The sequence below is a fragment of the Triticum aestivum genome, chromosome 5D (assembly GCF_018294505.1).
Source record: "Triticum aestivum cultivar Chinese Spring chromosome 5D, IWGSC CS RefSeq v2.1, whole genome shotgun sequence".
NCBI lineage: Eukaryota > Viridiplantae > Streptophyta > Magnoliopsida > Poales > Poaceae > Triticum > Triticum aestivum.
Genome location: NC_057808.1, coordinates 383,958,899 through 384,030,987, shown reverse-complemented (window position 1 = coordinate 384,030,987; position 72,089 = coordinate 383,958,899). Strand labels below are relative to the sequence as shown.

The window sequence follows — 72,089 nt, the reverse complement described above, 5'->3', positions numbered from 1 at the left end:
TATTTATTCTGCTCGGGTTACTACGTAACCATCACATGCATCACTTACCAACCTCGGACATCACACGATCATCTCAGGATCAAATCAAGCTTGGTATAAACAATACCCTAGTAATCATTAAATGACCACAAGGAGCTTGATCTTTACCCACGATTCTCGCACAATATCATGAATATCCAACAACTCGGTATCCTCGATACCACGGTGATCATTCCGGCGATCACAACCATGACCAACACTTGGTCTCAAACGGTGATCTTTCCGACGATCACAACCAACTTACTCATTGTCGAACCGGGGTTGTCATTAATCAAGTTATTATTAATACTGTTGACTCACGGTGGGACCGACACGAACTGGGCCCTTATCCGCGGGCGCGGCTATCAATAGATTAAACACACACTCTGCAGAGGTTAGCACACTGTACCCACGCCACGGAACCCATGGTCTCGCACTCCCATACGTGCGGACACGGTGTTCCGACAAAACCGATCTACTGTCATGACACTCTCCCGGCCACTCCAACTCACTCCCCATTGGGCTAGTCCTGGGTGGCCCCGTGTCTACCAAAGACACAACGACCACCGTCGTGGTCCATCCCAAACAGGGACAAAAGCGCTTATCATCCAATCTACGGGCACACAAGGTTATGTCCACCTACCTGATCAGGGTAAGCACGCCCATAACCTTCCCTAGTTGGAGGCACTGGCGAGAGGCACGACAATAGACCCAGTTAGGACCTTCCCATAAAGGTAACCGTGGCTGCACTGGTCAGCTCGATATGGTGGCACCATGACTCAGCCAACAGTTGTTCAAGGTCAATTTAATCCGGTTAAACTTGAATGCAAATATGCTGAGCCATGATAAAATAACATGATGTAATTACAATGCATGATCATGATATCAACATAAGCATGAGAGTATGACATAACTATCCACTATATCAACAATGAATCATATCCAACTGAGCATGGCATACTGACTAACATGAACATCACAAGTACATACTTCTCAGAAACATAGCATGACCACTAGCATCAACAATAAATATCATGCAAGAACATAACAACAATGCAAGCATTTAACCAACGGGATGCAATGAAACATGTATAACAACGGTACTCGGGACAGACGGCAGTTATGCACCGAAGACCATCACCAACATCAACAGGTACTACTAGCAAGCATAAGCATATGAAAGGAATACTAGCAACTAGCAAGGCATGATAACCAGGTGCATAACAACATAGCAAGAAGGTAAGCACTAACCCAGAAGCATTACCGAAACAACGATAACCATATTTTAAACAAGCAAACATTTAATAAATATTCAAGTTGAAAACCATGTCTACTGCATGACTATCATGCAAGTGGGTATTGTGGCTTGCCTGGGGATGAAGAAGGCATCGGGAAGGATGCGGTGAAGCCGCGGAAAGATTTGTCGGAAACAGTTCTCTCTCGGAGGGGCTGTTTTCTGCCAGGGACCTTTCTGTAATGAAAATATTTTCAAACAGGGTCTGGACAGAAAAACAGAAAGCGCCTTTCGACAGAATACGCTTCCCTACTGAGAAAACGTTGACCGGACCACAACAGAGCCGGAGTACGCTTTCATATAGGGAAGACGCATTCCAGTGGAATACACTTCCACTTATCCTAGTCAGCAGAGGCGGGCCGGATTCTGTCTCGCTGACTGGTGGGGCCGTGGGGTCCACGCGCTGGTCAACTCCCTCCTCCCGCCTCCTCCTTCTTCCCCGTGCTGGCTCGCTGGACAGGGAGTGGGTCGACGGCGCCGAAGCTCGCCCGGCCGACTCCGGCCATCCCCCGAGCCGTGCAGCACGCCGACGAGCTCGGGGAGACGAGCCGCACCCCACTGAGGGATTTGCCCACGCCGGAGAATAGCGGAGCAGACGGAATAGAGATTCGCGGCGGAGGGGAGCTTCGGCCTCCGTGGAGTTCGTGGCAAACAACCACGGGAGGAGGAGGAGAAGTGTTGGGGTGGCCCCAGGATGAGGATGGAGGTCTCTGGTGGTGGTAGAAGAGAGGGAGGAGCTCGGTCTTGAGCCAATCGGGGAGCGTGTCCGCGGCGGCCATGGCGGCCAACCGAGGCGATGAGGGGCTCTGGAGTCGAACGGATGGGTCGGGGAGGCTTAGAGAGTGAGGCGAGGCTGCTGGTGAAGAGAAACGCGCTCGGGGTGGCCTTATATAGCCGCGGGGCGAGGTGCCGCGCTGGCGTCGCCGCGGACACGCGGCCGGCACCGCGGACACGTGTGCACGTGCATGGGCTCGTCGGGAAGGCGACGGGGAGACGCAGGGAGGAGCCCACGGGGCAGAGGCGGCCAACGGAGCACGGGGAGGATGACGACGGCGACGAACAGAGCCAAACCGCCACTGTGCTCTCGTGGGCGCGCGGCGGCTTGCATCGGTGAGGAAGTGGACGGAGGGGGAGAGGGGTCCAGGTGATCGGCGATGACGAGAGGAAGACAATGGACATGCTCACGCGCGCTAAGACAACGAGGGGGAAGCGGACGAAGCAGAAACGGCGGCCTGGACGCGGCCACTGCGCACAGAGCGCGTGCACAGGCACGCCATTGTTGTGGTCACCATGTGAACGAGGGCATTCAATGCTCAACAGCACCCAAAACGTTGTCTAGCTAATAGTTCATCCAGGGTAGGTGGCAACTGCGGTGGTAGTTTGGTTAAAAGAGCTTCGGTTGAAAGGTAATTAACCTCTGAAGTTTACTGCAGTAAACTTGATCGTGTACTGCTGCTCAACAGGGAGGTGATTGGTGACAATGGAGTTGTCTGCAAGGTTGAGGTAAATAAGGAATTACATCCTGGTAACTATGGAGGGGTTTGGATCAAGATTTAACAGAGTTGCTTTGCAACTGCCAAATATGGTCCAGAATCAAGATTTGGATGATGCACTCACATGGAGTTATGGAATGTGATGCAGCTTGGCAAATCCTCATGATATGGACATATAAAGATGCTGTAAAAAGCTCATACCAAATGGACAATCCAAAATGGTACTTGCTTCACAAACATCTCCTCTGGACAGAAACTTGCAAATATTCTAGAGAAATAATGGCTTGATGAACCATGCCCAAAATGGGTGGAGGTAGGTTATATGGATAATAGAAGGCCTAGAAAAATTGGCAGCCATAATGGAGCAAGATAAAATATACTTGCTTCACAAACTGAAATTTTGGACAGAATCAAAGAATTGAAGATGAGCTCACATGGAGGCATGACATGAGCTCTACTTTGGTGGAGGGCTATGATATGATGATATGAGGGATCATGAAAAATGGCAACTCATTTGGATATGCCTAGCTTGCACCTCCTTCACAAAGCAACTTTCTGGATAGAAACTTTGGAAAATAATAATTAAATAATTAATAGGCAAATGAGGTTGCATTTTGGCATGTGGCAATGATATGGACAGGAAAAGGTGTCCAAGAAGTTTGAGGTCAATTGGGAAAAGGAAAATAGCACTTGCTTCACAATGTGCCATTTAGGGCAGAATAGGAAATGAATTATTTGAGCATGATGATAAACAGACAAATGAAATATTTTGCCATATTTGAGAAAGATATGACCCAAATAATTTATGAGAATTATTTGAGAATTTTAGGAGTGATGGAAATAAAGGTTGCTTCACAACCTAGGGCAATTTGAGTTATTCCTTTAATAGAAAAGGAATATTCCCAATAAAAAGAATATTGGGATTTGGGCTAGGATGAAAATGACAGGGTCTAGGGAAGGATTTGGGTATGACAAGCCACTCTGGAAGCAAAGAATAGTTCATCTTCATCACTTTCCAGACCGCAAAGCCACGGAAAAAGAAAACTCAAGCAAAAACCTCAGAAAAACAAAAGAAAAAGAAAGGGCCAAAAATCAAGCTGTCACAGCTAGTGGCCGGAATAACCTATTTTTTAAAACTAGGCCACATTAACAATGGGCTACATATTTACTATAGTTAACATGGGCCTCCTACGGGCCGTAGAAACAATGGGCCTTCTAAGGGCTGTTGAAAAAATGGGCCTTCTACGGGGCGTAGACACAATGGGCCTTCTACGGGCCATATCATCAATGGGCCTTCTACGGGCCGTATGATCGGTTGGCCAAACATGGGCCAATAACAGACCACATTATGGTCGTAAATGGGCTAGAGTTGAAATCGTCCGTTCATTGGTCGACCATAACAGGCCATCGTTAATAGGTCGTATTTGATGACACTATGAAAACGGCCCAACGTATTAACGGGCCACAAATGGCCCGACTGTAACCACGGGTTGTATTTGGCCCACAAGCAGAAAATGACAGTAACGGCCGAAAGTAAACGAATGCTGGAAATGAGCCCAAGAATAAATGGGCCCTGAGAAGGCCGAAAGATAACATGGGCTAGAAACGGCCCAACGGAATAATGGGCCGTTAATGGGTATAAAGTGATACACTGTTCATTACGGGCCAGTTTTACCACGGGTCGTTAATGGGCCGAGGGTTACTAAGGGCCTCATATGGGCCAAAAGACATCATGGGCCATACATGGGCCGGAAGTTAAAACGGGCTGGAATTATATTGGACGGCCTAGATGACGCTACTGGGCCTAATTTGGATAGGCCATAAACGGGCCCTGGGTTAGCGGGCTGTAAATGGGATATATGCGAACAGGCCGTTAACACGCTTGCCATGGGCCGGCCGCCACGTTTTGACCAAGTCAAACGGGTCGGCCTTTTCACAGGAATGGGCCACTGTTGGGCCATGCCACATGTCGATGTATCATAGGCGCTTTGGGTCCAATGAGTGGATGACATTTTTCCCAACGGTGAGCCGACACGTGTTTCCTCCAGCCAATGATGATTTTACACGTGGAAAATCCCCATTGGTCGGGGCTGTTAACGGGTTATCAGATCCAAAACCGGACCCGATAGCTTAACGCCGTTCCATTACGGTGGATGCCACGTGTCAGTCACCCTTGACGAAAGCACTTCTGTGACACGCGATTTATCGTCATGGAAGTGGACACTTCCGTGATGATAATTTTGGTAATGTCATGGAACACTTCTACGACAGCACAGGTATGACTATCTTTATTCTGTCATAAATTTTTCATGGATGTACATGCATGACAGAAAACGTGACCTACTGTGACAAACACGTATCATCACGGAAGTGTATTTTTTTGTAGTGATTGTACGTTAATACTACAAACTTAAAGTACTACTGGTAATTTGCTCTAATACTAATTAAACTACTTCTCACATGCTGCCATCGGGGCATGCTGGCCAGACGTCGGCGTTCTCCTTCCCGGCCTTGTAGGCGGCAGCCCACCGTGCTTCGATCTCCACCAAGCTCTCCTCACCACGGCGTGCGGCCTCTTATTTCTTGCAGCGGCGGGACTCTCTTTTCTTGACTGCTTTCTACCTTTTCTGCTCCTTCTGTGCGGCTTTAGCTGCCTCTAGATCCACCACCCATTCAGCCATGGCAGCCTCAAAGTTCGCCCATGTAACTATCTGGCCGCCGGCGGTGATGAACTCGGCGCGGCGAGATGACATCGCTTCCTTACCATGTGTGCGGTCGCGGGCGGCGAGGAACGCGGCGCAGCGGGATGCCATCGCTTCCTTACCAGTTACTGTGTGTCGCGGTGCCATGGACGACGCCTGGAGAGAGCACTGGGACGGAGGGGCTGGGCAGCCGTATAGTGCGGTGGTATTCAAGAGCTCAACGACAAATGACAACAGAAATTTTTCTTCCCTTACAATTTTGCTCGTTCATTATCACACACGGTTCATCTCCATTGCTTCCAGAAACAGTGTGCGCTGAGCCTATTCTGTGTTGCGTTATGATTGGCCGGAACCCCAGCCACGCGGATCGCGCGTGTGCACCGTAGGATGCGCCATGATCGAACGGCAATCCACGTCCCTCACATCACACCCGTGCAGCTGTAGCTGGATTGGATTTATATGCGCTAAATGCCTAGAAAATGCACATAATCCCCTAAATATGGTAAATGAGCCCCAAAAAATGCCATATTTGAACACGGTGATTTGCAGGGTGTATGTTCATCATAGAAAAAAAAACTCCAGGGAAAAGAACGAAGAAAATTTGGATTCCCCTTCAATCTTGGTGATTTCCCTCTCGAATGCATGGAACTTCTTTGGTGATGGTTCAATTTATGAAGGGCGTGCATAACGACATAAGCCAAACCTTCTCAAATTTTTACCAGGGCATGGTGGGGTCATACCATGGCACACCATGCCAGGCGTCATGTTTTTCAAGCATTTATTTCATTTTTTCTATAGTTGAAAACCCAATACACAAACGTTTGTGGTTGACTATTGCCACACATTTCATTGAAATATCTGTCCATTCCTTGTAAAAGGCATGAGAATTTATTAAATGGCACGAGCATGGTTTTCCAGGCCGTACTTGTGCACCCTTTCATGCACCGATTGTTTGAACTTGAATTATGTGCATTAATGCCTAGGAAATGCACATAATCTCCTAAATATGGTAAATGAACCCGAAAAAGTGCCAAATTTGAACACGGTGATTTGCAGGGTGTATGTTCATCGTAGAAAAAAACTCATGGAGAAAGGAAATTTGGATCCCCCTTCAATCTTGGTGATTTCCCCCTCGAAACCATGAAACTTCCTTGGTGATGGTTCAATTTTAAGAAAGGCGTGCATCATGACATAAGGAAAACATTCTCCAATTTTTACCAGGGCATGGTGAGGCCATACCATGGCACCACGCCAGGTGTCATGTTTTCCAACCATGTGTTTCATTTTTTGTCTAGTTGTTAACCCAGTAAACGACGCGTTTATGGTTGACTATTGCCACATATTTCCTGGAAATATCTGCCCATTCCTTGTAAAAGGCATGAGAATGTACTAAATAACACGAGCATGGTTTTCCAGATTGTTCTTGTGCATCTTTTCATGCACCGATTGTTTGAGTTTCAATTATGTGCATTAATGCCTAGAAAATGCGCATAATCCCATAAATATGGTAAATGAGCCCGGAAAAATGTCAAATTTGAACACGTTGCATTTGAGGCGGTATGTTGATCGTTGGAAAAAAAAACTAAATGACAAACTAGGACGGAAATTTGGATTCCCCTTAAATCTTGGGGATTTCCCTCTCGAAAGCATGGAACTTCCTCGGTGATGGTTCGATTTATGAAGGGCGTGCATGATGACATAAGCCAAACCTTCTCAAATTTTTACCAGGGCATGGTGAGGTCATACCATGGCACCATGCCAGGCGTCATGTTTTTCAAGCATATATTTCATTTTTTCTATAGTCGAAAACCCAACAAACAAACATTTGTGGTTGACTATTGCCACACATTTCATCGAAATATCTGTCCATTCCTTGTAAAAGGCATGAGAATTTACTAAATGGCACGAGCATGGTTTTCCATGCCATTCTTTTACACCCTTTCATGCACCGATTGTTTGAACTTGAACTATGTGCGTTAATGCCTAGAAAATGCACATAATCCCCTAAATATGGCAAATAAAGCCGGAAAAGTGCCAAATTTGAACACGGTGATTTGCAGGTTGTATGTTCATCATAGAAAAAACTCGTGGACAAAGGACAAAGGAAATTTGGATCCCCCTTCAATCTTGGTGATTTCCCCCTCGAAACCATGAAACTTCCTCGGTGATGGTTCGATTTATGAAAGGCGTGGCATGACGACATTTTTACCAGGGCACGGTGAGGCCATACCATGGCACCACACCAGGCGTCATGTTTTCCAAGCATGTATTTCATTTTTGTATAGTTGTTAACCCAATAAATGACGTGTTTATGGTTGACTATTGCCACACATTTCCTTGAAATATCTGCCCATTCCTTGTAAAAGGCATGAGAATGTACTAAATAGCACGAGCATGGTTTTCCAGACCGTTCTTGTGCACCTTTTCATGCACCGATTGTTCGAATTTGAATTATATGCATAATTAATACCTAGAAAATGCACATAATCCCCTAAATATGGTAAATGAGTTTGGAAAAATGTAAAATTTGAACACGTTGCATTTGAGGCGGTATGTTGATCGTTGGAAAAAACTGAATGACAAGCTACGACGGAAATTTGGATTCCCCTTCAATCTTGGTGATTTCCCTCTCGAAAGCATTGAACTTCCTCGGTGATGGTTCGATTTATGAAGGGCGTGCATGATGACATAAATCAAACCTTCTCAGCTTTTAACCAGGGCACGGTGAGGCCATACCATGGCACCATGCCAGGCGTCATGTTTTTCAAGCACGTATTTCATTGTTCTATAGTTGATAATCCAGTAAATGACGCGTTTGTGGTTGACTATTGCCACACATTCCATTGAAATCTCGGCCCATTCCTTGTAAAAGGCTTGAGAAATTACTAAATACCATGAGTATGGTTTTTCCAGACCGTTCTTGTCCACCTTTTCAAGCACCAATTGTTTGAATTTGAATTATGTGCATTAATGCCTACAAAATGCACATAATCCCCTAAACATTGTAAATGAACCCGGAAAAGTGTCAAATTTGAACACGGTGATTAGCAGGGTTTATGTTCATCATACAAAAAAACACATGGATGAAGGACAAAGAAATTTGGATTCCCATCCAATCTCAGTGATTTACTATCGCACATGATTCATCTCCGTCACCTCTGCGACCCGTGCGTGTTCACTCACACATGCAAAAGGAAAAAAGAAAACCCTCGCCCACTTCGTCCCTACTCACTCGCCGTGGACTCCTCCGCAACTCTACACCCTAAGCTCGACGGCTGTTGGCGGCGGGCGTAGGTCGCGCTCCAAACGGCATGGGATTTCGCCCCTACCGCTTTTCGCCGCCTATCTGCACTGACATTCTAGACTCTGGTCGACTGGGGTTTTCTGCAGGATTGGGCCGGGGATTTTTCTCATGGAGAAGGTAATCAACTTAGCAAAATATTCACTCATCTCTTATCACAGTCCGTCCGTCGTTGTTAATCAACCGGCGGAAATCGCCGTGGAATCATTTTTGTTCTAGCCGATTCGTGGGTGTTCATTCATGTGTCCACAATGCGAGCACAAATCGGGAAACTATGGTCATGGCCAGTCGGAAACGAAGTTCTATCTCACCATTCCGGATGACTTCAGGGAGCGCTCGGTATGTTCAATCTCAACCTACCACGGTCGGCATGGCCTAAATTTGTGAACATATACTGTCTATTGCTACATTATCGATATATTTGCATCAAATCTTTGTTACATTATCTATTTTTAATTCTATATTTTTTCTTTGCTTTCATCTATATATTGATCTATTCTATCAGTTACTCCCATATTTCATCTTGCTCTGTTATTTCAATATTTCCAATTTACGATCTTAATTTTAATTTCAAGCAGTACATCCCTTGCTTTGCAAGAACGGGAGTAGAAGGAAATCTTGGGCTTTACTTTGTTGATGACTCCCAGGATGTCATATTGACAACGCAGCATGGATTTACAATGACGATTAGCGTAAAACTTGATAAAGATGGTCACTCCTATTTTAATGCGGACCTTTGGAGAAAAATGTCTAAGTGTTATGAACTGAAAGCTGGTAATAAAATTCTAGTGTGTGCATCATAGCCTGGTCTAATTAACATGGATGTTTACTTCCCCAACGTCATCAGCCGATCAAAGTCTGATCGAGGTTAGTGTCCTTTCAACTTTCTCCATGATGTCATATTACTTAGCAAAGTCGGGGTATTTGTTCTGACTAATTAATCACTATTTAAGCAACTAATTGTGATTTCATATTCTGACTCCGTTCCTAGGCAGTAACAAATTCTATTTACCAATTTATGCGCGCTATATATTCTTCTGCCATGTTCTGAATAAATAATACCTTTCCACCTTTTAAGCAGGATATGTTGGATGCATAGTGAACGATCTATATGTTACTAAGCGTGCCAAATTTCACTGGAAGGACTTGAAGCATGTCATAAACTTTGTTGATAATCTGACAGAGATAGCACAGCGTATGAACGCTGGATTTTGGATGGGATTAATTAGACATATGGTGCACACACTGAACAAGACCAATTGTGTGCACAAAACGCTGGTAAAAAGTCTTATTTTAATGTTGATGCTCATAAACTATATATATCTTCAACGATATGTTACAATTGGTTTTTATTCTACATGTCAACAGAAATTGCCCCATGTAGCAGTTCCTGGATCGATTTCCCGGCGTGGTCGAATTACACGTGTGCCTGCTAATAACGCCAAAGTGAGTGCAAGGTACTGCATTTCCTGCAGAAATGGAACCATTCAAATTAAAAAGTTCTCGCTTCTCGTGGCAATGCATCCATATTGGAAAATTGGAGACACTGTTCTACTCATGCTCTACCAAGGCACAGGAGGGCTCTTCCTTTTCATTGACGAGATGCCGAGTCGCCGTGATCAAGCTGCTTCCAGTGGATAGTTGTGGTTGTTGGCCCTCAGCCTCTTAAAATGTGCTAGCTGTTACTATATATGTTAAGTATGTAGATATGGACCATATGGTTGTTGGACCTTAGCCTCTTAAAATGTGATAGTTGTTATTATGTTAAGTATGTAGATATGGACCATATGGTTGTCAAAACCGTGTTATGAAGATCCTCCTTTTGTTGAATAGTGTAACCACTATATATATGTTACTCAAATGTTGTTACCCAAGTTCATAATTTTTTATGGAAAGTATTAGTATCGTACACAGTTCATTGAGTTTAGGCGTATGCCCGATGTCTAGAAGGCATTTGCATATTAACTGTCCATATTGCAAATTCACACATGTTAACATAAGGAAACATATGTGTAACATACTAATCATCGCACACGAGTACTCGCAGATGCATCGTGTGCGATACTCCTAGCCACCGCAAGCAACTAGTTTGCATTTTTAAAAGTTTTTTGTACACACAGAATCGCACACGAACTAACTGTAATAACTGTCTGTGTTGTAATTTCTCATCGCAAATAGTTTATCCGAGTCGGTTGTTTGCCACGTATCACACACATCTTGTTTACACGACTCGTTTGTGTTATTTTGGTTCATCACAAACAGTTCATCCATGTGAACTGTATGCCACACATCACACACATCTTGTTAAGTTGAACTATTTCTGTTGTGTTCCCTAAATGAAAACAGTTCGTCCGAGTGAACCGTATGCCGTATATCGCACACACACATTGATATGGCTGCCCGTTTCTATTGTTCTACCTCATCGCAAACAGTTCAAATGGATTAACCGTGTGCCCTGCATCGCACACACATTGATATGGCTGCTCGTTTATGTTGTTCTGCCTCATCACAAACAGTTTGAATGGATTAACCGTGTGCCCTGCATCCCACACGCAACTAAAATCTAAACCGTGTTTGATGGCTCGGCCATCGCAAACGTTTTTCATCTTTTTTGATGGTTTTTTTACACCACCGTTTGCGATTAATGCATCGCACATAGTTTCGGCAAAGGGTCTCTGATTGTAGTTTCACGTTAGCAGTATCCTGCAGTAGTGATAATCACCCATTTGCGTTGTGATGTTTGATTGCACACAAGGTATTCCTCCGGTATCCGGGAGTTGCATAATCTCATAGTCAAAGGAATATGTATAAGTCATGAAGAAAGCAATAGCAATAAAACTTAACGATCATTATGCTAAGCTAACGGATGGGTCTTGTCCATCACATCATTCTCCTAATGATGTGATCCCATTCATCAAATAACAACACATGTCTATGGTTAGGAAACTTAACCATCTTTGATTAACGAGCTAGTCTAGTAGAGGCTTACTAGGGACACTGTGTTTTGTCTATGTATCTACACATGTATCAAGTTTCCGGTTAATACAATTCTAGCATGAATAATAAACATCTATCATGATATAAGGAAATATAAAATAACAACTTTATTATTGCCTCTAGGGCATATTTCCTTCAGAAAAATCATCGTAAATTTTTATTCCGTTTCGACTTTGTTTGACATTCCTTTTCTGCAAAACTCAAAAACAAGGAAAAAACAGAAACTGGCACTAGTCTCTAGGTTAATAAGTTAGTCCCAAAAATAATATAAAATAGCATAATAATGCATATAAAACATCCAAAACAGATAATTAATATATAATAGCATGGAACAATCAAAAATTATAGATACGTTGGAGACGTATCAAGCATCCCCAAGCTTAATTCCTGCTCGTCCTCGAGTAGGTAAATGATAAAAACGGAATTTTTGATGTGGAATGCTACCTAACATATTTATCCACGTAATTTTCTTCATTGTGGCATGAATGTTCAGATCCATTAGATTCAAAACAAAAGTTTAATATTGACATAAAAACAATAATACTTCAAGCATAGTAATAAGGCAATCATGTCTTCTCAAAATAACATGGCCAAAGAAAGTTATCCCTACAAAATCATATAGTCTGGCTATGCTCCATCTTCATCACACAAAGTATTAAATCATGCACAACCCCGATGACAAGCCAAGCAATTGTTTCATACTTTTGATGTTCTCAAACTTTTTCAACTTTCACGCAATACATGAGCGTGGGCCATGGATGTAGCACTATAGGTGGAATAGAATATGGTGGTTGTGGGGAAGGCAAAAAGAAGGAGATAGTCTCACATCAACTAGGCGTATCAACGGGCTATGGAGATTCCCATCAATAGATATCAATGTGAGTGAGTAGGGATTGCCATGCAACAGATGCACTAGAGCTATAAGTTTATGAAAGCTCAAAAAGAAACTAAGTGGGTGTGCATCCAACTCGCTTGCTCACGAAGACCTAGGGCAATTTGAGGAAGCCCATCATTGGAATGTACAAGCCAAGTTCTATAATGAAAAATTCCCACTAGCATATGAAAGTGACATCATAGGAGACTCTCTATCATGAAGATCATGGTGCTACTTTGAAGCACAAGTGTGGAAAAAGGATAGTAACATTGCCCCTTCTCTCTTTTCTCTCATTTTTCCTTTTCTTTTTTTATGGTGGGATTCTTTGGCCTCTTTTATTTTTTGTAAAGTTCGGAGACCCATCTCAACTTGTGAGGGAGTCATAGCTTCCATCATCCTTTCCTCACATGGGACAATGCTCTAATAATGATGATCATCACACTTTTATTTACTTACAACTCAAGAATTACAACTCGATACTTAGAACAAAATATGACTATATATAAATGCCTCTGGCGGGTGTACCGGGATGTGCAATGACTCAAGAGTGACATGTATAAAAAATATGAATGGTGGCTTTGCCACAAATACGATGTCAACTACATGATCATGCAAAGCAATATGACAATGATGAAGCATGTCATAATAAACGGAATGGTGGAAGTAGCATGGCAATATATCTTGGAATGGCTATGGAAATGCCATAATAGTTAGGTATGGTTGCTGTTCTGCGGAAGGTATATGGTGGGTGTAAGGCACCGGCAAAAGTTGCGCGGTACTAGAGAGGCTAGCAATGGTGAAAGGGTGAGAGTGTGTATAATCCATGGACTCAACATTGGTCATAAAGAACTCACATACTTATTGCAAAAATCTATTAGTCATCAAAACAAAGTACTACACGCATGCTCCTAGGGGGGTAGATCGATAGGAAAAGACCATCGCTCATCCCCGACGCCACTCATAAGGAAGACAATCAATAAATAAATCATGCTTCGACTTCATCACATAACAGTTCACCATACGTGCATGCTACGGGAATCACAAACTTTAACACAAGTATTTGTACCAATCCACAATTACTCACTAGCATGATTCTAATATCACCATCTTTATATCTCAAAACAATCAGAAAGAATCAAACTTCACTTAGTATTCAATGCACTTTATATGAAAGTTTTTATTATATCCCTCTTGGATGCCCATCATATTAGGAATAAATTCATAACAAAAGCAAATTACCATGCTGTTTAGAGAGGCTATCAAAATAATATAAGTGAATCATGAGAGTTCAACAATTTCTATAAAATAAAGCCACCGACGTGCTCCAAAAAGATTTAAGTGAAGCACTAGAGCAAAATTGCCTAGCTCAAAAGATATAAGTGAAGCACATAGAGTATTCTAATAAATTCGCGATTAATGTGTGTCCCTCTCAAAAGGTGGGTACAGCAAGGATGATTGTGGCAAACTAAAAGCAAAGACTCATATCATACAAGACGCTCCAAGCAAAAGACATATCATGTGGTGAATAAAAATATAGCCTCAAGTAAACTTACCGATAGACGAAGACGAAAGAGGGGATTCCTTTCGGGGCATCCCAAGCTTAGGCTCTTGGTTATCCTTGAATATTACCTTGGGTGCCTTGCGCATCCCCAAGCTTAGGCTCTTGCCGCTCCTTATTCCTTGGTCCATCAAATCTTTACCCAAAACTTGAAAACTTCACAACACAAAACTCAACAGAAAACTCATGAGATCCGTTAGTATAAGAAACTAAATCAGCACTTTTGGTACTGTTGTGAACTCATTATTTATTTATATTGGTGTAATATCTACTGTATTCCAACTTCTCCATGGTTCATACCCCCCGATACTACCCATGGGTTCATCAAAATAAGCAAACAACACATAGAAAACAGAATCTGTCAAAAACAGAACAGCATGTAGTAATCTGTAAACTACGAATACTTCTGTAACTCCAAAAATTCTGAAAAATAAGGACACCCTGGGAAATTTGTATATGAATCTTGTGTCAAAACTTCAAATCAAAATCACGCTTCTGTGATTTTCCAAAATTGTTTTACTGGGCGCAAAAGTTTATGTTTTTCAGCAAGATCAAATCAACTATCACCGTAAGCCATCCCAAAGGTCTTACTTGGCACAAACACTAATTAAAACACCAAAACACAATTACTACAGAGGTAATAATTTGTATTCTAAAAAACATAAAAGAAAAATATTGGGTTGTCTCCCAACAAGCGCTTTTCTTTAAAGCCTTTTAGCTAGGCGTTGATAATTTTAATGATGCTCACATGAAAGATAGCAATTGAAACATGAAGAGAGCATGATGTAGCATGCGAAAAACAAGTTTAAGTCTAACATACTTCCTATGCATAGGCATTTTAGAAGCAAACAAATTATCAAGACAAGCAAAAACTAGCATATGCAAGGAAGAAGAAAGAAACAATAGCAATCTCAACATGACGAGAGGTAATTTACTAATAGGAAATTTTCTACAACCATATTTTCCTCTCTCATAATAATTACATGTGGGATCATATTCAAATTCAATAATATAGCTATCACATAACATATTCTCTAGATGATCCACATGCATGCAAAGTTGACACTCTTCCAAAATAGTGGGATTGACATTAACTAAAGTCATGACCTGTCCAAACCCACTTTTATCAAAAAATTCATAAGATTGATCATACTCCAAAGTAGTGGGATCATTATTACCTAGAGTTGATCTAGAAGTGGAATAGAATAACCCGGTTGAAGGGTAATGATCATACGTCTGTAATGCATTGTATGGTCCAGAATATGTCCTATTCTTCTACCTTTTCCAGGTAGTCGATGGCTATTCACAGCTACCACCTTAACACCAAAGAAGAGTTCGACCCAATGCTTTATTTCGGTCTTAGTGAATCCCGATTCGACATTAAAAGTATATTGATTCTTTCCCAATAAACGAAGACTTTTTTCTGTAAATACTGCGTATTTGATTCCATCCATAAATCGACTTTCCCTCCTATGCTCTGAGTTCCAGTATCGATAAGAATGCGAGTTCTTATTGTTCTTATGTTATGGTATGAATATACCATACCAATTCATTATGTATGATGATGGATGAGATTCCATGGATAGAGAGCCAGTTCCAATAGAATTATGGAATGTTCCCGTTCGTGTGCATCCAGTAGGAATTGAACCCGCAAATTTGCCAATTATGAGTTGGGCGCTTTAACCATTCAGCCATGGATGCTTAACAAGGATCATCGTACATCGTGAATGAAATGCTTGTTATGCCTAATATACTTTGTTTAACCTGTATCTGTTTTAATTCTGTTCTTTATCCTACTAGTTTTTTCTTTGCCAAATTACCCGAAGCTTATGCTATTTTCAATCCAATCATGGATATTATGCCTGTTATACCTCTATTCTTTTTCTATTAGCCTTTATTTGGCAAGCTGCTGTAAGTTTTCGATGAAATCTTTAGTACTCTGTATGCCAAATTGAATGATGTGTTCATTCGAAAAAAATAAAAATGGGTAAAAGCCGAGAAGTTTTATATTTTTGACACTCTTCCAAACCCATTTTCAATATTATTGCAAACATATTCATCATGAGGCTTAAATAAATTTTCAAGATCATAAGAAGAATCACCCCAGTCATGATCATTGCAATAAGTAGCGGACATAGCAAAATTAGCATCCCCAAGCTTAGAGTTTTGCATATTATTAGCACAATTGACATTAATAGAATTTATAATAACATCATTGCAATCATGCTTTTCTTCCAAGGAATCGTTAATCACTTCATAAATTTCTTCTTTTGACACTTCATCACAATTTTCAGATTCACGAATTTCAAGCAAAACTTCATAAAGATAATCTAGTGCACTCAACTCACTAGCAATAGGTTCATCATAATTGGATCTCGTAAAAAGATTAGCAAGTGGATGAAGATCCATAAACTCTTTGCTTACTGATTTTCAAGAAAATACACAATTATGGCAAGCAAACGAGCAAACAAACCAAGTAAGACATAAAAGGCAAACGAAAAGAAGGCAAATAAAAAGGCAAATATTTTTGTGTTTTCTGAAAATCGTTTTAGAAGTGGGGAGAGGAAAACGAGAGGCAAATGGCGAATAACGTAATGCAAGAGATGACATTTTATGATGGGTACATGGTAGGCTTGATGTAGATCTCCCCGGCAACGGCGCCAGAAATTCTTCCTGCTACTTCTTGAGCTTGCGTTGGTTTTTCCCTTGAAGAGGAAAGGGTGATGCAGCACAGTAGAGATAAGTATTTCCCTCAGTTAAGAACCAAGGTATCAATCCAGTATGAGAAACGCGCAAGTCCCCAATAGATGCACCTACACAAACAATCAAACACTTGCACCCAACGCGATAAAGCGGTTGTCAATCCCTTCACGGTCACTTGCAAAGGTGAGATCTGATAGAGATAGATAAAACTAAACAAAAGATAACTAAATATATTTGGGTATTTTGGTTTATAGATCTGAAAATAAAAGATTGCAAAATAGTAGATCGAAAACAAATGTGATGGAAAATAGACCCGAGGGCCATAGGTTTCACTAGAGGCTTCTCTCTTGAAGGCAAATAATACGATGGGTGAACAAATTACTGTCGAGCAATTGATGGAAAAGCGCAAAGTTATGACGGTATCCAAGGCAATGATTATGCATATAGGCATCACGTCTGTGTCAAGTAGACCGACTCCTACCTGCATCTACTACTATTACTCCACACATCAAACCGCTATCCAGCATGCATCTAGAGTATTAAGTTCATAAAGAATGGAGTAACGCCTTAAATAAGATGACATGATGTAGAGTAATAAACTCAAGCAATATGATGAAAACCCCATATTTTTATCCTCGATGGCAACAATTCAATACGTGTCTCGGTACCCCTACTTTGTCACTGGGTGAAATCACGCAAGATTGAACCCAAAGCTAAGCACCTCTCCCATTGCAAGTAAAACCAATCTAGTTGGACAAACCAAACCGATAATTCGAAGAGAAATAAAGATATCAAATCGTGCATATAAGAATTCAGAGAAGATTCAAATAATATTCATAGATAAGCTGGTCATAAATCCAAAATTCATCGGATCTCGACAAACACACCGCAAAAGAAGATTACATCGGATAGATCTCCAAGAACATCAAGGAGAACATGGTATTGAGAATGAAAGAGAGAGAAGAAGCCATCTAGGTACTAGCTATGGACCCATAGGTCTGAGGTAAACTACTCACGCTTCATCAGAAGAGCAATAGGGTTGATGTAGATGCCCTCCGTGATCGAATCCCCCTCCGTCAGGATGCCGGAAAAGGCCCCAAGATGGGATCTCACGGGAACAGAAGGTTGTGGCGGCGGAAAATTATTTTTTGCTCCCTCTGAGGATTTTGGAATATATGTGAATATATAGGACGAAGAGGTAGGTTAAGGGATCCCCGAGGGGAGCACAAGGTAGGCTGTGCGCCCTCCACCCTTGCCACCACCTCATGGCTCTTCTAGCTTGGACTCTAAGTCCTCTGGGTGTCTTCTGGTCCAAGAAAAATCATCGTAAAGTTTTATTCCGTTTGGACTCCGTTTGATATTCCTTTTCTCCTAAACTCAAAAACAGGGGAAAACAGAAACTGGCACTAGGCTCTAGGTTAATAAGTTAGTCCCAAAAATAATATAAAATAGCATAATAATGCATATAAAACATCCAAAACATATAATATAATAGCATGGAACAATCAAAAATTATAGATACGTTGGAGACGTATCAATATGGCATCCATTTTTAATTCTCTTCGTTTTTGCACATATGACACATGTATACATGAGTAACTTTCATAGTTCATCAAATATAGAACCAAACTATTATCCCAAGAAGTAGAAGGCATGAAAATATTGCAACTCGGTTTGCACATATAAGTGAAGCTCTTATTCATATCAAAAGATTGACAATGTTCATAATTAAACCATCCCAACATTGGTGAATACACTTTAATTGCTTCAAATTTACATGCGAACATGCTTAAATAAGCAAACATGCAACAAGTCATTTGACACAGAATCATCACCAAGATTAGAGGTCATATCAAAATGATTAAACATTGGCACAATTATTTTCAAACGTATTTGGTCCAAATCTGATTTATTCCCTGATTCACATGGTTCTTTCGTATTAACACTTAATTCAATGGGTCCACTCGAAATTGTTGATATTTTAGTTGTCTGATCACGTGGCAAAGTCAAATTATCAACATAGTCCTCTAAAATAGGTGGTGTGATCAAAGTAGTGGGTAGCTCATCAGATGGTGTATTTAAATTGACAAGGCATTCATATTTCTCATGTTGAGGTGGAAGATCAGTACCTTTGTCATTACCTCTTATGATCAACTCAGATGATGTAGCCACTCTCAGGTCAACCTGGCAGTCGGGTCGGGTTTGGTCGGGTCAACCTCTACCAAACCCATGCCCTATAAGTAAATGGGTCTACCCCTTCACCCATGACCCTACCCATGGGTATAGGAGCAGACCCACGCCCGTACCCATCGGGTAACCCGACCTAATGGGTTACCCATCGGGCGCAAGATACTATTTTCAATATAATTTACTTATTCTGCCAAAACTCTTGGTAAACGATTCCTGTTGTTGCGAACAGGATTTGGCGTTGTCTAATCCCAACCACACAAGCAAGCAGCGTGCAGCAGCTGTGTTTTATAGGCTCGCAGGTGGTTCCTTTCCCGTAGCTGGGCGAGGTGGTACTAAACTATACCAGTGCATGAACCAGCAACGAGTGTATTGTATGGGCCACTAACAAAATCTTGTTGGGCCTTGATTCTTGAAACGTGAAAGAAGCAAACGTGAAGCTGGCTGTTTGGTGCCTAGGTTGGGGCCGGCTGCTTCTCTTTTGCCAACGTGAAACCCATAGCCTTGGCTCCATTTGTTGGTATTGACCAGCCCATAGCCTTTTGCAAACTCTGAGTGATGCCTGCGTTGGGGCTGATGCTACATAGACGCTTCACACAATGGCCTGGCCACCCCTCAACTTTTCCTTTTTCTGTTTCTGTGCTATGTGTCTTGTATCTATGTACAAAATAATTAGTGCACAAAACTAGACCAGTGTATGTACGTGTATATGTCTATATGCCCATCGGGTAACTCATGGGCATAGACCTGCACCCATGCCCTACCCACCACTAATCGGGTTGCCCATGGGTCGTGCCCATGGGCGAACATGACGAACCATACCCTACCCATTCGGGTCGGGTGCCCATGGGTCGGATTGCCAGGTTGACTCTCGGGGGTGATGTGTCACATGGTGGAGGTGATGTAGTCCTCACAACAATGGATGTAGTTGTCATAGTACAACTAGTAGTTGAAGGAACAACCGTATCAACTCTTGGAATGTGTACTGTGTGCTTGTTCTCCTTATGGGCAACACATCGTTTTATTTCCTGTTCAGCTTTGCAAGCAAGACAAAACAAACGGTCCATAGGATAACACTCTTCATGAATTAGTATCTCCTGAATATCACGATTTAATCCTCCCCAAAATCTATCCATTAAATCTTCTTAACTTTCTTCTAAAAACGAATGCAACAAGGTAGTTTGTAAATCATCATAATATTTTATTACGGTGTCACTACCTTGTTTTAAATGATCTAGTTTTTTAATCATGCGCTAGTATAATAAAAATCGACGAATCTATCTCTCATGACAAGTTTTAAATCATCCCAATTAGTAGGTATATAATCAGGGTATAACCGACAATGTTCGCTCCAAACTAAGGCAAAGCTACTGAACGTATTAACCGCGGCTTTAACTTTTGTACGCTCATCAAAATTATGAGAAGCAAATATAGCATTGTTTCGTACTCCCATTCAATATATAAACCAGGTCTAAAATGACCAGTAAATGGTGGCATGAAAACATGAACCTGATTATGTGCATTTTGATGGTGTTGCTCCTATTGTGACAGTTGTTGTATTTTCTTAGGTGGTGGAAAATCTGCCACGATTGATGAAGCCCAAGAACTAACAACTCCGGAACCTGTCATGATTAGTAGAAACAAGAAATAAAATTCAAGAACAATGTTCCTATGAACTACTAGGATGTGGTGGTAAAGCGCTCACAGTAAAGCAAATATCAATATCTTACAAGTTCTTACCATGCAGCAGGTGGTGACAGGCAATCAGCGGTGTCAAATAACTCCGAAGATTAAGTAAAGCGATTGCCAGGGGAAGTACGTATGCATGGTGTAAAAATATGTGGAGCTTGGAAGGCTTAAATATTTGGTAGCAAAAGATTAGCAATAATCAATTCAAATATGCAATGTTGAATAAACGCTCAACGACGGTACTGTGATGGTCCTAGGATAGATCGGACTAGAGACGCGAGCCTGGAACACTAATAAGGTCACGGCATAGCACAACTCGCATCAATAAAGGATATGAAGTAGCTCTGGACAGCAAGATATAAGTGAAGATCACAATGACAGTAAAGATAATGATGAGAAACAACTGTCAAGCACGATATAACCAACAACTCTCTCTCTCTAACTTTCCCCTGGAAAATTTTGTGCCAATTTTATGATAATTTTTCTCAAGAATGGCACTGACTCAAGCTTTCAAACGCAAAAAGAATTACTCAATTCGAGTTGATATGAGGAGTCAAACAATTCTAACACTGGCCTGAAAAACTAGAACAAGCTAGGTTGGCGAACTTCGGAGGGCAAAAAGACCTATTTAGAAGCCGATTTTCAGGTGTCAAATAGTGAACTAGCTTCTACAATTATTTAGATGCGGCTCGTCGCTAGCTTGAATTTGAGTACTTGTGGAGCCAAAACGGACTTCGTATGAGGAAAATATGCTTGTTTTACTAAACAGTGCGCAAAACAGATTCCAATCCGAATTCAGGTACGAGCTTGAGTCTAGATAGATCCAAATTTTCTCTTTTTTTTCTTCTCTTTTTTTCTCTCACTTTTTTTTACTATTTTCTCTCTTTTTTTCTCTTTCCCAAACAAACTAGATAATATGCAGATGAGATCAAGCGAAGATGCGAACGACCTCAACTATGATTATGACAATGAACGATGGGTAGCACGTGGTGGAAATTGATGGGTGGGGTGGTGGACAATGGAAGGGATAATGATGTAGCGGCGGCATGACTAATGTGAATAGAACTCGAAACTCTAGAGGAACTAGATACTAAGACAAGCAACTCAACACGGCGATGCAACCGCTAATTCAACAATGCAGACAATGAAAAGAAAATTGTAAAGGCTCAGACTGGCTTGGACAAAGGATGAACAGATCTAACTTTCTTTGTGTGACTTTTTCTTGGACAATAGGTAAGAAAATAAATCTAATCTAGGGAAACAGGAAATTCTCACCGAGCAACCTAAAACTGATACCACTTGATAGAGGCGAAGGTGTCCCGATGTTTCGATGAGATGGTGGTTATCGTTTCAGATGAGTAGACTTTGACAAACCGACTATGAACATGCGAGGACGTCACGCCTTAGCAATCGCTAAACCAACTCCGAGAGATTATTGACCACGCCGGAGCACGATCAACCTGACCACGAAGGTCTATTTCCTGCAAGCAAACGAAGAACAAGCAAGAAACTAAGATTGCAATCTGGATATTGCGAATATAAGATGAAAGCTTTATTGATCAAGGTGGGTTTCTGTGACGTCTTGGTCTGGTCGTTGAACACAAACGAAGTACGCGAAGTTGCAGCTATGGCGAACTTTTAATCTAAACAAACCCCAGCAAAAAACTACTAGATAGATCTACTTATATAGGAGCAAGGGATGGCGGCCAAAGAGGTGGGAGGACGTCCGAAGGTAGCTTAAAACTAAATCTAGGTCGTACAAGGTTCATGGGCCCAAGTGGAGGTGATGCAACACCTTTAGACTTGTAGTTTGACTCGGATTCTGCTGCAGCGTCAGATTGTCTCATCATTATCTCAACGCTCCGGATTAATTTGAAGGTGAATCCAATTGGGTTGGAAAGTGCACGAAATCTACTTTCCAATAAAAAAGAATCACCCAATTCCGAGTCCGGATGAAAGAGAAATTGACGTTTTGAGTCAGGTATGTCTGTGCAGTCTGAATCTGAGTGCAGAACGTGAGATACTTGGACTCTATCTTCCCTTGTGCTAAATGTGACGTGAGAGAACTTCTTGAAAAGCACCTATACGTCCCTTTCTCCCTTATCATCATATGTGGATTGTACAAAAGTCCCATACACCTACAATTAGACATGGCACAAAAGTCTGTGAAGTATTTTTGTTCTGGATAACATAAATAAATTATTGAATAGTTTGCATTAGAAATCACCTCACAAATATGCACGTATGCAATATTTTTGGTCGTATCCAAGGTAGTCATGTCCTCATCATTCCATCAGGACTATTATTTGATTTTTTGGATTAATTTGTTTCATATAGCTAACTCCAGGTTGAATCTCTCTGTCATTGCAAATGCGAACCTAGTTGTTCCAATATATTGCCATATTATGGTTTTATTTTATTTCTTATTGCTTCATGTTGTTTGCTTTGTTTGAACTGCATTTGTAGCTAGGTTTTTATGTGTTGATTTTATTTTGTTTAGGGGGTTCTAAACCATTAAAGAAAAAACATACTGTTTATAAGAAGCACATAGTATTGTAGACTTATGTTCACCCATTATCCAGAACCTTGATCTGGAGTCCTCCTTCTACATATTTGGTCTTCTTGGAATCAAGCAATAATTACTAAGAAGCACATAACTGATTATTTCTTCTGCCTTAGCTTCATTTCTGTTATGCACACAGGTGTCTAAGGTTTGAATCTCTAGAAGATTCACAGTCAGGTGCCATTGGAGACATATTATGCAAGTGCATGTCTATTGTTATGAGTTTCAGTTTTCGAGTCTATGCAATTCTGAGTGTCCTGCTTTGTATTGTTTAGTACTCCAATAATTTAGGGGATGCCAAATTAAACCATTCTGTTTATACAAAGGCTCATTGAAGCTTCTCTTATAGGTTTTCTACTAATTTGATCTTTTCCTTCGTTGCATTGCAAGGTTATTGCAAGGTTGCTACCAATGCTAATCCTTTCTTGGTACAGTTCAAGTTTGCTATCAAATTCCAAAAAAAACTCTAAACCAGGGATTTGCTGAGAGGGAGTGTCGTAAGGCAAAAATGCCAACTTATTTTCTTCTTCGGTTTCAGTTATGAAGTAATGAATAAATGTGTGTTGTGCTATGCCCGCAGGAAAGAGTTTCAATTAGTTGTTCCAGTCTTTGCATGTACCTTTATGGCCAGTAGGCTTAATTCTTTCAGCTTGTAAACTCTTCGCTGCTAGGTACAGAGTTTATAGTTAACTGAAAACAGGTAACAAAGAGTCACAAGTTCATTTTCGCGTATTGGAGTTGGCGTTCTATTTTTGCTGCAGTTCTTATCAAGCCGTTCTGATCTAACCGACTATGTAGGTACATGTTGTTTCTTATATGCACTTTTTGTAACACCTTGTTACACCTGATGGGATCAAGACTGACCCCATAGACCAACACTTATCTTTCCTGTGCACTTTGTGCTCACTGGTGCGCACCCGGGACCAACTTCCCGGTCGGTCACCCATCCCATCAGGAACGTTCCCTCTTGGCACATGTATGTGTGTCCAGTCCAGCACATGTGTCATGCCGTGTGCCACGACGGGCCACACGCGCCATGCGCCACATGCCCGTGCACCTGACCTGCGCATGTCCATGTAACTGCGAGGGTCAGCTCTGATACCAATTATAACACCCTGTTACACCTGGCGGGGTCAAGGCTGGCCCCATACACCAACACTTGTCTTTCCTACGCACTTTGTCCTCACTGGTGCGCACCCGGGACCAACTTCCCGGTCGGTCACCCATCCTAGAATTACCCCAAGCCAAGCAAGCTTAACTTTGGAGTTCTTTTCAAATGGGCTCCCGGAAAAGAAGGAATTCCTTGTTGATATGAGTAGTCTATCATTCCTATTAAGCCAGGCTCTCACACTTTTTTGCATGTATTTTGTTGAAAAAATATCCTTGAGAGAACAGAGGGGTAAAAAAACTCTAGGTTATTTTATCAAATGAGGGCATGGATGCTTTTACCGAGCTTTAGTTGAAGAGAGAAAATATGATGCAATAGGGTAGCCTCCACAAATTTAGAAATAAGATCCATTAGTCCGCCTTCATCTGCCTGACACGCTTGAGTCAGGATATTGATGATAGGCCTCCTGAATGGTCTAAGCTTCAAAAGTTAAAGATTTTTAGTGTATTTATTCTTCTGTTGATCTTGATTGATATGTCTTACCTTATGCAGGTAAATCATATGCATATGCATGGAATGGCACATACTGGCCTCAGCCTGTACAATATTCATGTAAGCCACACAGACAAGCATGTGAAAGTAGGCATCATTTCCTTCTATTCCCGTTTACTAGAGTGGTTGTGTTCTATCCTTGCAATCATGCTTAGGTTACCTGTAACATTTGTTCATTTCATGTAATAAAAGTTAAATGTCTTTACTGGGAGTGTTAAAGATAGCATTCCCCTTTCATGACGATCTTGCATAAGCGTGTGGTAATCATTGCACTATAACAATGTATTTATTTCTTAATTTGTTGAGATAGCGAGATCGTACTCATTCCAATTATGTAATATAATTACCTTTCTATTACTATTGGTTGATGACAAAATATATGTCATCCTACGTTGTACTTTTCTAGATCATGCATATGAATTCTAGCAACATTTTTCAAAATCAAGCCTTCATTACAAATGTTTAGTTTGTATCGTACTTACTAAGGCAGCCCTTGTTTTAACAATAGACAGACCTGGGGGTATTGTAATGCTGAGGATTTAGCTTATATTTTCTTTTCTCCATAGATGCTGCAGATGGTCAAAATAACACTTTAGTACAGTTGATACATGAGTATTATGAACTAATATCAGCATCCGCGGGGCTCTTCAAGTCTGCTTTGATATTAAACAAAATTGTAGTTCTTATGAACTAACATAGTGCCCTGTATACAAGATACATAGATTGTTGGAATTAAAAATCATAGCCTCAATCACTTCCGAAGCATAATATTGTTGTCTATTTTTTTATCTGTTCACTTTTAACATACTTATTTCCTATGTCGATTAGTATTAATCTGTTCCTTGGTTTATATCTTCTCTAACAGGTTCATTCTTTACTGTCCCATACACACTACATAATCTCAAAGAGTTTCAAAACCGTGGACCACATGAAGATCGAAACCACATGTAAATGTGTTCAGATGCAAGTTCGGCTAATTGGACAAAGTTTGTCCACGCAGCAAGGATTTAAAAACGTGACATGCGTGTCTTTGTTTTTGAAGGCAAAGAAGGCACATTGTGAGCCACTATGCACAACCTTTCATAAGATCAATTAATAAATACTTTATATTTTCATGTTACCTTCGACATACTACATTATATGAAAGATGCCATCTAAGAGTCTCCATGCATGGTATGCCTGAACCATAATGTTATCAGGATTGATAAATATGCCATCTAATCTCCTTCCATACTATTCCCTCTGTAAAAAAATATAAGAGCGTTTAGATCACTCTTTAGTAATCTAAACGTTTTGTCAAGTGATTGCCAATTCTGCAAGACGCCGTGACCACTGCAGCTGTTCCCAGACTAAGGGCATACAGAAGAGTCAGTTTATGTAGTTACTTTGCTTCCAAACAGAGCCAGCTCCCCCTGCTCCTAGCCGCCCCCGTGCCTAGCCGCGCCGGTGGCCACTCCGGCCCCGGCGGCCACCAACAGCCCCTCGCCGGCCGCCTCCCCGGCCCCGGCACCCCTCCCCGATGGACATCTCCCCTCCACCCCCTGGCGGACTGCACCCGGTGCTGCGCTGGCTAGCTTCAAGCCCCTCCTCTGCCGGATCTGGCTCTGTGGCGTCCTCCTACCGCGACGCCGTGCTCGCCTCTCCCACCCCTTCCGCTGGCGACCTGCAGGCCGGCCTCACTCCGCCTCGCCGGCCAGGACCGCGGTCAGAGGTCCACCGCGTCGCCCCGCCGCTGGAAGAGCCGTGGCAGGCGGCCCGAGACCACCGTAGGAAACGTCCGCGCCAGCCTCGTCTCCGGCCGCGCCGCCCCGACGCGCCCTCGCATCCCCGCTCCCCGGCCACGACCAGCGGTGGGTGCCCCCGCTGTCTCTCCCCCGGCCACCCGCTCGTGGACTGCCGCAAGGACATTCGTTGCCGGCGGTGCAGGTTCTTCGGCCACAAGGCGCGTGCTTGCACCGTGCCTCGCGCCTCCCTCCCCGGCCCGGGTCCGGCCAAGCGGCCACGCGCGGCGCCCCCCTCCCCGGTGCCTGCGTCAACGGTTCCGGCCTCCCCGTGTCCTCCGGGCAGGCCTCACCGACCCCGTCGCCGGCCCCCTCCCCACGCTCCTCGTCGACGTCCTCGGCCGCGGCTCCGCCACCACGGCCATCTTCCTCGCCCTCACCCGCGGCGCCACCCCCGCGGCCCTCGTCGTCGTTGTCCTCTGCTGCGGCGTCTTCCTCCTCGGGCACTCCCACCGTGATGTCTGGCCACCCCTCCCTCCGTCCCGCCACCGTGACGTGCTTCCTCCCCCGCTCCGACGAGATCGACGCCGCCGAGATCGCGCTTCAGCGCGCTCTGGTTGCCACGGTTGCCGGCCACCGCACTAGCGTCTCCTGCACCGATGTCACGGGGCTGGTCAGTGGGCGTTTCGACATCCCCGCTAATGAGTTCTCGGTCCACCGGCGCGGCCCGGCACAGTTCCTGATCCGGTTCAGGAACATGGAGGACCGTGCCCGGGTGGCTGCGGGCGTTTGCTCGTGGGCCGCGGTTTCGTCTTCTCATGCACCCTTGGTGCCGCCTCGCCGGCGCCCAAGAGGTTTCACTCCGGTTCAAGGTCGACTTGGAGATCTTTGGCATCCCTGAGCACAGATGGCACCGTTCGTCTACGGTGACTCTGCTCGCGCCGTTCTGCAAGGTGGACGAGCTCGCCCCCGAGACCAGCAGCAGCGCCGACATGTCTGTGTTCCGGCTTTCGGCGTGGACTCCCAACCTAGACTCGATCCCCCGGACCTCTGATCTCTACCTCCCGGAGCAGGAGGCGGTGCTCCCTGATGCCAACTCCGGCGTCGCTGAGCGCTTCGCGCTGGGGGTCCTGCGTTATCAAGTGACCATTCACGTGACACGCTCCACGGATTACCGCCTGCCTGCTCCGGCGCCGCCACCGCCGCGCCCCTCCGACGACGGCAACCCCTTTGACGTGCCTCCATCGCCACCGTGCCCCGCTGCCTGGCCGCGCCACTACGACTTTCCGCGTCGCTCCGGAAACTCTGGTGATGCGCGCCGGCACCGCCCTGGCCCTGGCAACTCCGGCGCCAGCCCGCGCTCTCGTCGTCGGCGCCATCCTCCTCCCCCACCAACAGACTGGCACGGGATCCTTGGGGCCCACCCGCTGCACGCTGACGCACCCCCCCCCCCCCCCCCCCCCCCCCCCGGCCCATGCAAAAAGCCGCCTCGGCTCTGGAAAAAGCTGCCTTGACCACCGCTCCGACGGTGGGACCCGGTCTCCCGCCCCAGCTGTGCCCACGCGGCCTGCCCGCGCCGCTGCTGCTGACTTATTGGCCCCACCAAGACTCTGATGGATATTCCTCCCCTGGCCGCACAGCTCGCGAGGCTTCCATGGACCCACCCCCGCTCCAAGACAAGGAGGATAGCGGGCTGGGCCATGCTACCCCGACCAATGGGCGGTCAGCAGATCAGGAGGTCGTGATCTCCCCTTCCCCTGATTCGCTGCATGCGGAAGCGGATCCCGAGGCCCCTTCTGGCATAATGGCCCCGCCCTCCCCCCAAGTGTCGCGACAGATCGGGACGGATCCAGAGGCCCCCTTGTCGCCAGCCCCACCTTCCCCTGTGGCTTGCACGCGCTCCCCCAGCCAGCTATCGGCTGCGGCCACCCCATACCTGCCAAGTGTTGGAGCCCGGCTCGCCCCGGCCTTGCTAGACCATGCAAGCACCGCTTCGGCTGCCCCCGATGACTGCACTCTGCAGGATTTCATCCTTGGGATCCAACGCCGCGACACACCGGTCCTTCACACCCCGGGCCCCAAGAGGAAGAGAAAGGAGCTCCCGCCCAACTTCACCCCCAGAAGGAGCCATCGGATCGCTAAAAACGACCGTGGATTGAACTCTGAAGCAAAAGCCAAGAGGGTGCTTCTGCTTCGGCTCGGCCTTGTTCGTCACGGCGAGCCCATCTCCACCGTCGCCATGGAACGCTACAGGAAGCTCTTTGAGCAGCCCCTTGTGGAGGACGTTGTCCAAGCCTTCGCGGATTACTACAGTTGGCACATCCCCGTCGGCACCTTGGCCATCCGCGACACCCCCTCGGCGGCGGCGCGAGGCATTGCCGCGAGCTAGCTCCGTTCTGCCAATACCAACGGACCCCCCCCCCCCCCTCTTCCATATGGATTGTAACCTTAAGATAGTTTTCTGGAACGTCCGCGGTCTAAACTGTAGGGCCAAACGTAATGTTGTGCGCTCCGTTATTACTTCGGTCTCTCCCACCATCGTGTGTCTCCAGGAGACCAAGCTCGACACGGTTTCCCTGTCGCTCGTCATCGAGACCCTTGGCCCTTGCTTCGCTGATTTCTTCTCCCTACCGGCTTCCGGCACCCGTGGCGGCATCCTTCTCACTTGGAACCGCAATGAGATCTCCATCTCCAGCCCGTACATTGGGCAACACCACGTCACTGCCCTTGTCTCTACCACCACCGGGGCGCACCCTTGGTGGATCTCCGGCGTGTATGGGCCGCGGGAGGACGGCGGGAAGATTTTATTCGTCCAAGATTTATGGGAGACCCGAGAGACTTGTGCCGGCCCCTGGCTACTTGGAGGTGACTTCAACCTCGTCTCTTCAGCTGAAGATAAGAACAATGGGCGCATCAACAGACGCACCTCGATCCGCTTCCGCCGATTCATCGCGGACATGGAACTTCGAGACGTATACATGCATGGTCGCCGCTACACTTGGTCCAACGAGCGAGACTACCCTACCCTCGTGCGCAACGACAGATTCCTATGCACTTCCGACTGGGACACCTCGCAGCCTAATGCCCATCTTCGATGCCTCGCCACAACTGTCTCAGATCACTGCCCGTTGTTCCTGGATTGTTCCCCGCTCCAGGCAGGCCCTAAACGATTCCACTTCGAGCGCTTCTGGATCAAACTCGATGGCTTCCAGGAGACTGTGGCGGATGCTTGGGCCGGCGTCCACGACCCGGACCCCTTTCGGCGTGTTTATCTCCGCCTAAAACACACTGCGCGCCGCCTCCAGAGCTGGGGTGCGCGTACCATCGGACACGTCTCGCTTCAGCTCTTGATCGCGCGTGAGCTCACTGCTCGGCTGGATGCGGCGCAAGACTACCGCCCTCTCTCCCCCTCAGAAACATGGCTGCGCAAAAATCTCAAGCGCGCATATCTGGGGCTGGCCTCTCTAGAGAGGTCCATTGCCCGCGAGCGGGTCAGGTTCAGATGGCTCAAGGAGGGCGAAACCAACTCTATGTTCTTCAAGATCCATGCAGCCCATAGGCGACACAAGAATCGCATCTTCTCCCTGCGGACTGAGAACGCTACTGTCCATGACGACCGTGACATGGCAGAAACTGCGTTCCACCACTTCTCCTCCCTCTTTGGATCATATTCACCTCGGGAGTTCTCCATCGACCTCGACCAGATCAATGACCGGTCCTTCGACCTTGCCGATCTTGAGCATCCATTCACGGAAGAAGAAATCCTCGGAGCGGTGCGGGCGCTCCCCCGCGGCAAGGCTCCGGGACCCGATGGCTTCACCTCAGAATTCCTCGTTGCCTGCTAGGACACGATCAAGGCTGACATCTGCGAGGTGTTCGACAAATTCTACTCCATGAACGGGCGCAGCTTGCAGCGTCTCAATGAGGCCCTCATCACCCTCCTGCCGAAAAAACAAGACGCCTCCGCTCTCTCAGACTACCGGCCAATCAGCTTGATTCACCTTATTGCTAAGCTCATCGCCAAAGTCCTCTCGCTTCGACTCGCTCCCCGTCTGAGCCAACTCGTGTCCACTAACCAGAGCGCGTTCATCGCCGGTCGCTGTGTGCATGACAATTTCATGCTTGTCCAGCAGACTGCTCGCCAACTACACAACCTGCGGGCGCCTAGGGTGCTCCTCAAGCTCGACATTGCGCGCGCTTTCGACACGGTCTCCTGGCCCTTCATCATCGACGTCCTTCGTCACCTGGGCTTCGGTAGGCGCTGGATCGAATGGATCACCATCCTCCTCTCCACTTCCAGCACGCGCGTCCTCATCAACGGATCCCCCGGCCCCCCGATCACCCTCGCCTGCGGCCTACGACAAGGAGACCATATCTCCCCGATGCTATTCATGATGGCCATCGACGTCCTCAACTCCTTACTTGTGCATGCCCACCGGCGTGGACTTCTGCAGCGCCTCACCGCCCGTCATGCTGCATCGAGCATCTCCCTCTACGCCGACGACGTCGTCGTGTTCTGCCACCACTCCTCCCGTGACCTATGGGTCATCCGTGAGCTGCTGCGCGTCTTTGGGGCGGCATCCGGGCTTTGCACTAACTTCTCGAAGTGCTCGGCCACGCCCATTCATTATGGGGAAGAAGAGATCGCATGCATCCAGAGCGAGCTGGCCTGCGCCGTGGTGGGCTTCCCCATCATCTACCTCGGCATCCCCCTATCCGTGCGGAAGCCATCGGCGTCTTCCTTGCTGCCCATCGTTGAAAAGATGTCCAAGAAGCTATCAACATGGCGCGCAACTCTCCTCTCCCGTGGTGAACGCCTTGCCCTAGTTCACCATGTGTTATGTGCGATCCCCTCACACATCATGGTCGCCATCGCCATCTGCTCTTCGGTGCTCAAGCAGGTCAATCGCATCATCAGGGAGTTCCTCTGGCACGGTAGAAAAGACGCCCAGAGTGGGCATGGCCCCGTCAACTGGCAGCGCGTCTGCCGCCCTCTCGAGCTCGGCGGCCTCGGCATCCAGGACCTATACCGCCAAGACATTGCGCTGCGCGTGCGCTGGTTGTGGCTCCAACGCACCGACCCCACCAGACCTTGGGCGCATCTTCATCTCCCGAGCGACCCCGATGCCTCCGCTATCTTTCGGGCCTCGACTTCCTGGGACGTGGCGACGGCCGGACCTGCCGGTTCTGGACAGACCACTGGATCAATGGCCAGACAGTTTCTGACGTGGCCCCTTCCCTCCTACCCCTTGTCCCACGACGCCGGCGGAAACGCACGGTCGCGGAGGCACTCCACGATCGTAGCTGGATCGCCGATCTTCGCGGCGCCCTGACCCCTGGTGCACTCGCCGACTACGTGAACCTGTGGAGAATGCTCCAGCCTATTGCGCTATCCAGTTCCCCCGACTGCTTGAAATGGAGATGGACTGCGAATGCCAAGTACTCGGCCAAGTCTTGCTACCTGGCCTTGTACGCTGGCTCTACCTCGGCCCCCTTCTGGCGCCTGACATGGAAATGCTGGGCCCCCCTGCGAGTCAAAATATTTAGATGGCTCGCCGACCTCGATCGTTGCTGGACTGCAGCTAGGCTTGCCCGGCATGGCCTGCCGCACAACGACCGCTGCGTCCTCTGCGATCAGGCCGAGGAGACCATGCAGCACATCATCATTGGCTGCCCTTTTTCTCGGCAAATTTGGCATGATGTGCTCGCTTGGGTGCGTGCCACTACCCACCCTCCATCTGGAGACGAAGACTTCCTCCCCTGGTGCACGACGGCCATCGCTGGATCCCCCTCAGGCCTTCGCAAGGGCCTTGCCACGCTAGCCACGCTAACCGCATGGTGCATCTGGAAGCACCGCAACCGCTGCGTGTTCGACGGCGATACCCCCTCCATCTCGACGTTGTTTGCGTCTATTCAAGACGAGGCTCGGACCTGGGCTCGAGCTAGTGCTTGCGGACTCAACCTTTTGCTGGCATAGGCGTGTATGTATGTAATATTGTGGGCTGAGCATCCCACCCTCAAAAAGGCTCTCTTGTACCCTCCCTACCTATCAATGAAATGATACGCACTTTTGCGTATTCACGAAAAAAAAGTCAGTTTATCCAATGAACCAGATGTACCTCTGTGGCCATAGAAATTAGCAGTGTCAGACTGCCAGTTCCACTAATCTCAACCATCTCCAGACATGGCAGCAAGTCCCAGTGGAGGCGATCCTCTTTCACATGATCTCGAATCAATTAGCTTGATCTCGAGATATGGTTCAGTTCTTGTTACCCAAGATGGAAGTTTCTTCCCTTCATATGCGACAATCTCCAACGCTTTCATCCATCTGTTTCTACAGAGTTGGGCTTGTAACATTTTGTGCAGATAAGCAGGTAAATTGTTATTTTTGCTTAATAAGAAATAAGTAACTGGAAGCTGCAATTTGCTTATTTTCAATTGTCGAGGTATAATGCAAATGTAACATCAAGTTCATCACTGTTTTTTGGCTTGAAACTAGGCAGGCTAGCTGATATAGATACACAAGTTCATCACCAACCTCTCCAGCCACAACACTGATATAGATACACACAAGTCAATGTTGCTCAACTTGTCCTTCACTCCTTCGGTGTAACAGTAAGTAAAGTAGACCCACGAGTAGTTACATTCATCTTTTCTTTGACTGACAGAGTAACAGGCATCTCTCACGGCTACGAAAGCGGAAAGCCATGTGAAAATGAAACAACACGGGCACACATAATTACAGATAACACACCTACATTGACTTGTAGTCAAAGCACATCAAGGGTCGGATTTGCAACGATTTGCCACTCCACTGCTAATGGCTTTGTTACAAAATCCGTGCTCCTTTTTCCCCGAAAGAGCATGGAACAACTTTTTGTAGCCACTAAGATAACCAGATCATGGGAACATGCCTTCGAGGAACTCTTCGAAACCTTCATCCTTGTTTCCTGAACTCCTTGAAGAAGCCCCCTTCCGATCTGCAGCATTTTTGCAAAAAGTACGTTTCATGCCGCTGGAATCTATGGCATCCCTAAATCCCCAATAAACAAACACAAGATGCATGCATGAGCACAGAATAATCGACAAAGCCCAAGGCTGTCGCAGGTTCTGGTGAGCCCAATGCAGGCATATGTTCTACTGAGCGCAGAGCCATGACATTTGCATACATGAATAAACACAAGATCTGTGTTCCAAATAGGCCTTATTTGCAAGGCCTGAGATCAGCCGTGACCTGGGCCCATGTTAACTCTACATTTAGGTGCCAAATATCTTGAAAAGTGCTGTTCGGATTTCAGGAAAAAGGATGGTGCCAATAGGCCACGGGGATGTTATGAAAACCCTGTCTGAGATTTGGCTGCCTGAGGAGTACAGTAGCCAAGCAAGCCATTAACTAAGCATTAGACCCCTGCCCCCCAACCCAACTAAGTACATGAGCAATATAAAAGGCGTATGCAATCAGCTGTACCTTTTTTCTTTCTTCTATCTTTCTTGGCCTCATCCTCAGAGGTGTCATCACTTTCTTCATGTTCTCTGCAGTTTGAACAGAGTCAAAGAATGTAGTGTAACAAAATAATGGGGTTGGACAAGAACAAGAACTTAAGATACCTCTTTCTCTTGTCCCTGTCTTTCAACTCAATTTCCTTTTCACCGTAGGGATCCTCCTCCTTCTCTTTCTCTTTCTCCTTGAGCCTCTTGTAAGCAAGCTTTTCTGCACATCTTTCATAATGTACTACAATCAGGCTAAATAATCAATTGGGCACTTGCTTGAACAAAATGAAAGCACAAAAGACGAAGCAAGATTCAGTGGTCCAAGGAAAAGTTAAAGAAATATAACTATCATAGTAAGAAAGAGCAGTGCCAAATCTGGTTCAAACAAATCCTATTATGGAACAGTGGATTCACTAACCTCTTGCAAGCTACCAGCTTCACTAGTGCTTGTTTCTGCTCCCCAGCTTCAACATAAGAAAAATTCACCTGAAAATGATAAGAGATGTAAGTGCTACAAATACAGCTGAAACAGTTCTTTATAAAATGTGTTTTGTGTTTTACACATTTTAGCATGAGCAATAGGATTTTAGGCAAGAACATACCTCATAACTACCTAGCCCATGTTTTTCATCACAATGCCTACTGCCACAGATAAATTGCCCTGCAAAAGAGCATAGACCATTGCTAAAGATTTTGTATTGATTCTGGACAAGAAATATCTGATCCTGTTTAAGCGAATAGACAATTTTCAGAAGGAAAAAAAAAACAATCCTGTATTGTCTAACACCTTAGTGTAATTAGAAAAGAAAACTACAATGATGGCTTCCAAAATCTAGAGATTCAGTTATGATTTGTTTGAGTTTGGTGGTAATTTGGTGCAAGCACCCCAACTGCACTCAGAGATACAGCTAAATAAAAGAAAAGTCTGCCTAATAATGTAAAGAAATAAAGCTTTAAACTCAGTAACCTTTAATTACAATTTCTTTAAATACTAGACTTCATTTGAATGGTCTGTTACTACTTACTAGAAACAGAATACTGATACAATTTAAGTTCAGTCATACTTTTCAGAGAAATGGTTTTAGATGGAAATTAATAGATGGGATTGCTTAAGAATACCTTTGCCAGATATCACTTCCTTTTCTGTTCTCCATCTCAATCCAATCTGCAGGAAAATATACCCTTGTAAGATGGGATTCATATCCAAAACTACAGATGATTTTTGAAGGAAAAAAAACTGGTTGGGCATCCATTCATCGTCCTGCCACTGAAAATGCACGACTGCCATGTCGTTAATAGTTGTTCACTTCTGTGTTACAAGGATAATCAGTGTTTGTGCGTGCCTGCCAGAACATAATATGAAAAATGGGCAGGTTGGCAAACATGGTTCTTGCAATATGCACATTGATGCAAATCCACAACCAAAAAAACAATTTAATAGTTATTCCTGCATGTGCATTAATTTTATGAAATATGAATTCATCAAGGTCACAAGAGTATCACAATTGGAAGGAAACTATTGTTGCCTTTAGATGTCCCTCCAAAAGTCATGCCATGCATTCTTCCTTTTGTATATGATTCAAGACTAAAGGAGAAACTACATGTTTACATCAAGAAACAGTATTCATTAACATAGGGTTAAAGCACCATACCTTGCATTTTTTATACTGGGTCATGTCAGCAATGCAATACCTGCCTCAAGTTAAGGACCCTAAGCACATTACAGTTAAGTCTTACAAAATTACAAATAACAGCGCACACATCAAATACAGCTCCCATTTATACAAGCAATGATCAATACTGGCTGAGAGAAAGCACAAGTTCATGAGGCATTGAGGTGAAACCATGAAGCACTTAAGTTGTCATGCAGAAGAGCATACCAATACAGAGGACGGCAAGAGATATATGCCCTTTACAGGTTTAAGATACATTCACATGCCTTATGCCTATTTACATTACCAAACTATTAAATAACTATATGTAATGACATTAGCATCAGCATACATGAACTTGTTATTTCACAAAATTATCTGAAAAATATGCCATGTACTGACATGTCCTCATAGAAAGAACAATGCAATATAAAATATACTAAAAATGGATACTCTTTAAAAAGCTTGTCATAGTAACGTTTGACCAGCCTCTTCTCCCAAGTTGAATCCATGTCGTCTTCCTCGGAAAGAATGAACCTTTCAAATGATAGAGGAAGAAAAGTGAGGCATTTATGAAATTATGAGTTTCCTAAAACCACAGGCATATGTTAATAGGACGTGGTTCAGACCTGTATCCTTCTCTCAATGTATCTTTATCAGTTTTGATGGGCAGACTGTTATCCACATTTTTCTCATGGCCATAAAACTGAACTGTTGAAAGGTAAAGACATGTATCAGTGGCAAACAGAAAATGAATGATGGATATCATGTACGCTAAGGTTAACAGAACTGTAAGGTTGAGTGTCTGATCTCCAATTCTTTCTACAACGAAGGGGTCTATTCTTTCATTCCACTATTTTGTGAGATTGGGATGCATTAAAAAAATGTTTGGCAATGAAGCGATGATCTATCTATGTGTTGACAGTTGGCAAAAAAAAATGCACCATTGCACAGGACTGGTTATCAATATATTGGAGACCAGGACATAAATCCTATATTAAAAATGCATATTAGAATGTTATCTATATTAAGCTAGGTAACAAGTTATAGTAGAAATACACAATCCATGTATGGATGAAGGTAGCCCCCAATTATTTCTTAAGTAGAGGGGACTGTTCATCATTCAGTTTCTTTAGGAAACCAAGGCTGAGCAAATAAATAGCTCATTATATGCCATTGCCCCAGTTTCCATTTCACTATAAAAGGGCAACTCAATCATCTATCCACACGCTTACATCGGGACAAGGTAACAATATATCACAATTAAAGGTACTACTAAAGCAGGCTCACCAGCATACTGAATGATTGTAATCAACTACAATGGCAGAAGCCTAGAGGTAACCAGATTCTAGTGTGATGGTTGCTCAATTCCACACAGAATCCAGCATTTGAGATAACTAGCAATAACAGGAGCACGGGAAGGCTGCGGGATCAATTTTGGAGAATCGATGGCTATGTTTGTATGTGGAGTTACAGCAGAAGTGCAACTGTTTTTTGCATACTTGAAAGTTACAACTTACACCTGTCCCCTGTTTTTGAACACTATTAGTGCTACCAATTATAATTTGGCTTGCCTAACTCATGATTCATTACCATGCCATTTATTCCCAAACCATTTTGCTCAACCACAAATAAATACCTTAACCAACACAATTCCAGAATCAATCAGCAAAAAGGGGGAGTCGTTATGTGGCCTGTCTATGGGTTGACATTGGGCAAAAAACATAAATCCCATATTAAAAATCCATATTAGAATGTTGTCTGTATTAAACTAGGTGAACAAGTTACACATAGAAATACAAAATACATGTATGGATGAAGGTAGCCCCCAATTATTCCTTAAGTAGAGGGGGCTGTTCAACATTCAGTTCCTTTTGGAAACCAAGACTAAGCAAATAAATGACCCGTTATATGCCACAGCCCCAGTTTCCTTTTCACCATTGAGACAAGGTACAAATATATTAGACTTAAAGCTACTCTAAAGCAGGCTCACCAGCACAATGAATGGTTGTGATCAATTACAAAGCCAGAAGCATATATAGTAGTTGTGGTGTGTTGGATGCTGAATTCCATACAGAGGTTAGCACTTGAGCTAATTAGTAATAACAGAAGCACAAGAAGTTTGCAGGGTCAATTTTCGAGCATCATGCTGCGTATGTTTGTATGCGTGGTTACATCAGAAACACAAGTTTTTAGTGAACTTACAAGTTACAAATTTTGCCTGTTCTTTGAACCCCCACCACCAAGTACAATTTGGTTTACCTAACTCGTGATTTTGTTACCATGCTATTTTATTCAAAAACCCATTTTTTGTCAACCATAACCAACACAAATCCAGAGTCAACCAGAAAAAATTGGGGCAAAGATAATTAACAGCATGTTTTTGCAGGAAACAGCAGCAGCAGCAGATCATACCATAATCCTTCATGAACTTCTTATGGCGATGGTACGCGTTGAGCCCCCGGATATGCGACTGGTACTGCCTGCATCCATCAATCCCACATCCAGAGTCGTGAAGCAACAATTCAGCCTATGAACCACAAGCAAACCAACGAAAAGATAGATCCAAAGGCCAAAAACCATTGCCTTCGATTAGCACACTAGGCTACTCTAACTTGTAGTACTTCCTCCGTAAAGAAATATAAGAGTGTTTAGATAACTACTTTAGTGATCTAAACGCTCTTATATTTCTTTACAGAGGGAGTACAAGGCAATTATGGGCCAAGAAGTAAATTACAGTGCGCGGACACGATTATTTTGCATATCACCAAGATTTAAAAAAAGAGTAGTAAACCGTGCAGAACATTGTAAAACACAGCATTACTTCTGCAGGGAGATTAGTTTGTGTATCCTCGAGAATTATAGAAGTACTAAACCATGTGAGCATTTCTCGTTAACAGTCTTAACAGCACGGAATTTAGAATAAAAAAAAGCTAGGGTTTTTATAGCCGATTCGAGCAGGAAAAAAATGAAGTAATAGAAGGCACCAAATCGACGAGTACTAAATCGAAGAAGGTAAAGAGAGGGACGCGACGAGATGGGGCGGTTGCTGCGCCAGAGATCCTTACATCTTCCTCTCCTCCCTATCGAAGATGGCGGACTTGAGCCGCCCCAGCGATGCCATCGCGCTCTCTCGCCCTCTCCGTCTGGGCCTCGCCTCGTCTGAGCACCTCAGCAGCCGTGGCCGTGGCACAAGCACCAGCCTAACGAAAGGATGCCGCGGGGGGGGGGGGGGGGGGGGGGGGGGCGCCTGGTGCGTCGGCGTCGGCGGCGGTGTCCGAGTCGGGGCGCAGCGCCGGGCGCTGGTGGCTGGAGCCTTGAGGTGGCAGAAGCGAACCACGATGTGGGCCGCGGGCGGCTCTTGGACCGACTTGCCGGGTCCACTAGAGCCCATCTCACGGGCCGGCCTTTTTAGCAGCGGAGCAAAGGGCCCCTTATAAGGGCCAGCTATCCCCAAAAAGAAACAAAGTTGGACTCGGAGGGAAGTGGAAGTCGGCGTGTTGAGTTTGACACAGAACCACCGTATTAACGTCATAGCTCTTGAAAAATCCCTATTTTACAAAACGTGACACTTTACACCGCAGCGAAGAATTAACAGTGGCAAAAACACTGATTCGTTTTCTGAGACCGTTTTGACGTGACATATCGTGTTTGGGCCGACGGCGGAGAACGGCGCGCCACTAACAGCCGTTATCCGCCGTAGGGACCGAGCCGGCCGGCCCGTTCCCTAAAGGAAAACAGTGTCTTTTCCATCCTCTCCACTCGCCCACTCCGCCTCTCTCGCTCCGCTCTACCTAGCTCAGGGGCGGAGCTGGAGCTATATTTACCCTGATGCACCATTTTACTACAAAATGTGTTTCATAACTTTTAGCGTAGATCAGCGGACACAATAAAAGACGATGTAGAAGTAAAAATGCTTACTTATATATACTTGAAAATATGTCTTGCATTTTCAAATTCATATATGTCCTGGAGCATCCTGCTGATGGTGATTTTATGTTGAGGAAAAAAATATCTGTAGCGTGCATACATTTTTTTTTTAGATAGCTCGTCTACCTACAATTTGACAAATGCAAAGTAATGTGCGATATGTTAATTTGTCTAAGCGAATAATGTACACTCAAATTAGGAGTTCAAAAAACCTAGCCAATAGTCCACGTGTTGGCCAAAATCTACTAGCTATAAATTCATAAAAATGTTGAGAATAGAAAATTCATGGAGAGAAAAGGCGCTACCATGGCAGAATTGGGATCAGAGCATCTCCAGCCGCGCCCCCAACAGCCCCCCCCTCCCCCAGGCCATTTTTTCGACGCCGACGCCAAAAAAACGCCCCAGTCGCGCCCCCAGGACGCCGAAAAGCACCGGTTCGGCCCTTTTTTCCGCCCGGCGGTCACAGGCCGAACCCGGCGCACCGGGGGGCCATTGGGGGCTCTGGCGCAAGGGAAAAGCGCGGCTGGCCCACACCGTCAGGTGAAAAGTTAAGATTTTCTTCCCCGACTCGCCACCCGTCCCCCGCGCCCTCGGCCGCCACTAGCTATATCCCGGCGCCGCCCGCCGCCCTTTACCGCTAGATAGCCATTCCCCGCCGGAAAAATAGCAGAGGTTCGCCGCGGCAGTCCCTCCAACAGCAGCTGGGCGTTTCCGGCCGCTGTTTTCGGCCGCGGAGGGGCAGTTTAGCGGCGGGTACACGCCCACCGGGCGCAAGGTGTTCGGCGATTTGCCTGCCTCGGCGATGGACTCGGATGATGAGGAAGCACTCGCCGCGCTGCTGGAGGAGGAAGCCGAGGCCGACGTCCAGGAAGAAGAACATCTCATGGTGCTCGCCGCCCTCGCCCAGCTGCTGGCGAGCAGTGAAAAGCCGCGGCGAGGTGGCTCGGCGCCGGGGCGGGTGAAAGCAAAGAACCGGCATCGTCTCGAAGGCTACTGCATGCTCTACTCCGACTACTTCGCCGATGCTCCACTTCACGGCGAGAAAACATTTCGGCGCCGTTATCGGATGAGCCGAAAGCTCTTCCTCAGGATTGTGAATTCCATCTGGGAGTTCGACAACTACTTCAAGTGCAAGATGGATTGCACCGGCAAACTTGGATTCACCTCGATCCAGAAGTGCACGACAGCGATGAAGATGCTTGCATACGGAGCTCCCGGTGATTCACTCGATGAGTATGGGCGCATGGCCGAGTCCACCAGCATAGAGTGTTTCTACAAGTTCTGTCGGGCAGTGGTGGCAGTGTTTGGACCGCAATACTTGAGAACACTCAATGCGGAAGACACTGCTCGGATCCTAGCACAGAATGCAGCAAGAGGATTTCCTGGGATGCTTGGAAGCATCGACTGTATGCATTGGAAATGGAAGAATTGCCCATTTGCTTGGCAGGGGATGTACAAAGGCGCCAAAGGGGGTTGCAGTGTGGTACTTGAGGCGGTGGCCACACAGGACCTCTGGATTTGGTACTCCTTCTTTGGTATGCCAGGAACTCACAATAACATCAACGTGCTGCAGTGTTTGTTGAACTATATAATTTGTATTGAACTATTTGTTGTTGTACTATTTTGTTGAAGTATTTGATTTTTCTGTGATGAAATATGTGATAAAAAATATTTAAATGTTCATAATTCAAAGCCGAGCCACGGCGAACCACGCCGAATATGGGCCTATTCTCGCCCGTATGAGCCCTTTATTCGCCGAAAGTGGGCCGAAAAGTGGGCCAATTTCGGCGCCTGGGGGCGACCTAGGGGTGACGGCTGGGCACAAAACCGCCCCCAGCGCGGATTTAGCGCCGGCTCGCCCCCAGGGGGTTTTTTATGCGTCCTGGGGGGGCCAACGGCTGGAGATGCTCTCACTTGTAGTCTCCGATGGGGTGATTGACCTTAGAAAGAGGATGAAATTGCAGCGTGTCGGCTGCCCGGCCGCGGTGTGTGGCTGCATGCGCGTGGGCGTGGTCGCTGCGGCTTGCCGGCATACTCGCCTCCTCGTGTCTATTAGCATGGGGGCGACGGAGCTTGGTGTGGGAGATCAGGACTCCCGGAGATTGGGGATCAAACAGACGAACAGGCCATGTACCAATACACGGAAGGAAACGCTACAATAGAGCAGCAGGCGAGACGGCGGAGCGATCGATGGAAAGAAAGAAATCAGAGAACGCGGGACACGATCGCACGACCTAAACGACCACGCGCACGGACCTGGGCTCAGACATGTGCAGGGAAGCGCACACGCGCGCGGACTTTGGTGTGCGGGCTGGCAACTTGGACCCTGATGCACTGCCCCAGGCCCAACCTGATGCCCAGGCTGTTTTCAGATGATAAGTATCGCTAAAAAACTTGTTGGACCCGTATTCATGTGCATCAGGGTCGGCCCAATGGGCTCCACCCTTGACCTAGCTCCCCTGTGCGCCGCATCCGCCGCCACCGCCGCAATGGCCTCTTGGAGAGATCTGGAAGACAACAGCGAGGAGGAGGAGCAGACCTACACCGACATGGACGTGGATGTGTGGGTATGTATACACTATTTCGGTTAGGGCTAGGGTTTGGCAAATATACTTGCAGAGTTTTAGTCCTCCCCTCCCTTCTCTGCCTCTCATCTGTGGATTGCCTAAGTCATCTTTTCAATGTAGGAGAATCTTGGTACTACTATTGAATCTTCCTTCTGTGGCAGTGTCTGATCTAGAGATTAAATGCAAGATTCACTAGTTTAGGGGCAAGAAATGTGTTGCATCCGATGGCATAAACACAGGTAGAAGATTCTATGGTTGTGTTAAGCAGGTAATAAATGATGAGCTTATTGTTTTCTGGATCAGTAGTGTTAACTGAATGTTGTACTGTTAAACTGAATTTGCTTGTGTTAATTGAATGTGCTACTGTTAACTGAATGTGCTGGTGTCAACTGAATGTGGTGGTGTTTACTGAATATGCTGGTGTTAACTGAATGTGGTTTTGTTTACTGAAATTTCTTTTGTTAACTAAAAGTCCTATTGTCTACTGAATATGCTGGTGTGAACTAAATGTGGTTTTGTTTACTGAAAATGGTGGTGTTTAATTACTGAATGTGCTTTCTTTGCTGAAATTGTATTGTTTACTAAATATGTTATTGTCTACTGAATGTGCTTTTGTTTACTGAATGTGCTATTGTTTACTGAAAATGGTGGTGTTAACTGAATGTGCTTTTGTTAACTGAATGTGCTAGTATTTACTGAATGTGCTTTTGTTTATTGAATGTGCTATTGTTTACTGATTATGCAGTGATTTGCTATTGTTAACTGAATGTGCTATTGTTGACACTAGATTATGCAGTGATTCAGTGGGTAGAACATTCATTCGCAGTAGCACATTCAGTGATTTGCTATTGTTAACTGAAATGTTACTATCAACTGTACATAGTTTGAACTGAATTTGGTAGTTTTAACTCAATTACAATTACTGTTGTGAACTGAATTTGGTAGTTTTAACTCAATTACAATTACTGTTGTGAACTGAATTTGCAGGGAGGTATTGACTATGGAGTGATTCAGTGGGTTGATGGTCCTTGGCTTGTCATACTTCAGAGGTGCCCGACAAAACTGTGGGAGATGTTTCATGACCAGAACTGTGGCAGGGTGATGGATAGACAGGCTTATGGCAAAACAATAGCCAAACTGGAGAAGCAAATAAATTCCTAGCCAATCAATTCAGTGACATGGTTGAGGAAGTTGGCCAGCTTTTTGATTGGCAGGATGGAAAGGTGCGGCATATGAAACATGAGAATGCAACAAAGCATGCTGAAGATGTCAAGACAAAGCTTGCAGAGTTAGAGGAGCAGTGCAAGATGGAGCTGAAGATGGAGAAGTTGAGGCTAGCCAAGGAGCAGAGGTGCATCCTGAGTTCTCAGGTAGATATCATCAGGAACACTAGGAAGGCCATGAAGGAGGTCAAGGAGGACAGGGATCTTCTTCGAGAGGAGAAGAAGAACCTTGAGAGTGTGATTGCTGAATTTCTTAAAGGTGGGCATGGTAGCAAGGAGAAGCTTCAGAAGATCAAGTCCATCCTGGAGGAGTGAGGTGGCTGCATGGAGACTAAGCAAATATTAGGCCAATATATATAATAGGCCATGGAACACTAAGAAGCTGAAGAAGTTGGTGGTATATTTTGTAGATCTGTTGATCTTAGTTTGTAATGCCTAATGCAAACAATGTGGTCAACTGTTAGGCTAACTAGCAAGCAATCATATGGGTCCTTGTTGTGATCCTTTATGGTGACCAGTTCTATGATTTGTACTTTTTATGCAAGACAGCAAGAGTATGCAACCTATTATACTCCAGGTGCATGTCATGGGTCTAGGTTGTGTTCTTTGTTTCAATTTGTATATCACAAAGTGTTGTGCAATGCTTTGCTACTTCTATGTGCATGTTGAGTATGCAACCTGTTGGTGTTGTTTATCATCCTTCTTGGCAACTGAGTCTTGAGGTCATCCATCCATCTTGTCATCATCATTATAGATAAGTGGAGTTCTTTCCATAAATAGTACACACAAACAATCATCTAGATAGGCAGCATGCATAGTGCATAAAATAGTAGATAGAACCCAGATTAAACCTGATACATATTTCATACCATTGCAACACCAGCAATTTAGATAGGGATCAAAGTGCTTGAAACAATTCTTACACATAAGTAGGTATCATAGTGCTTAAAACAACATGAATAGAAGTAGATAGATAGCATAGTGCATACAAAAACACTATATTAGACTAAGTCTTAGCCACTAAGCTCAATGACAGAGTCTTCATCGCAAATCCCCTTGATCTTCTTTAGCTTGTGAAAGCACAAGTGCTCCCTGGGTGATTTTGGTAATTAATGTCAACATATCTCTTATTAGACTAATACTTTTATCTAGTATATTTCAGATGAGTTCAACAGTGGAGTGGCATGAACTAGAGGATGTGGAACCCCTTCAAAATGCTAAGGACACAAATTGGCTCAAGCTCAAGACTCTACGTTTTCTATTTTAGTGATCCAAGATCACATTGAGTCCATAGGAAAAGCCAATAGTATTAAAAGGGGATGAGGTGTTGCTTAATGGCTTGCTTGCTCAAAGTGCTTAGTGATATGCTCCAAATCCCTCAACCACTTTCTCATTTCCACATATGTCCTAAACCTAAAGTCAAACTCGGCCCCACCGATTTGATCTATCCGGTGCCACCGAGTTCACTTGACATAGCCACTCCCAGAAACCCTAATCAGTTCGGTCTCACCGATGGGATCTCGGTCTCACTGAGATGGGCTTGCAAACTCTCTGTTGCCTATTGCAATTATTTCGGTCCCACCGAGATGTGCAATCAGTCCCACCGAGTTTGCCTGACCAACTCTCTGTTTTGCTTATTACCAAAATCGGTCCCACCGAGTTTGTGTAATCGGTCAAACCGAGTTGAGGTTTCACTACTGCAGGATGCTGCTAACGCGACACTACGATCAGAGACCCTTCGAGAAACTGTGTGCGATGCCATAATCGCAAACGGTGTTGTATGAAAACCGTCAGAAATGTATAAAACGTTTGCGATGACGGATGCATCAAACACGGTTCAGGTTTTAGTTGCGTGTGCGATGAAGGGCATATGGTTCAGTTCAATTAACAATTTGCGATGAGGAGGAACAAAAGAAATGGGCAGCCAGATGAAGGCGTGTGCGATTCACAGCATACGGTTCACTCAGATGAACTGTTTGTGATTAGGCAACACAAAAGAAACGGTCAGCCAGATCAAGGTGTGTGCGATATACGGCATGCGGTTCACTCGGATGAACTGTTTGCGTTGAGACATGAGAACAGAAACGGTTCAACTTAACAAGATGTGTGTGATACGCGGCAAATAGGCCTGTAATCAGAAATGTGTGTGAAGACCGATAATAACACAAACAGTTGCTGCTAATAACACGTGTGTGTTGTGCGATGGGATTGCATACAGAACAACAACAACACACACACACACACACACACATACACACACTTATAAGGACATGCTTGCATAACCAAATTAAATATCCACTTACATAGGTGGCTACTACAACCATGGCATTTGCACACACCAAAGTAAACTATTACATGCATAATTACATAGGTGGCTACTACACACATGACATTTCCACACACCAATAAAGTAAACTATATATTACATGCATGATTAACTAGCATAAACGATCATCTGATCATCATCTACTTCTTGTGGCGCTTGCTCTGCTTGTCGCTCGATCCAGGCTCGTCGATTTGGGTAACTAGGCACTTCCTCATGTCAACGATCCGCCTGTGCATCTCGTAGCATGTGTACACGCTCTTGGCTGCAAACCTGAGGTGAGGTTCATCCAGTTGCCGCATCCAGGCCCCGTGCCACGATACGGGACTCGTTCTCTTGGCATCCTGCTTCATCTTTTCGTAGTAGGGGTCGATGATGGCCGAGGCGAGTTCGACCAGGGAGTCCTGCTTCGTGCTGCCCCAGACCCTGTAGTGGTCACATATTTCGACAAGGTTCTTGCAGGCCAAGCCCGTAACACTGAGCGCTTTTATATCGTCTTTGGTTTCCACCGTGGCGAACTTGTAGTCGGTGCTGTTGACAAACCTGTTGAAACGACCACAAGGCTCTGTGGCCATGCAGTAGTGGTAGATGAGGACATGATGGCGCACGCACAACTGGGCGACGGCAACCTTCTGATCTATGCCGGGACGACCGGCGGTGTACTGGAGGTCGATGCCGACCACCTTGTACTTGTCTCGAGCAAGCAACTTCTCAACGCTGTTGATGTATTCGTCCACCACGGCCGGGTCGATGGTGTACACCACCGAGAGATCCGTCTCCCTCGCGTGGGTCTCCACTCTATGCTCGTCGAACTCCATTGGAGTACCGCCGGACATCCCCTCTCTATGTGTCGTCGTGGGTGTGCTTGTTGTGTTGTGGGGCGCGATTGAAAGGTTGAAGAGACTAAGGTTATAATGGTCGCGGGAATTAAAGGGGAAGCCGGACGGCCAGGAATACCGGCAGGCCCTGATGGCAGTTCTAATTTGTAGCGCGTAACTCCATCGTGCCGCACGTAACTGCATCGAGTGGAAATGTGCGTGGCGTAACCGCATGCATATGGGGGCCCCGACGTGATCGTGCGCATGCCCAACCGCTGGCAGAGCGCGCGCGGAGGGACGCGAGCAAAGCGCTCCGCGGTCGCCTCAAGGAAAAGTTGTCCACAAGCCAAGCGCGCCGACCGACGCGAGCAGAGCGCGCCAACGGACGCGACAGAGCGCGCCGCAGCGCCTAACGGCGAGCAGAGCTTGCCGAGGGACGCGAGCAGAGGACGGCACAGTGATACGTGGCAAATAAGACGAACTGTGCGAGCGATGTCGAAGACATCAAGCACGAATCAGATTAGAGTTGCGTGTGCGATACGTGGCAGACAGTTGATCCATCAGAGCTGTTTGTGATGGAATAAGCCGTGTGTGTTGCGGGCAAACGCTTGCTGGTGTATAACCTTAAATTTAACCAAAAAAGTGTTAATGCATGTTACAAAAATTGTATAGCTAGAAACTATGTTCAAATATGACTCCAACAATATAATCTATGGCGACATGCATTCGTATTTTATTAGTTAAATCCTACTTATAAACTAGGACGGGGGTATAGTAGGTAATTAAATCGCAAATGTTTTTTTATTAACTGTATGTGTACGTGTCCTATCGTCCTCCTCTCGCACATCTTGTCACCCCGCTGCTGCAGACGGCTTACAGCGCAAGCTTGCGCAGCGCGCGGGAGCGTTCTTTTGGCCAAACGGTGGCGCCAATGAATCATCGGTGAGCCCGTTCCCACGCAACCTCGCAGGTTCCCGCGCAAGCTTCCCACCCGACTCGGTGAAATCCCCCAAAATCCCAATGCTTGCCGGCCTGCTATAAAAACCCTCACGGCCAGCGAGTCCTGCGTCGCATTTTCCCCTCCCTCCCTGTAGCTTATCTCGTCTGCTTCTTCCACAATCGCCAATGGCACCGGTCCATCGTCGTCGCTCAGCCACTCCGCCGTCATTAGAGGATAGCTCCAGCTGGGAGGCTACACCGCGGCGGCGCAGTCCCCGGCGTAGTTTAGTGCGCGTGGAGTCCTTGTTGGGTGTGCGCGGAACACCCACCACATGCTCCGCCGCCGCTGCCCGTTGGCAGTTGTTGCCGGCCGCCGTTGCCGCCACACCATCGTCGAAAGCCAGGGCCATCTCCCGCTCCGCCGCCGTGGCCCAAAGGCGGGAGGTGGCCATCGTGGCCGCCACCCCACTGCCGGCCACCGTGGCCATCACCCGCTCCGCCACCGCGGCCCGAAGGCGGGAGGTGGTGGTCGTGGCCGCCACCCCATCGTCGACCACTGTGGCAGCCAGCCCACCGTCGACCGCCGGGATCATCACCCGCTCCGCCACCGCCGCCCGAAGGAGGGAGGCGGAGGTGGAGGCCCGCACGTGCGTCAGCGACCTTGCGCGCTACATCGAGTTCCTGCGGGAGGAGGAGGAGCGCCTCGTCGAGCACGCAAAAAGCCTTACAGCAGCCATGGCCGCAGCACACGCCAACACAAAGGTGAGGAATCAGGAGATCTACGAGAAGTCCGGCCGCTTCGAGAGGGATCATCTGGAGCGTCAATGGGCATTCGAGCTGGCGAGCGTCACTGAACATGCAGCAGCGGCAGGCACCATATTGCATGTGTCCAGCTCGTCGGTAGGCTCCTCCTCCTCCTCTGCCTCTTACTGAGCACGCTCGGCAGAGGAGAGGCTGCCGGAAGTAGCACAAAACCCCTCCGTGGTAGTAGTAGTATTTAGGGGCTATTTTGTTCAGTTCATCTGACTATAGATGTGTGGTCGAACTGTACAACGTACTTAAAATTAGCTAGTATATATAGTTGAACTAGCTATTTCAGTACGTAGTTCGCAACAATTGGGGAGAAGTTTGGTCGGTTTAGCTGTCGAGTTGAACTGTTTGTATAAATTAAGAACGACTGCTTAATCTATGAATGAAATCTATGCTTAATTTCTGAATTTTAGTTGCAAAAATTACATAGTGCTAATGATTTCTAGCTGCATATTTTGACAAATCGCAGTGTTACAAGGATTGACAAATGGCAACGTTACTAGATCAACAAATGTAAATCTTTCCAGTTTGACAAATGGTAACATACCCAATATGACAGATGCACATCTTACCAAATTGTTTGTACGTGGTTGCACACGGGTCATCCAAAACAACCGTTTGCGTTGAAGGGATGAACAAATTCTGCGCTGCTCTCACTTTGCATACGGGTGTTCTATCGTTTGCTATCAAGAGCTACAGAAATCCTGCTCGGCACATTTTCTCTTGGCTTCCTGGGGAAGCTGTCGGTTTGCATACGGGTGTTCTAACTAAAACGTTTGCGATGAGTGTTTTGTATTTAAAAAGCGAATTAAATTGCGGCTTGGGCGCCATTAATGGAGAGGATGCGAGCAAGGCGGGTGGCCATGGAAGTCAAAGGGCTCGCTTACCAGTGAGCCTGCGCAGCGTACAGTTCACACGCTTCCCGATGAGCCTGCGCACTCGAGGACAGCTTGCACGCCTCTCGGTCAGCCTACGCACCGGACGGCGCTTGCACGCCTCCCGTTCAGCCAAGGTCAAGCAGTTGTCCGCACGGCACCTGTTACAGCCATTAAAACCAAGACATGTGGCATCACGTCAATGGTTAACAGAATTTTGGATTTACTAGAATTTAAAAACCAGACATCTCAATGTATTGCCGGCAATCAACGGTGCCCTGGTGTTTGAAATTCATTTCCATTTCTCGCATGGGACCTAAGCATGCACCCAAGGACACCGATTTAATTTTTCAACCAATTTATATGCACTGGAGCATGTGCATGTAGTTCAAATTTGAATTATGCACATAAATGCATTGAAAACTCACTAAATGCATAAAAAATGTCCAAACGAACCCCGAAAAATCACAAAAATTCACACAACACTCCTGTTGTTCTATGTTGACACGAGAAAAAAATTGAAAGCAATAAGAGGCAATGGATATCGTTTCGTCCCCAAAGGTGGGACGTTCCCTACCGAAAACCATCATTCTTGTTGTGAGAAGCTCCGGTTTGTGAGAAGCATATACCCAAACCTGCCCCAAATGGGACAAAATTTGTACCACGGCATGTTGATGCCGCTCCATGATAGCATGCCAAGTTTCATGAATTTCAGACGAGTTTTGGATTTACTAGAATTTAAAAACCAGGCATCTCAATGTTTTGCCGGCAATCAACGGTGCCCTGGTGTTTGAAATTCATTCCCATTTCTTGCATGGGACCTAAGCATGCTCCCAAGGACAAAGATTTGATTTTTCAACGAATTTATATGCACTGGAGCATGTGCATGTAGTTCAAATTTGAATTTTGCACATAAATCCATTGAAAACTTAGTTAATGCATAAAAATGTCCAAACGAACCCCGAAAAATCACAAAAATTCACACAACACTCCTGTTGTTCTATGTTGACACGAGAAAAAAACTGAAAGCAATAAGAGGCAATGGATATCGTTTCGTCCCCAAAGGTGGGACGTTCCCTACCGAAAACCATCATGCTTGTTGTCAGAAGCTCCGGTTTGTGAGAAGCATATACCCAAACCTGCCCCAAATGGGACAAAATTTGTACCACGGCATGTTGGTGCCGCTCCATGATATCATGCCAAGTTTCATTAATTTCAGACGAGTTTTGGATTTACTAGAATTTAAAAACCAGGCATCTCAATGTTTTGCCGGCAATCAACGGTGCCCTGGTGTTTGAAATTCATTCCCATTTCTTGCATGGGACCTAAGCATGCACCCAAGGACGCAGATTTGATTTTTTTCAACGAATTTATATGCACTGGAGCATGTGCATGTAGTTCAAATTTAAATTATGCACATAAATGCATTGAAAACTCAGTTAATGCATAAAAATGTCCAAACAAACCCCGAAAAATCACAAAAATTGACACAACACTCCTGTTGTTCTATGTTGACATGAGAAAAAATTTGAAAGAAATAAGAGGCAATGGATATCATTTCGTCCCCAAAGGTGGGACGTTCCCTACCAAAAACCATCATGCTTGTTGTGAGAAGCTCCGGTTTGTGAGAAGCATATACCCAAACCTGCCCCAAATGGGACAAAATTTGTACCACGGCATGTTGATGCCGCTCCATGATAGCATGCCAAGTTTCATGAATTTCAGACGAGTTTTGGATTTACTAGAATTTAAAAACCAGGCATCTCAATGTTTTGCCGGCAATCAACGGTGCCCTGGTGTTTGAAATTCATTCCCATTTCTTGCATGGGACCTAAGCATGCACCCAAGGACACAGATTTGATTTTTCAACGAATTTATATGCACTGGAGCATGTGCATGTAGTTCAAATTTGAATTATGCACATAAATGCATTGAAAACTCAGTTAATGCATAAAAATGTCCAAACGAGCCCCGAAAGATCACAAAAATTCACACAACACTCCTGTTGTTCTATGTTGACACGAGAAAAAAAATTAAAAGCAATAAGAGGCAATGGATATCGTTTCGTCCCCAAAGGTGGGACGTTCCCTACCGAAAACCATCATGCTTGTTGTGAGAAGCTCCGGTTTGTGAGAAGCATATACCCAAACCTGCCCCAAATGGGACAAAATTTGTACCACGGCATGTTGATGCCGCTCCATGATAGCATGCCAAGTTTCATGAATTTCAGACGAGTTTTGGATTTACTAGAATTTAAAAACCAGGCATCTCAATGTTTTGCCGGCAATCAACGGTGCCCTGGTGTTTAAAATTCATTCCCATTTCTTGCATGGGACCTAAGCATGCACCCAAGGACAAAGATCTGATTTTTCAACGAATTTATATGCACTGGAGCCTGTGTGCATGTAGTTCAAATTTGAATTATGCACATAAATGCATTGAAAACTCAGTTAATGCATAAAAATGTCCAAACGAACCCCGAAAAATCACAAAAATTCACACAACACTCATGTTGTTCTATGTTGACACGAGAAAAAAAAATTGAAAGCAATAAGAGGCAATGGATATCGTTTCGTCCCCAAAGGTGGGACGTTCCCTACCGAAAACCACCATGCTTGTTGTGAGAAGCTCCGGTTTGTGAGAAGCATATACCCAAACCTGCCCCAAATGGGACAAAATTTGTACCACGGCATGTTGATGCCGCTCCATGATAGCATGCCAAGTTTCATGAATTTCAGACGAGTTTTGGATTTACTAGAATTTAAAAACCAGGCATCTCAATGTTTTGCCGGCAATAAACGGTGCCATGGTGTTTGAAATTCATTCCCATTTCTTGCATGGGACCTAAGCATGCTCCCAAGGACAAAGATTTGATTTTTCAACGAATTTATATGCACTGGAGCATGTGCCTCCATTGAAAACTTAGTTAATGCATAAAAATGTCCAAACGAACCCCGAAAAATCACAAAAATTGACACAACACTCCTGTTGTTCTATGTTGACACGAGAAAAAAACTGAAAGCAATAAGAGGCAATGGATATCGTTTCGTCCCCAAAGGTGGGACGTTCCCTACCGAAAACCATCATGCTTGTTGTCAGAAGCTCCGGTTTGTGAGAAGCATATACCCAAACCTGCCCCAAATGGGACAAAATTTGTACCACGGCATGTTGATGCCGCTCCATGATATCATGCCAAGTTTCATGAATTTCAGACGAGTTTTGGATTTACTAGAATTTAAAAACCAGGCATCTCAATGTTTTGCCGGCAATCAACGGTGCCCTGGTGTTTGAAATTCATTCCCATTTCTTGCATGGGACCTAAGCATGCACCCAAGGACACAGATTTGATTTTTTCAACGAATTTATATGCACTGGAGCATGTGCATGTAGTTCAAATTTGAATTATGCACATAAATGCATTGAAAACTCAGTTAATGCATAAAAATGTCCAAACAAACCCCGAAAAATCACAAAAATTCACACAACACTCCTGTTGTTCTATGTTGACACGAGAACAAATTTGAAAGCAATAAGAGGCAATGGATATCATTTCGTCCCCAAAGGTGGGACGTTCCCTACCAAAAACCATCATGCTTGTTGTGAGAAGCTCCGGTTTGTGAGAAGCATATACCCAAACCTGCCCCAAATGGGACAAAATTTGTACCACGGCATGTTGATGCCGCTCCATGATAGCATGCCAAGTTTCATGAATTTCAGACGAGTTTTGGATTTACTAGAATTTAAAAACCAGGCATCTCAATGTTTTGCCGGCAATCAACGGTGCCCTGGTGTTTACAATTCATTCCCATTTCTTGCATGGGACCTAAGCATGCACCCAAGGACAAAGATCTGATTTTTCAACGAATTTATATGCACTGGAGCATGTGTGCATGTAGTTCAAATTTGAATTATGCACATAAATGCATTGAAAACTCAGTTAATGCATAAAAATGTCCAAACGAACCATGAATAATTCCAATTCTTTTATGATCACTGCAGAAAAAAGGTCTAGCAATTCAAACACCGTCCATGGCCGCTGTGACCCATTATGTAATTCAAATCAAGACCAAAAATCAAGTAGATCCCACACAGTTTATTATAACCAACTATGTGAGATGCACACAAAATATCTTCGGACCGTGTCTGAATAAGGGACCGTGTCTGATAACACTTTGTGCGCCAGTTTTTTGTCTGAAGAGATTCCAAATTTTCGGCTTCCGCGGAAATATATACCTCCCCGCCCCCTCCCCCTTACCAAAAGCCAGATTTCCCCTCTTTCCGTCTTCCTTTCCAAGTTGAAACCTTCACTCCTTGCTTGCAGCGCCGCCGCCTCCTCGCCGGCAACCCTCCTTCATGCTGCTCGGCCTCGCCTATCCAGGCAGGTAATCCACACCCGACCCCCATCCTCCTCCTCCTTCCACATCCCACATGCCCCGACCGCCGGCGCGTGCGCAACACCTTCCACCCAAATCACCGACCCCTCCACCAAATAAGCGCCGGCCTAAGCCATGGTGCACGCAGTATAGCCAGGACCTCAAGGAGCATTTGGCAGCGGAGAAGCAAATCACGGCCGCACGCGCGGATGAGGTCGCGATGGTTGCCATTTGTGCCGACCCCCAGATCTTGAAGGAGCACCTTGCCATTTGCTAGCTATGCCGGTTAAGCATGCTCGGTTTACCCGTTGCGTGTGCTGCTCCTGCCTTTCCCTCACAAATTCTAGTGAATTGTGCTATCTAATTTTACCATGCAATATGTTGCTCTAGTGTATATGTTCTATATGTCGTGCAGTATGGTGCTCACTTATTAACTGTTTTGTTAATTAGTTGTCGTCTTCAGTTAACTGTTTGGTTCAATTCTGCAAATGTGATGTTCAATTCTTCAGGCTGCAATTTTGTATTGTCTTCCATGTGAGAAATAAATCGAATTTATCTTTACAAAATGTGGGTGCATTCTGTTATTGTATACCATGTGAGGAATAAATTGAATTTGGCTGTAGTAAATACATGAGAAACAAATACAATTGCTACAATTGGTTGTAGTTAACTGTTTGGTTAACTGTCTGATCTTCTATTAGGAGTATGTTATATTGTGCAATGTGGTGCTCAGTTAATGTTTGGTTCATTTGTTGTGGTGTTTAGTTAACTGCTTGGTTCAATTCTGCAATGCGATGTCCAATTGTCGTGGGTAGAATTTTGTATTGTTGTGCATGTGAGGAATAAATCGAATTTGGTTGCACTTAATACATGAGAAACATATACAAGTGCTATATTTCCTAGTTCTTAATCATGCTTGGTTTGGATAAATGGGTTTTTCGTGTGGCTTCAATTAATCTGATGAATTTGCAATGTGATTATTTTTCATCAACATATTTTACTGATAGCATGCGAACCCTTACTTAACCTGATGACTAACTACCTTATATGTGTTGCAGGGAAACAATGGGAAGCACTGAGGTTTACAATTGAGGTTAGCACGTGCATGCTCCGTTGTCTAATAGCACATTATTGTGCAATTGCAGGAACCATTCTAATATTTAGGTTTTTAACAATTTGGTCTTGCACATGTAGGTCCCGCTGTCAGAGGTTTTGACCCACTGTTAGACCCTTCTTGCATATGGGGAAATGAGTTGTCCATGAATATCAGTCAAGTCAAGAAACTCAGAAAGATTGTTAGGATAAAGAAATTAGCGACAAAAAACAACAAGATCTTTTTCTGCACAATGAAGAAGACATCAGTTCACTACAGGATGGTACTAACTATTATACCTTGCCTTTTTTATTCCTTTGCCCCATTTCCAATATAGAGAAGATATTTATGCACATCCTTGTTTTCAGGCCTTTCCAAAGCAGTTCACTGATGATTACCTCTCAAACCACCTGTATGGTCAGGAGGCGATGAAGGTATTCATACAACACCCACGGTTCAATATTGAAGTGTTCCTGAAGAGGACAAAGGATGGACGGTCAATGTCACAGCCCCAGATCAGCCCTTGTCTGACTTTGCTTGTTCCTCATGTCATCATGTTTAATTTTCAAAGAAACTTGAAATGGGGACGTTGAAACCCTAGCACCAAATGCATTCAACTAGGTTCAAGTTTAAATCTTTCAATGAACCCAGATTGCCCTTTAGAAAAGTTCATGATTTTTGATAAAGGTGAAAACCTCTACCAAAAATGATGCACCTATTTCTAGGTCATTTTTGGATTTTTGAATTAACTCATATTGTATTTGAATTGGAGCATTTAATGGCTATAAATATGCTAAATGCTTCAATAATTCTGAAAACATTTGAGGGCTGTTAGTAAACATTTTAAAAGTGCCCACAAATTTTCTCAGGAGTTTTAAAAATAGTTTAGTATTATTACTAAATCAAAAACAGAAAAACATAATAGAAAAACTGAACCAAAACAAATAAGAGAAGGGAGAGAAAGTTACCTGGACCTACCTACTGTGCAGCCCACCTGGCCTGGCCCTGTGCCGGCCCAGCCCACCTCCTCCTCCCCTGTCGTCTTCCTCCCCCTGCCAAGAGGACGGCGCGTGCCCGTCGCGCGCACGCACGCGCCCCGGCCACCTCCTGCTTGCCGCTCTCCCTCGACGTCCTGGCCTTCTCTGGTGACGCCACACAGCCGCCTCAACCCCTCTCACTCTCCCTGTGCTCCTCCCCCCACCTCTGTTTCTTTCTCCCGCGAACGCCCGAGCGCGCCGTCGCCGCCGATGAGCACCATCGCGCCTAGAGCCACTGCCTCGCCTCGTCGATGTGCTCCGAAGCTTCGCCTCGACCCCCCCTCTTCCTCCCCACGGAGTCACGCCCCGCCGGAAGCCCTGCAGCGTTGTTCCCGACCTCGTCTTCAACCTCTGGCCGTCGGCGACCTCACCTGGGATTCGCGAGCTCCAGCCCGTCCCCGGCCTCGCCGTTGCCTCTACTCGATCCGCTGTGAGCCCCTGCGTCGAACCCCCCTCCTCTCTACCCCGTTTGCTCATTGTAGACGCCGCCCCCTTGCTCACCGTAGCACGCCGCCGCGCGAGCTCGACGCCAGCATCACTCCGGTGACCATTTGGTCACGCGCGGGTGCCTAACACACTCACCGCACCTCGTAGCGCCTCGCTAGTGCATCCATTCACCCACTAGCACGCTACAGCAGCAAAACCACCAACGCCCGAGCTCCGGCCGCCGCCGTTTCGGTCGCCGCCGTTGATCCTAGCCACCGCAGCTCCGGCCACCACCACTGGTCGACGCAGCTCGCTCCCAGGAGCACGCAGGAGCAAACCCCGCCTCAAACCGTGGGCCGTAGCGGAGTTCCGACGATCTCCGCCACGCGAAATGGTCGTCACCGGCGAAACTCCGGCGACTGATGACATGGACGTCATTAGGCGCTAACCCAACCAGCTAATCACCCTAACAGCCACTGACAGTGGGCCCTACCGCAGGGTCAAACCCAGTCAGTATTGGGTTTGACCGGGTTTAGCCCCCGTGTCACTGACAGGCAGGTCCCACGGGTCAGGTTTGACCCTGGCCAGCCCGTTGACTTGCTGACGCAGTGATGACGTCAGGCTGACGCAGTAAAGTATTTTCTGGATTTAAAATAATTCAGAAAATTCCAGAAAATGCCCTAACTTCTAAAATTCATAGAAATTCAACCGTAGCTCCAAATGAAATGATTTATATATGAAAAATAATCAGAAAAATCCAAAGAATCTGTTTATGGCATCCTCATGCATGTTTGAACAACTTACAGCCACTGTATATGACAATTTGAATAAATGGCATTTGAAATGTCTTATATGGAGTTTGAATTTGAACCTAAGGTTCAAACCAACTCCATTTAATATGTTGCTAGCTGCATTAGCTCAAAACACATTCATATTGCCATGTCATGATCATGCATCATATTGTGCATTGCATTGATTGTGTTTCCTCTCTGTTGCCGGTGTTGTCCCCTCTCGATAGCCGTGTTTCCGACGATGAGTTCGATGACACTAATGAAGACTCAATGCTATCTTCAGAAGTGCCAGGCAAGCAAAACCCCCTTGTTCATTCTGATACAAACCCACTCTCTCGCTCCTGCTCTCTTTTACTACATTAGGACAACAACGATTCAACTGTTACTTGTTGCGGTAGTCGAACCCCTTATCCTCTGCATGACCTGTCATTGCCACAGTAAATAGATGAAACCCACTAGCATGAGTAGGAGTTGTTTGAGCCCTGGTGTGCCTACTCATTCATGCTTGTTTGTCATGCCTGCTATTGCTTAGAGTTGTGTCAGGTCTGATTCATCGGGGATGAATTGGAAAGTTGAAAACATGTCCTACTGTGTGTGAGCTAAGTGTGTGAACACGATTTGGTAAAGGTAGCGGTGAGAGGCCATGTAGGAGTACATGGTGGGTTGTCTCATTGAAGCCGTCCTCAGGAACTGAGTTCTGTGTTTGTGATCCATGATACAGTTACTACCACGCATTGGGCCCGAAACCAATGGACCCTCTCGGCTTCTTAATCACCCTTGTCCTCTGTCCAGGAGTTGCAAGTAGTTTCTGGTGTTTGTAGTATGCTGGAGGCCGTGGACAGCGCTGACCGAGGGGTGGGCTGTGATGCGGTAGGCACGTGGCACGGTGTACCGGGCGCCCGTTTGGTGTCTCGGGAACCCTGCACACATCGTTCGGGGCCGTATGTGGAAACCTCGGCCGGACTCCCTGCGGATGGAACCTGAATAGGCGATAAACCTGGACTAGAGACTTGAGTGTTTAGGTAGGCTGTGGCTGACTCCCTCGCCAGGCTTCCGCTTGAAGGTTGCCGAGGTACACGACGTGTACATGGTGGTAAGTGGCGAGAGCGTGTGTGACGAAGTACACCCCTGCAGGGTTAACATCATCTATTCGAATAGCCGTGTCCGCGGAAATGGACTTCTGGGTTGCCTATAACAGTTCATAGACAAGTGAAAGTGGATACTCTAAAATGCGCAAGATAAGCGTGAGTGCTATGGATGGCGTTCTCGTAGGGAGACGGGAGCGGATCCATAGTGGTGTATTGATATGGTGAATATGTGGACTCGTGTGCGCCACCTCAAAGAGTTACTTGCAGTCGTAGTTCAGGATAGCCACCGAGTCAAAGCTGGCTTGCTGCAGTTAAACTCCACCACCCCTTTTGTTGATACCGATGCATATGTAGCTAGTTCTGATGTAAGTCTTGCTGGGTACATTTGTACTCACGTTTGCTTATTTTATGTTTTGCAGAGAGACGTCAGTCTCGCTAGTAGTTCCGTGTGGACTTCGACGTTTAGCTTGATACCTCAGCTACGATCTTGTGCCCTCAGCAGGATCTGGTAAATAGTCAGGCTTCTCAGCCTTTTTCATTTGTAGATGTCTGTACTCAGACATGATAAGCTTCCGCATGTGCTTTGACTTGTATGCTCTGAATGTTGGGTCATGAGACCCATGTTTGTAATATCTGGCTCTTCGGAGCCTAATAAATAAATACTCTGAGTCGTAGAGTCTTGTTGTGATGCCATGTTGTATTTGCACATATCGAGCATATTGTGTGTATGATTGAAATGCTTGGTATGTGTGGGATCCGACAACCTAGTTGTCTATCCTTAGCAGCCTCTCTTATGGGGAAATGTAGTCTAGTGCCTCCTTGAGCCATAGTAGTCCGCTACAGCCCGGTTCACCGGAGTCCTGCTAGCCCAGCACTACTGCTCTGGACACTTGACTGGCCGGCATGTGTTTCATATCGTTCCTGTGTCTGTCCCTTCGGGGAAATGTCACGCGGTGACATCCGGAGTCCTGCCTAGCCTGCTACAGCCCGGGTTCCCGGAGTCCTGTTAGCCCAGCGCTACAGCCCGGATTCGCACGCTGCTGACCGACACGTTCGATGTTGATTCATGTATGCCTGTCCCCATACGTTAGTGCCGCTTTGGGTTCACGACTAGCCATGTCGGCCCGGGTTCTCTGTCATATGGATGCTAGCGACATTGTCATATACGCGAGCCAAAAGGCGCAAACGGTCCCGGGCCATGGTAAGGCGACACCCGTGGGAGTACCGTGCGTGAGGCCGCAAAGTGATATGAGGTGTTACAGGCTAGATCGGTGTGACCTGGAATCGGGGTCCCGACAGTCAATCATCCGCAGGCACTGGCCTAAAGTTACAAAGACCTTCAACATCAATGAAGGCTCAATATTCGCCTTCTGCTTCAGCAGTTTTCCAAATGCGATACATCTGTCTATGTACCGTCTATGATGCTAATTTCAAAAGGTTATAGATGTTGCATGTGAAACTTGGTCCCGGTGTAGTTGTGTAATGGGGTAGTTGAGTGCTGAAGCTATATGATGTTGTACTCTGATGTATTTATATTATGAAAATGAAATATATTGTGTGCTTAATATGAACTGTCAATAGATTAATAAATGGATTATGAATAATCAGATAATTAGCCTGCTAATTGGGTTTTTGCTATTGCGAACGGTTGTTGAAAAAATACCGTGGGCGATGACCTCAGGCAACGCACACAGTTTCTAGGAATAAACCGTGTTGGATCAATGAACAATCACACATGACTTTCTCTTGAAAACTGTTTGCGTTAGGCCACCTTGCGCAAACGTTTACCACATGAAAACTGTGTGTGATGGACAGCCTTTGCCATACAGTTTCTTCCACGGACTGTGTGTGATATATTCAATAACGCAAGCGATTTAACGGGAAAAATTGTGTGTGATGTACCTGCGATCGGAAACGTTTTCCTTCGAGCGACTGTGTGGGATGTACATACGAACGGAAACGTTTAGCGGGGACTGACTGTGTGGGATGTACTTGCGACCGGAAACAATTTCCCCGTATAATTGTATTTTTTAGCTCTACTGTACGTATTTCTGTATTTGAGTGCTCGCCGGTCGCACACGACCTCATTTTGCTGAACGTGTGTGCCAGGAGGGCATATCCCCGACGGTTTCTGGGTCGTGTGGGAAGGACCCCCCTATCGCCCACACTCACTTGGAGACGGTTCCAAATGCCGTCGCGGAAAGGGGTTAAAAACCGTTTGTTTAGGAGCTCGTTGTACTAGTGTTTTACCCTAACCCTAGCACATCGGTCCCACCGAGTTGATCCTGTCGGTCCCACCGAAAACCCTAACGTTCACATTTTGAACTAAATCGGTCCGACTAATTTTTATGATTTGGTCCCACCGAGTTTGGTAAATTGTGTGTAACGGTTAGATTTTGTGTGAAGGCTATATATACCCCTCCACCCGCTCTTCATTCGTGGAAAGAGCCATTAGACCGTGCCTACACTTCCAGCATATATTTTATGAGAGAGAACCACCTACTCATGTGTTGAGACCAAGATATTCCAATCCAACCACAAGAATCTTGATCTCTAGCCTTCCCCAAGTTGCTTTCCACTCAAATCATCTTTCCACCAAATCCAAATCTGTGAGAGAGAGTTGAGTGTAGGGGAGACTATCATTTGAAGCACGAGAGCAAGGAGTTCATCATCAACACACCATGTATTACCTTTTGGAGAGTGGTGTCTCCTAGATTGGTTAGGTGTCACTTGGGAGCCTCCGTCAAGATTGTGGAGTTGAACCAAGGAGTTTGTACGGGCAAGGAGATCGCCTACTTCGTGAAGATCTGCCCTAGTGAGGCAAGTCCTTCGTGGGCGATGGCCATGATGGGATAGACAAGGTTGCTTCTTCATGGACCGTTCGTGGGTGGATCCCTCTGTGGACTAGCGCAACCATTACCCTTCGTGGGTTGAAGTCTCCATCAACATGAATGTATGATAGCACCACCTATCGGAACCACGCCAAAAATCTCCATGTCTCCAATTGCGTTTGCACACTCCAATCCCATCCCTTTACTTTCTTGCAAAATGCATGATTTCCTTTCCGCTGCTCATATACTCTTGCCATGCTTGCTTGAAATGTATTGTGAATGTTTAAACTTGTGCTAAAACTCCACCTTAACTTGAAGAACTTAAAAACTGCTACTTTTCTTTGTTGATGGTCTAATCACCCCCCCCCCCTCTAGACACCTCTTCTCGATCCTTTCAGCTTGCCCTTGTGAATTTCTCCAACTAAGCTCAGCAATGGCTATCTCCGTCTTCTTCTTCACCATCTGTAGCCCATCCCTCTCCTGCATCACCTCAATCTTGTCCTTCATAACTTGTTTCTTATCCTTCATGTGGTCTTGTAGTTCAGTCTTGAGCACATACATCTACTTCTTGAGTCCATTGATATCCCTATCCTTCTTCAGCTCATGCAGGTCAGTCCTCAGGTTCCTGATCAGTTCTCCTTGTGCTTTCTGAATGACCTTCATATCCTCAATGACATACTGCTTCTGGTTCAGCTGCTTCTGCAAGCCTTCATTATCCTCTGACACTATGTTCTTGTAAGTTTGTTGATGTTCTTTTCCACTTGTCGCCTGAGCATTTTGTTAACTTCAGCAAGAAGGTTCTTGTACTGCAGGGTAGCACTATTAACCTTCTCTTCAAGCTTAAGCACTATATGTGCATGATCAGCCCCTTCCTTGGTTCTAGCAACACATCAATCTTCATATCCTGCCCAAAGCTTCTGAAGAGCTTTTTTAGTAGCTTCAGGAACTCCATATCCACCCATTGAACATAGCTACAATTGGCAATCTGCAAGACCAAAAAGTTACTTACAAATGTGAAATCGTTAACCTACAGAGAAACAAAATACCTAAGCTACAACAAAGTGATGGGGAACGAAGCATGAAAATCAAAAAAAATCCTACGAAACACCCAAGATCCAATCTAGGAGATGTATAGCTACGAGAGGGGAGTGTTGATGACCCACAAGTATAGGGGGTCAATCATAGTCCTTTCAATAAGTAAGAGTGTCGAACCCAACGAGGAGCAGAAAGAAATGATAAGCGGTTTTTAGCAAGGTATTTTCTGCAAGCACTGAAATTGTCGGTAACAGGTAGTTTGATAGCAAGATAATTTGTAATGAGCAAGTAATAGTAATGGTAACAAAAGTGTGGCAAGGTAGCCCAACCCTTTTTGTGGCAAAGGACAGGCCAGAATGGTCGCTTATAATAAGTAAAATGTTCTCAAGGATACACTAGTTACTTTCATCATGTTGGTTTGATTCGTGTTCGCTTCTTTAATAATTTGGTATGTGGGTGGACTGGTGCTTGGGTGTTGTTCTTACTTGAACAAGCCTCTCACTTATGATTAACCCCCCTCGCAGACATCCACAACTATGAAAGAAGAATTAAGATAAAATCTAACCATAGCATTAAACATATGGATCCAAATCAACCCCTTACGGAATAGCGCATAAACTATGGTTTAAGCTTCTGTCACTCTAGCAACCCATCATCTAATAACTACTCCACAATGCATTCCCTTATGCCCAAATATGGTGAAGTGTCATGTAGTCGACGTTCACACAACACCACTAAGGGAATCACAACATACATACCATCAAAATAACGAACGAATATCAAGTTCACATGATTACTTGCAACATGAGTTCTCATGTGTCCTCAAGGACAATCAACAACAAAAGTAACTACTCACACAACATATTCATGCTCAAGATCAGAGGGGTAATAAATACCATAATGGATCTGAACATTTAATCTTCCACCAAATAAACCGACTAGCATCAACAACAAGATGTAATCAACACTACTAGTCAGCCACAGGTACCAATCTGAGGTTTTGATACAAAAATTGAACACAAGAGATGAACTGGGGTTTGAGATGAGATGGTGATGTTGAAGATGTTGATGAAGATTGGCCTCTGAAACATGAGAGGGTTGTTGGTGATGATGATGGCTTCGATTCCCCCCTCTCGGAGGGAATTTCCCTCGACGGAATCGTTCCGCCGGAGGGCAAAAGTGCTCCTTCCCAAGTTCCGCCTTGAGAGGCCGGCGCTCCGTCCCGAAAGTCCTCTCCTTATTTTTTTTCTAGGTCAAAAGACCTTATGTACCAGAAGATGGGCACCGGAGGTGGGCCAGGGCCCCCACTACCCACCAGGGCGCGCCAGAGGGGGGAGGCGCACCCTGGTGCCTTGTGGGCGCCTAGGTGACCCCCTCCAGTAGTTCTTTTCTCCAGTATTTTTTAATATATTCCAAAATAATTATCCGTAAAATTTTAGCTCATTTGGAGATGTGCAGAATAGGTATCTCTGACGTAGTTTTTTCAGGTCCAGAATTCCAGTTGCCGGCATTCTCCCTCTTTGTGTAAACCTTGCATATTATGAGAGAAAAGGCATTAGAATTACTCCACAAAGTGTTATAATGGATAAAACACTATAAATGAAGGAAATATGCCCTAGAGGCAATAATAAAGTTGTTATTATATTTCCTTATATCATGATAAATGTTTATTATTCATGCTAGAATTGTATTAACCGGAAACTTAGTACATGTGTGAATACATAGATAAACAGAGTGTCACTAGTATGCCTCTACTTGACTAGCTCATTGAATCAAAGATGGTTAAGTTTCCTAGCCATAAGACACGAGTTGTCATTTGATTAACGGGATCACATCATTAGAGAATGATGTGATTGACTTGACCCATTCCGTTAGCCTAGCACTTGATCGTTTAGTTTATTTGCTATTGCTTTCTTCATGACTTATACATGTTCCTATGACTATGAGATTATGCAACTCCCGAATACCGGAGGAACACTTAGTGTGCTACCAAACGTCACAAGTAACTGGGTGATTATAAAGGTGCTCTACAGGTGTCTCCGATGGTGTTTGTTGAGTTGGCATAGATCGAGATTAGGATTTGTCACTCCGATTGTCGGAGAGGTATCTCTGGGCCCTCTCGGTAATGCACATCACTATGAGCCTTGCAAGCAATGTGACTAATGAGTTAGTTGCGGGACGATGCATTATGAAACGAGTAAAGAGACTTGCCGGTAACGAGATTGAACTAGGTATTGAGATACCGACGATCGAATCTCGGGCAAGTAACATACCGATGACAAAGGGAACAACGTATGTTGTTATGCAGTTTGACCGATAAAGATCTTCGTAGAATATGTGGGAGCCAATATGAACATCCAGGTTCCGCTATTGGTTATTGACCAGAGACGTGTCTCGGTCATGTGTACATAGTTCTCGAACCCGTAGGGTCCGCACGCTTAACGTTCGGTGACGATCGGTATCATGATGAGTTATGTGTTTTGATGTACCGAAGGTAGTTCGGAGTCCTGAATATGATCACGGACATGACGAGGAGTCTCGAAATGGTCGAGACATAAATATTGATATATTGGACGGCTATATTCAGACACCGGAAGTGTTTCGGGTGATTTCGGAGAAAACCAAAGTGCCGGAGGGTTACCGAACCCCCCCTTGAAACTAGTGGGCCTAGATGGGCCTTAGTGGAGAGAGAGAGGGCCAGCCAGGGCAGGCCGCGTGCCCCTCCCCCTTGGGTCCGAATTGGACTAGGGAATGGGGGGCAGCGCCCCCCTTTCCTTCTCCCTCTCCTCCTTCCTTTCCCCTCCTAGTAGGACTAGGAAAGGGGGAGTCCTACTCCTACTAGGAGGAGGAATCCTCCCCTCCTAGGAGCGCCCTAGGGCCGGCCGGCGTCCCCCTTGCTCCTTTATATACGGGGGTAGGGGGCACCCTAGAACACAACAGACAACTGTCTTAGCTGTGTGCGGTGCCCTCCTCCACCATAATCCACCTCGGTCATATCGTCGTAGTGCTTAGGCGAAGCCCTGCACCGGTAGCTTCATCGTCACCGTCATCACGCCGTCGTGCTCACGAAGCTCTCCCTCGACACTCAGCTGGATCGAGAGTTCGTGGGACGTCACCGAGCTGAACGTGTGCAGATCGCGGAGGTGCCATATCTTCGGTACTAGGATCGGTCGGATCGTGAAGACGTATGACTACATCAACCGCGTTGTCATAACGCTTCCGCTTTCGGTCTACGAGGGTACGTAGACAACACTCTCCCTCTCGTTGCTATGCATCACCATGATAGATCTTGCGTGTGCGTAGGATTTTATTTTTGAAATACTGTGTTCCCCAACAGTGGCATCCGAGCCAGGTCTATGCGTAGATGTTATATGCACGAGTAGAACACAAAGAGTTGTGGGCGATAATGGTCATACCGCTTACCAGCATGTCATACTTTGATTCGGCGGTATTGTTGGATGAAGCGGCCCGGACCGACATTACGCGTACGCTTACGTGGAGACTGGTTCTACCGACGTGCTTTGCACACAGGTGGCTGGCGGGTGTCAGTTTCTCCAACTTTAGTTGAATCGAGTGTGGCTACGCCCAGTCCTTGTTGAAGGTTAAAACAGCACACTTGACGAAAAATCGTTGTGGTTTTGATGCGTAGGTAAGAACGGTTCTTGCTCAGCCCGTAGCAGGCACGTAAAACTTGCAACAACAAAGTAGAGGATGTCTAACTTGTTTTTGCAGGGCATGTTGTGATGTGATATGGTCAAGACATGATGCTAAATTTTATTGTATGAGATGATCATGTTTTGTAACAAAGTTATCGGCAACTGGCAGGAGCCATATGGTTGTCTCTTTGTTGTATGAAATGCAATCGCCATGTAATTACTTTACTTTATCACTAAGCGGTAGCGATAGTCGTAGAAGCAATAGTTGGAGAGACGACAACGATGCTTCGATGGAGATCAAGGTGTCAAGCCGGTGACGATGGTGATCATGACGGTGCTTTGGAGATGGAGATCAAAGGCACAAGATGATGATGGCCATATCATATCACTTATATTGATTGCATGTGATGTTTATCCTTTATGCATCTTATTTTTCTTAGTTCGACGGTAGCATTATAAGATGATCTCTCACTAGATTTCACGGTACAAGTGTTCTCCCTAAGTATGCACCGTTGCGAAAGTTTGTCGTGCCGAGACACCACGTGATGATCGGGTGTGATAAGCTCTACGTTCACATACAACGGGTGCAAGCCAGTTTTGCACACGCAGAATACTCGGGTTAAACTTGACAAGCCTAGCATATGCAGATATGGCCTCGGAACACTGAGACTGAAGGGTCGAGCGTGAATCATATAGTAGATATGTGTGACGCCCCCGATTCAATCGTACACTAATCATGCACGCAAACGTGTATGATCAAGATTCAGGGACTCACGGGAAGATATCACAACACAACTCTAAAACATAAATAAGTCATACAAGCATCATAATACAAGCCAGGGGCCTCGAGGGCTCGAATACAAGTGCTCGATCATAGACGAGTCAGCGGAAGCAACAATATCTGAGTACAGACATAAGTTAAACAGGTTTGCCTTAAGAAGGCTAGCACAAACTGGGATACAGATCGAAAGAGGCGCAGGCCTCCTGCCTGGGATCCTCCTAAACTACTCCTGGTCGTCGTCAGCGGCCTGCACGTAGTAGTAGGCACCTCCAGTGTAGTAGGAGTCGTCGTCGACGGTGGCGTCTGGCTCCTGGGCTCCGGCATCTGGTTGCGACAACCAGGTAGAAGGGAAAGGGGGAAAAAGGGAGAAAAGCAATCGTGAGTACTCATCCAAAGTACTCGCAAGCAAGGAGCTACACTACATATGCATGGGTATATGTGTAAAGGGCCATATCGGTGGACTGAACTGCAGAATGCCAGAATAAGAGGGGGATAGCTAATCCTGTCGAAGACTACGCTTCAGGCCACCTCCATCTTGCAGCATGTAGAAGAGAGTAGATGGTAAGTTCACCAAGTAGCATCGCATAGCATAAACCTACCCGGCGATCCCCTCCTCGTCGCCCTGTTAGAGAGCGATCACCGGGTTATATCTGGCACTTGGAAGGGTGTGTTTTATTAAGTATCCAGTTCTAGTTGTCATAAGGTCAAGGTACAACTCCGGGTCATCCTTTTACCGAGGGACACGGCTATACGAATAGATAAACTTCCCTGCAGGGGTGCACCACATAACCCAACATGCTCGATCCCATTTGGCCGGACACACTTTTCTGGGTCATGCCCGGCCACGGAAGATCAACACGTCGCAACCCTACCTGGGCACAATAGAGAGGTCAGCACGCCGGTCTAATCCTAAGCACGCAGGGGTCTAGGCCCATCACCCATTGCACACCTGCATGTTGCATGGGCGGCCGGAAGCAGACCTAGCAACCTCCATTACAAAGGAAGTCACGTTACGCGGTCCAATCTGGCGCGCGCCGGTCAGTCGCTGACGTCACGAAGGCTTCGGCTGATACCACGACGTCGAGTGCCCATATCTTTCCCACATAGTTGGTTAGTGCGTATAGACCAAATGGCCAGACTCAGATCAAATACGAAGAACTCGTTAAGCGTGTTATTTTGAAGTAACCGCGGACGCCGACCAGGGCCAGGCCCACCTCTCACCTAGGTAGTCTCAACCTGCCTTGTCGCTCCGCCACAAAGATCCACCCAGAGGGCCGTCGGGACAAAGGTCCTTTCAGCCCCCAATCCGTGAATCACTCGCGGGTGCTCCACGAGCCGACCCGACTTTAGTCACCACATGTATCATGTATAAAGTATATAGTATAAACCCGTGATCACCTCCCGAGTGATCACGGCCCGATAGTATAGCACAGCAGACGGACAAGAATGCAGGGCCACTGATGGAAAACTAGCATCCTATACTAAGCATGTAGGATTGCAGGTAAAGGTAACAACAGTAGTGGCAAAGAAAGGCTATGCAACAGAATAGGATTAACGGAAAGCAGTAACATGCTACACTACTCTAATGCAAGAGTATAGAGAAGAATAGGCGATATCTGGTGATCAAGGGGAGGCTTGCCTGGTTGCTCTGGCAAGAAGGAGGGGTCGTCAACAGCGTAGTCGGTCGGGGCACCAGCAGCGGCGTCGGTCTCGTAGTCTACTGGACAGAAGAGGGGGAAGAAACAATGAATACAATGCAAACAGATGCATAACGATGCATGCCAAAGCAAACAGCGGTGTTAGGTGTGCCCTAACGCGGTAAGAGGTGATACCGGCGAAGGGGGGAAACATCCGGGAAAGTATCCCCGGTGTTTCGTGTTTTTGGACAAATGAACCGTAGGGGGAAGTTGCGAGTTCTATATGTTAGGGATGTGCGGCGGACGAACAGGCTGCGTATCCGGATTCGTCTCATCGTTCTGAGCAACTTTCATGTACAAAGTATTTTCATCTGAGCTACGGTTTATTTTATATTTAATTTTAAAAGATTTAAATCACTTTTTAGCATTTATTTAATTATTTTAATCCAACATTATCCATAATAGTGCACGTTGACGTCAACATGACGTCAGCAGTCAACAGGGGTGTTGACTGGTCAAACTGACGTGTGGGTCCCGTTCGTCATTGTCACAGATTAGCTAATCAGAGTTAATTAGTTTTAACTAAGTGTCTAGGTTAATTAACATGATTAATTAGGTTAATTACTTTAGTAATTAACTAATTAATTAATTTATTTATTATTCATTAAATTATTTTTTAATTTTTAAAAAAAGTTCTGGAGGCGGGGCCCTCCTGTCATTGACCCCAAGGAGCCATAGCAGGTTCTGGGCAGTGGATACGGGGCGGGCGCCGGGTGCCCGCACACCCGAGCCACCAGGGGGTTGCAGGCGAGGCTGCAGAGGCGGGGTGGTCGCCGGAGCGCAGCCACGGCAAGCAAGGCGGCCGCACGGGAGGGCAGGGGCGCCTGCAGGGTCGCGCTGGGCGTGGTGGCGCAGCGCAGGCCGGCGGTCAGCAGTGGGGGCGGCGGGTCTGCAGGCGAGGTGCGAGGCGGGTGGGGCGCGCAGCAGGGAGGCGCGGGGAGCAGAGCAGCAGCGCCGACGGGGGGTGGCGAGCAGAGCAGGGGCAGGTGCGGTCGCGCGGCGACGGGCCAGCAGAGGCGAGGCGTGGAGCGCGACGACGGAGCGGGAGCGTGCGGTCGAGGTGCCGCGAGCGCGGGCGCAGCGAGGCGCGCGCGAGTGCGACGAGCGGGCACGACGCGTGAGCGGGAGGAGCGGCGAGCGGGGCTTGGCCCGTGAAACGGCGCGGTGAACGGGGCGACGAGCGCGCGCTGGCGGTGCCGGACGAGGTGACGCGCGCGCGAGAGAGAGAAGGTGGAGGCCATGGCCTCACCGGGGTCGTAGGGTCTGGGCAACGGGTGTCGAGGAGTGGGTTGGGGACGGCGTGCGTAGGGGGAGGCAGGCCGACGGGGTAGACGACGAGGTGGCCGAGGCGGCGTTGGCGACGACGGGGCGGTCCTCGGGTGGCGGCTGGCGGCGTCGAAGCCCGATCCCGATCCAGAATTGGATCGGGGGAGGGGGGAAGCGAATGAGTGGGTGGGGGTTCGTGGGGGAAGTGGGCGAGTGGGGCTAGGGTTTCGGGTGCCCAGGGGGGTTAGTAGAGGGCGCGGGTGGGTCGGCCTGGCGGCCCGATAGCGTGCTGGACCGAGGTCCAGCTTGGGGGGGGGGGTCTTTCTCCTTTTTCTTTTCTCTTTTGTATTGTTTTGTTTTCTATTTTACTTTCAAATTTTTTCTTTTATACCTTTAATAGATTTTAGTTCAAATAAAATACAATAATAGTCCCTAAATTAGTATTACTAAATATCCCACTACCACAAGCAATTTACACATTTTAGAAAGTAGTTTGTATTTGTCTATTAATTTACGAGCATTTAATAAATAGTTCTACCACTATTTTATTTATTTTAGTGCATTTAACTACTTTATAGCAGTGTGTCTTCTCCACCAATATTTATTATGAATTACTTGCTACATTTAGAACATTTTAGTTTTGGCTTTTGAAAACTTTTCTAGTTTGACTTTATTTCAAATTTGAATTCGAACGAGTTTTGAATCATCGCGAGATTATCAATAGTAATCGTGGTGACGTGGCAACATTAGCAGAGGTTTACTATAGCTTGATTATCCGGGCGTCACAATTCTCCTCCACTACAAGAAATCTCGTCCCGAGATTTAAGAGGTAGAGCAAGGGGGAAAGGTCTGGTTACGATATTCTAACGAGCGTTCTCGATCTTGGTTGCTCTTCTCGAAGCGGTCGATCCATTACATTGATGTCTACATTTCTCTGCTTCAGGTCATCATGATGAAGTCGGCATCCTTCCTTCGGGATCTTCGCCGTACTTACGAAAATGATAAGGGGTAACTCGAAGGAACGAAACACTGCATGGTTGCTTATCCGATAGATAACATTAGGGAAGGTGGCGAAAAGTAACTCTCGAACTAACACTTAAGAAAAGGCCGAGAGCAAGTAAGAAAGTACCATGAGAAGTTTCAGACGGGTAGGCAATCGTTCGAAGCCTGAAACAAAGTGTAAAAGAGGGTCCAGAGCAATGGTAATAAGTTTTGTGTTTGATCCAGAATAGATCACTAGGCAGGTGGCCCGTGAATTACATACGAAGTCCAGCGCGGGGAATAACTTTGACAACAGGGTGTACACGAGAGTCAGGTTTCAATCCTATGGATCTGTGGTTTATGGGCCCACCATGTGGGTTAAAAGTAGGAAGGCGATGACGTCTTACACGATCATGTAAGCAAGGTATGTCAGAGGATAGCCTATCAGTTATGTCGGCAACAACATTAGTACCAAGGGCGAGGGACGAAGAGAACCATTTTCCTTCTTGTTGAACGAGGCGGACCAATAGGCAAAGTTCTTATCCATCGATGGCTACCAGAATGTCATCAACAATAGTAACAGGGTCTTGCTGACAGAATTGTACAACGAGGGGTTTACATAAGCAGGAGAATATTACTGCTTAGATCATATAGATCACAAGAAAGGTTAAACCAAACAAGGGAAAGGAAAATATGATTATCAGATTAAACAGAACAATGGAAAGGAAAATGTGTTAAACCACATATTCCAGGGGTATCCTTCCCAAGGACAAGCAGAACATGATATCCACGACGGGATATAATGTAGAAAACTCTTTAGGTAGGGGAGAGAATTTTCATGACATAACCCATACAGCGGTGTTTGGATAATTGAGCAAGAAACATTTAGCATTGGGCTTCAAATGTTCCTATTGAAAATCAGAGTACCATAGACATGCTTCGAGATAGCATTGACATGGTCAACAGGTGAATATCAGACTTTGGAAACAAAAAGGATCCATCAGGAACAACTTATAGAATAAGTCTTACAATTTCCTCAGGGAATAATGGATAACCTTGCTCAAATGGAAACTATAACAATAGGTCCTCTCGCCAGGTGTGCTAGGCATGACATCACCTTACCGGGTCATATAAAGACCAATGTTGTGACTCTTGGAAAATGTTCCAACCATCATATCTGGCCGAGATTCAGATCTGATTGGTGTCAGGATACCTCAGGCTTGGGATGTCTGAGAAGGAAAGGTGCAACACAATTTGACGTGATGGTGTTGCCAGATTCTCGGGAAATGAACTATGGAAGCAAGTCCCGAACCATGAGTTCATCATTAAACCAAGGAGATGATGATGAGGTAGCTGATGGACTTGGCGACAACTCATCGAGATTCCCTAAAAGATGGATTTCCACAATTACGTGAACAAGGAGATAACATTTGTCAGATCAATTGATATAATGATGTATGCCCGAGGAGAACATCCACGAGTAAACATTGGTTGAAGGGCGCACCCAAAATATGGGCTTAGGTAGCATGATCAATGTTAGAATGGTGATTCGATAACCAATACACAAGGAATGAAACTATCATTCATTAACTTACAAGCAATAAGGTTGTTGGAAGTACATAATCCAAGCAGTACCGTTCACCTGG

General features: G+C 45.7%; 1 protein-coding gene across 1 annotated transcript; it reads right to left on the bottom strand.

Annotated features, from left to right (window-relative positions):
• Positions 1-33,290: 33,290 nt before the first annotated feature.
• LOC123121976 (protein FRA10AC1) lies at positions 33,291-39,159 on the bottom strand. Its single transcript, XM_044542080.1, has 11 exons — positions 38,972-39,159; positions 38,319-38,386; positions 36,533-36,614; positions 36,357-36,440; positions 35,904-35,943; positions 35,371-35,416; positions 34,854-34,912; positions 34,670-34,737; positions 34,369-34,479; positions 34,229-34,293; positions 33,291-33,740 (listed from the first exon to the last, which is right to left on the bottom strand). The coding sequence occupies exons 1-11, from the start codon at positions 39,025-39,027 to the stop codon at positions 33,661-33,663; spliced, it is 759 nt and encodes a 252-aa protein (XP_044398015.1). The 5' UTR covers positions 39,028-39,159; the 3' UTR covers positions 33,291-33,660.
• Between the last annotated feature and the right edge of the window lie 32,930 nt (positions 39,160-72,089).

Excerpts from the sequence above, each read along its gene's own strand:
- LOC123121976 (XM_044542080.1), bottom strand. The coding sequence starts at position 39,027 with ATGGCATCGCTGGGGCGGCTCAAGTCCGCCATCTTCGATAGGGAGGAG. Across the intron at positions 38,387-38,971 it reads GATAGGGAGGAGAGGAAGAT|GCAGTACCAGTCGCATATCC; the intron begins GTAAGGATCTCT and ends TGATGGATGCAG. Across the intron at positions 35,944-36,356 it reads TATGACAAGCTTTTTAAAGA|GTATTGCATTGCTGACATGA; the intron begins GTATCCATTTTT and ends AACTTGAGGCAG.